Source organism: Urocampus carinirostris, chromosome 9 (assembly GCF_059441175.1).
Source record: "Urocampus carinirostris isolate Australia breed hairy pipefish chromosome 9, RoL_Ucar_1.0, whole genome shotgun sequence".
NCBI classification, from domain to species: Eukaryota; Metazoa; Chordata; class Actinopteri; order Syngnathiformes; family Syngnathidae; genus Urocampus; species Urocampus carinirostris.
The window spans coordinates 25,663,450-25,722,583 of record NC_142357.1 but is presented as its reverse complement, the minus strand read 5'-3'; the positions used below and the strand labels follow the sequence as shown (position 1 = coordinate 25,722,583).

At 40.0% G+C, this 59,134-nt stretch overlaps 3 protein-coding genes and 1 pseudogene across 4 annotated transcripts in view; all 4 read left to right on the top strand.

The window, feature by feature from the left end:
- Positions 1 to 6,548, top strand: part of tmsb1 (thymosin beta 1) — a 13,153-nt gene extending 6,605 nt beyond the window's left edge. Inside the window, exons 3-9 of the mRNA XM_088343353.1 lie at positions 165 to 200; positions 340 to 435; positions 918 to 953; positions 2,939 to 3,034; positions 5,108 to 5,143; positions 5,368 to 5,463; positions 5,998 to 6,548. Of these exons, the coding sequence (XP_088199479.1) occupies positions 165 to 200; positions 340 to 435; positions 918 to 953; positions 2,939 to 3,034; positions 5,108 to 5,143; positions 5,368 to 5,463; positions 5,998 to 6,041 (440 nt within the window). The 3' untranslated portion in view covers positions 6,042 to 6,548. The remainder of the gene's footprint in view (positions 1 to 164; positions 201 to 339; positions 436 to 917; positions 954 to 2,938; positions 3,035 to 5,107; positions 5,144 to 5,367; positions 5,464 to 5,997) is intronic.
- A 12,242-nt stretch (positions 6,549 to 18,790) lies between these two features.
- LOC148359915 (SLAIN motif-containing protein-like) lies at positions 18,791 to 40,303 on the top strand. 2 transcript variants are annotated; one of them, XM_088343352.1, is made up of 9 exons: positions 18,791 to 19,055; positions 20,071 to 20,657; positions 25,030 to 25,166; positions 29,586 to 29,708; positions 31,641 to 31,781; positions 33,904 to 34,227; positions 34,731 to 34,871; positions 36,400 to 36,685; positions 39,469 to 40,303. In XM_088343352.1, the coding sequence occupies exons 2-9, from the start codon at positions 20,077 to 20,079 to the stop codon at positions 39,521 to 39,523; spliced, it is 1,788 nt and encodes a 595-aa protein (XP_088199478.1). In that variant the 5' UTR covers positions 18,791 to 19,055; positions 20,071 to 20,076; the 3' UTR covers positions 39,524 to 40,303. The 2 variants fall into 2 exon arrangements, with proteins under 2 accessions (XP_088199478.1, XP_088199477.1); XM_088343351.1 differs by having other exon boundaries at positions 18,793 to 19,055; positions 34,728 to 34,871.
- Positions 22,478 to 22,606, top strand: LOC148359916 (U2 spliceosomal RNA; annotated as a pseudogene).
- Positions 40,304 to 42,187: 1,884 nt separating the features above from the next.
- znf711 (ZFX family zinc finger ZNF711) lies at positions 42,188 to 52,709 on the top strand. Its single transcript, XM_088343350.1, has 8 exons — positions 42,188 to 42,347; positions 44,972 to 45,048; positions 45,134 to 45,244; positions 45,945 to 46,772; positions 46,843 to 46,989; positions 47,064 to 47,222; positions 47,338 to 47,472; positions 50,105 to 52,709. Exons 3-8 carry the CDS (start codon positions 45,166 to 45,168, stop codon positions 51,283 to 51,285), a joined length of 2,529 nt encoding a protein of 842 aa, XP_088199476.1. The 5' UTR covers positions 42,188 to 42,347; positions 44,972 to 45,048; positions 45,134 to 45,165; the 3' UTR covers positions 51,286 to 52,709.
- The last annotated feature ends 6,425 nt before the right edge of the window (positions 52,710 to 59,134 follow it).

The following is a 59,134-nucleotide window of genomic DNA, read 5'->3' as shown; positions in this document are numbered from 1 at the left end:
GTATGTGCTTTTTTTTAGTAGTTTACCGTAACATTTATTCATTTATACGTTTGAAAAACGTTAAATGGAAAAGAAACACCTTAGAGTTGAAACGCCAAGCTTTTTAAAAAATTGTATCCGTACAATATCATCATTCTTGTTTTATCTGCTGTTTGTTTTTTCAGAGATTGAGGAAGAAAAGAAAATAAACCAGGAGGAACGTAAGTGAAGTAGAACACTCAAAGGAAAATGCACTCTCAAATGAAGCGTTGAGTGCAGATTCCCATAATGGTTCATTGACGCAACAATTTAACCTCATCAGACAACCGTTTTGTAACTTTTTCTATTGTTTCTCAACAGCTGCCCGAATGGTCAACGATGGAGTGACGAGATTCAATCCAAAGACGCTGCGGAAGACCACAACAGACGAAAAGAACAGTCTTCCGACTAAAGAGGGTATGTGGTGACTTCAGAATACAATTCCAGCCCACGTGTGAGTCATCAGTAGCTCAACAATTTTCAGTCAACGCCAAGTAAGGACATTTGAGAGAAAATATTTCCTGCAGCTCGCGGAGGAACTGTTGCATTTGAGCAGGATTCCTCGCGTGTTTGCTGCAAAATATTTTCGCGAGGTCAGCATCTCAACTAGGTTGAGGTCAGGACCTTGGTCGGGACTGCTCCGAAAGTGCATTTTTCTGTCTTTAGGAGCAGTCCTTTATTAAAAAAATCGTTTATGAAGGGGGCTTTTTTAACCTTACTATTTTGATCATGAAATGTTGAGACACCAGGTTTAAAATTCTTCCAAGTATGGAAGATCACCATGATTCAGCTAAACATACCCAAAATGAGATGCTCATTCTTGGTTGCTTAATACAGAAGATAAGGTTGTTTTCTTGTTTGAGTATGACATTGTTTTTTCCTCTTGTTTCTTTTTTTAGAGATCGAGCAGGAGAAGAAAATAAACGAAGAGGAACGTAAGTTAATCACTATTTCCTCATGCTTCATCCTCTTTTCTATTTTTCCCCCATCCTGTCTTTGCCATAGTGTCGCTTACAAAAATGTACTTTCTACCTCAAAGTCAGGCCTTCGGTGCTCTAAAGGAGCTTGGTACCGGTAGAACTAGTGCTGCCAACCTTTTCACTAGGTCACACCCTTTTTTGGGAGCCCATATTTGCCTATCGTATTTTAAATTATGCATATTTTTAAGTGACTATCGTGGAAGCTAGAGCTCTAGTTTGTGATGGGAATGAGTGGAGAGGTGTTGTGAAAGGATAGTGGGATGTTTGGACGCGTTCTAAGGGATGGATAGGGCACCCGTATGATGTGGCAGGGGTAAACTAGTGAAAGCTGTCGGGCCCTGCTGTTAAACAGAAGAGTATGTTGTGTCACCCTGACCCGAGTGACATGGCCGCTTTCTTGTGTCACAATTCATCTGGAGGGACGAAAGCAGGATCAACTTGGGTGCCGAGGTGCTTAACTTGTTTGGACAGTTGAGCATTTGGGTTGGCCATGGTCAAATTTTTTGTGGGTTTTGAGTTATCTTTCTTTGGTCTTGCTGTCGGTCACCCCTCTCGAGGAATATGACCAGGGTCGATAAATAGATAGGCTGAAGATGGTTGATTAAAGCAATAACTTTATCAAACATGCACACTGTCAATTTGGTCCCTCTGCGCGTAAATTTGTAGGTGTCGAGTCATGTAAGCTATATTTTGTTCCTTGTTTTTGGTAATTTAGAGGTGAACGGAGTTGGCAACCTATCATTTTGAAAATGGCCACACAGGACCAAAGAAAATAAAAACTCGTATGTCCAGAGTTGCAAGAAATCTACGGTAATTGTATTCATAAATTAATGCAAAATCGGATTCATACTTAAAAGCTAGTTGTATAATGTTCTAAATGTTTTTTTGTAAAGCATTGGAAAACGTTAATGTTTGTGGTATTTGTGCCCTTACCAAAAAAAAAACAGAAAATGAAAAAAATGTCAGCCCTTTGTCTTTTCCAGTTTTCAACATTCATAAAAAAGGTCCAGGGAGAAAGTAGGGCAGCCGTAAAGGGCCATGTGTGGCTTAAGAGCGGCTGTAACAAAGCAACATCTTTCATGTGAATTCATCAGATTAAAAATATATTCGTATAAAAAAAGCCCTCGACCATTTAATCTTATTTATTAACTTCATGAACTTTTTTGCTTACTATACAGCCATGCTTGGGAAATAAAAAAATATTTTAACGTCCCTTTTTCATGGAGCACATCCATATTTGTGTAAGAGGATTTTAAATTGTGAAAAGATTTACAGTGATTTTAAAGATGGATCATTTAAAAGATGCACTTGTGCATTGCTGACAGATTTCTTGTTCAGAACCAACATTCTGTAACTGTGGACCCATATTTGTCTGTAGAGCCTTGTGAGCCATATTTTATGTTTATATTGAATTTGGAAGTAAACTGTATAAAGCACAGTTTAAGACTTCAAATTTTATAATGGCATAAGAGAAAAAAATGATTTTACTGCAAAACCTTTCTTTTGCTCGGATTGGGAAATGATTAAATGTGGAAAAAAAATGTTAGTGTCCCCCTGTGGGATAATCAAAAGCAACAAAAGCAAAAACCCTAGTCCGGTCTACATCTTTGGCAGCGTATCAACTCTAAACAAAAACACCCTACTCGAGTTACCGCCACGACCCTGGAATGTTTAACCCTCAAGTGCGAACTTTTCTTTGAGGTGGAAAACTATAATGAAAATGACTTCAGTTTTTTCTTTTTTTTTCTTTTTTCAACAAAAGAAATTTTAAAGGAGTGAATAAGCAAGTTCTTGAAGAAAAAAAATATTTTTGTCACAATAAGCGGTGAAAATGTTGACCCTATGAGAGCTTGTATTTCTTGTATCCAGTTTTTCAAAATTAAATGATCGTTTTATGAGGGCTTCATTGACACATTAAAAATGGTTTGCTTTCGAAACAGCTACCCGAATGGTGAACGACGGAGTGACGAGATTTAACCCCAAGACTTTGCGGAAGACAACAACAGATGAGAAGAACAGTCTTCCGACTAAAGAGGGTATGTGCCAACCTTTTGAGTCGAGAGTTTTTAGTACCTCCTTGCCAACTTAAGTAAGGAAATTAGCACACACCCATCAAGAAGGAATAATTGAAATACACCTAGTGTTATGAAACTAAGTAACTAGGCGATTCCAGTTTTGCAAGATAGCTCAGTAGTAATAACTCTAATTGAGGTCACAATCTTAACCGGTGTAGGACTTCGGTTCTTAACTGGTCCCAGGCAATCATGGAGATTCCACCAAATTATAATGACAAGCTGTCCAGGCTCTGAGGTAGCATTGCATGCTGATCACATCGGGCTCCCTTCACAACCATCCTACACAATGTGCTCCGTTATTATAAATCAATTAACTAATTTTATTTTCTATTTGCATGTTTGAGAGTAGGGATGATGGAAATGATCAGGCCCTTTGCAGCCTGCATTGTCTTTTAAAAGTCAAGATGCTTGGTTCCAGCTTTTTCCCCACCGAGACTGATACCTAACTCCTGAGTAGTCATTGATACAGATATCACTACTTCGTCACGTTCCTGACAAAATAAATGAGTGATATTTTTAAACGATCAGTTTGTAATATTTGGTGACATCAATTAGAATATTCGGCAAAAATACTCAAATTTTCATACCAATGTTCATTTTTATAAATAAATAAAAGGTAGAGAAATGTATTTATTTTACATAGCGGAATCCCTACCTAGAAGTCACCATGTTTGTGGGCTATCTTTCTGCTACACTGTGCTCATTTGGCACCGTTTTTTGTTCACAGTATCATCTAGTCGTCAAAATATTACACACTGGGGCTTTAAAGAAATATGTTTGAATTTTGACATAAAATGCTTTTTTTATGACGAGAATATTGAAAGAAAAAGTTCTTAAAGGTGGGATGCAGGATTTGAAACTTTGTTACACTCTGCCGCCATCTCCTGTCCTTTGGGTTTGAGTAGGCATTTGGATTTTACTGGATACGGGCATTTTCCTACTCTCACCATTTTTAAATTTTCCACTGACTAATTGAAAAATAAAGACCTGTGTGGATAAGCATGGTGTCACCCACCAGCACTACCACCCCTCTTCCCTTGAACTTAATGTGTTCCTTCCTGACCAGCGCTGATAAAATTTAAAAACGGATAGGGGCAATGGAAAATAAAGTAGAAAGGCTCTTTAAAATCGGTTGGGCATTGTTAACACATACTTAATAGAAAAACTAATTCATCTTTTTAAGGACACCTCAAACAAGGCATCCCACTTGGAAGGGTCATTTTACAAGTGCCTGTGCTAGATTAGCTCAAATCTGATTAAGGGTTGGGATTACTAGTTTGTGCAGACCTGTGTTATGATGGGTGGTATAAAGAATCTAGTTTTAAGCACAACGTTTTATTCTTCTGAATGAGGTATAGACTAAACCAACAGTTGAACAGTTAAGGAGTGTAAGAATTTCCTGAGGGTTTGAATATAGTGCTTGCAATGATGGCCAAAAATCTCCATAGAAATTGCATAAAGAGAATATTGTATAATATACATCAGTGGTGTCAAACAGGCGGGCCGGATCAGGCTCGCTAAGGGATTGAATCCGGCCCGCGCGACAATGCTCAGAGGAGCACAAGAGAATAACGAGCTGCAGGTTGAAATATGTCCTCTTGATTTTTCCAAAGCCAGGTGCCTCCCACAAAGACGCTGTAATTGTATTTCTTTCCCTCTCGCTCTCTTTTTCTCCCCTTTTCTTTCACTCTTGTCTTTTTTTTCTTTGTTTCTCTTTGTCTTTCTCTGTCTTTTTACCTTTTGCTCTCTTCTTATTTTTCCTTTTCTCTTTCTCTCTTGCTTTCCGCTTATTTCTTTCCCTTCTCCTTTCCCTCCTTCTCTTTTCTCTACTTCTCTTTAGATTTCTTTCTTTCTTTCCCCCTCTATCGCTATTTCTTATCTCTTTTGTTTCTCACGTTCTCCCTTTTCTTTGTCCCACCCTCTTTTTCTCTCCCTCTCTTTCGTGTGGCCCACGAGTTAAAATGAGTTTGAAACCCCTCATATATATGCTCACTCAGCATTCTTGATTCTTGTTGTTTTTGTTTTCTTCTCTAGAAATTGAAAAGGAACGGCAGCTTAATGAAAAGGAACGTAAGTAGACAACCCTTCCGTGAGCTGAGTTTTTGTGACCACCTACATGTTTTTTCTGTCATTTGTATATTTATAACTTTTTCAATCCCATACAAAAAGGGTGACAGTCAATTTTCATTAATAGTTGCGGGCTCTCTGATGCGTAGTTGTGCAATAGCTCTTAATGGTTACAATGGAGCACCCGCTTGCACAATGTGACGACCATTTGTCTGCTTTTGTAACAGCCGTCAGAATGGTCAACGACGGAGTGACGAGGTTTAACCCGGCGACGCTGCGGAAAACCGCAACGGATGAGAAAAACCCTCTACCGACTAAAGAGGGTATGTGAACGCTTTTCTATCCAGTTCATCATTTTAACAGGGTTCCCACTGATCCTTAAAGTCTTAAAAGGCACTGAAATGATTATTCTTAAAATAAGTCCTTAATTGGCATTAAAATTCAATTTTCAAAAGTCTTGCAAATGTGAAATTTTCAAGAGTTATATTTGTTTAAACTGAAATGATAAATGTTATTAAATCTTGTCTTTTTTTGATAATTCACTGATTTACTTTCATGGCAACATGGCGTGACCACAATAACAGAACTATCAGAACGGTGATGTGGTTTCAGTCTGTCCTTTCAGAGCAGACGCATTTAGGTCTACCCACAATACACATAGCAACTTTGGACCATGGTAAAGTGGACATTTGATGACTTGGCCTTGAATTTGATTTTAAAAGGCATTTTAAAAAGGTCTTGAATTTTACTTGCCTTAAATTGTTGGATCCTTGTTTTAATGATACAACATTTTTTTGTTCAGTACTTTCCGAATGTTATGTTTCTAATAATTTTCTTCTTCGTTTTTAAATACGTAGACATTGCTGCGGAAAAGAAAATTGCTAAAGGCGGCGCATGTTAATGACTCACCCTGTACTCAAGCTTGGCTCCCCCACTTCATGCATATGATCCTGTCCATTGCCTCCACATGCCAACATGAGTCGATGAAAAAATGTATTACTGTATTCATGTCTTTGAATTCATGCTTCATAGTTTTTTTTTTTACGCAACGAATGCATCATTTAGAAATAAGCAAAACAAAGGAACAGGGAAGAGTGTAAGGAAGCTCTTAATATTACTATTATTCTAAGCCTGAAAATGTACACCCTAAATTTGGAAGGTATTTTGGTTACATATGTGCAAAATGACATTTTGAATTTTGATTTGGAAAAAGTAATAACATATTTTACATTATGTAAAACACATTTTGGAAAAATGTAAGAAAAAAACGTATACTATCAAGCTTTGTGGAATTATCATTTGGAGAGCATGCATGCATTTTTGCTATGAGATCAATGGTTCATTGTCTGCCTTTAATAGTAATCTTAATGTTTGCCAAGCACCAATAAAGACTTATAAATACATTATAGCACATGTCCTTTTTTCTTTTGTAATAACCTATAGGTCTAGCAAAGGGGCACTTATTAATATTTGATATCGCTTAATTGTGTTGTGAAACCGAAATGGAGTACTACAAAGCTTAAGAATTCTAACTAAGGCACCATTTTTTTATTTTTGTGCATCCTTTCATAAGGTTTTTTGTTTTTGGTGGTTCCTGTAGCAGCGAGATGGTAGACAATCATGTCAGCTTATGTTATGTAGATAAAGACAAATTTCTTGACCTACAAGTATTTTTGCTTCTTATTCAAATACTATTTTTTTTTTTTTACCAAGAGGCACTAAATGTAACGATGTGCTTTTAATTCTTCAAGTCATTTTTATTTGTATAGCCCTTAATCACAAGTCTCAAAGGGCTGCACAGACTATTACAGACCAGACTATTATTGCACCATCCCCTGATCTAAAACCTACATGAGAGCAAGGAAAAATTTAAAACGTCAGCATGAGGAAAATGGAGAAATTTTGATTGATGAGTAATTCCACAAATAATGATAAAATACTGGTGTGTGGTTCCATTTTTTTAAATTCTTACATAAGATGCAGTAGATTATTAGACAAACGTTCAAATGTCTGGCCAATTTGGGTTTTTTTGGGTGCGCCTTATCGTCTGGAAAATATGGTAATTACAATATTAGGAATAATGATACTGGAGGAGTTGATTTTTCCTCTTTAAAAGAGGTTAAGTTGAGCTTTTTGGTGATGAACCTCTTGAGGTGTAAGCTGAAAAGCGGATCCACTTGTGTTTCATACCTCTGAGTTTGCTGCTGCTGCACTCCAAGCAGAAGCTCACCTGCTCGTCACTGCGGTGATACTCGTTGTCCTCTGCTTTCTCCTCTCCGGCTTCTTTATTTTATATCTTTATTTTCATTGTTAATGGAAAATCTATTGCACTCTAGTCATCCTGGAATGGGAATTACCTTATGTGTGGTCCCTTTCTTAAGGTTTTTGAATTTTCCTCATGTTGAGATTTTTGAGTTTTTCCTTGCCCTCATGTAAGTTTTAGATCAGGGGACTGTGTATAGTCTGTGGTCTGTGCAGCCCTTTGAGACTCCTTGTGATTAGGGGCTATACAATTAAAAATGACTTAATATTTTCCTCAAGTTCCATATCTGGAAAATGGAAGGATGCAAATACCTTTATAAACCCACGCCCCCTAGATTGTACACAAACATAGCTTCCTACCAGTAAAAGTTGAAGTCAAGCAAACAATGTTATATGGGTCTTAATACGGATTTTTTTTTTTTTTTTTGTGGAATTAAACAATGTCAGCCTGCATTAATCCTATGGTAATGGACATTTTGAGAGTTGGTGTCAGGGATAAGGACATAGAAAACCAAGGTTGACCAGCTCCCTGGAGCAAAGCCCTGATTGGTAATTAGCCAAAGCGTAAGTAATATTGTAATTCATCACCAACTCTAAAAATGACTGCTCCTAGAGATCAGGATTCGTATGGGTTCTTGAAATCCTTGAAAATGCTTGAATTTCAATGTTATGTTTTCAAAGATTTAAAGTGCTTGACTTTTGGGTGAAGTGCTTGTAAATGCTTGAAATTGTTGTCATGTTTCCCAACAAGTCTGCTTAAAAATGATGTTGCCTGCTCTCTGGTGGCCTTATTTTGCCATTGCATCTCTTTCCTAGTGATTAACTGCAGCTGCCCATTAGTAAGTAAGGCAATGAGTTTTGAATCATCATCGCCACCTACGGGTGGCACCCAAGAGAACAGGTGCATGCTACACCTAAACAGGGTACTATGAATTATGTATTAGTGCAAGGATTACTAATCAATTATGGGCCATGCAAATAATTACTGTAGCGTTTCCCAGCGGTAAATTGTAATGGGAAAAAAGTTCCTGCATCTGAAAATGTAAGCAACACATTGTTTTCATTTTTATTCAAAACCTATAAGTGGAGATATTTACTAAGGATTTAAAAACCACATGTCTTGAAAAATCGCATGTGTAAATCGCAGAATTTTTTGTAGTTCTGCAAAATACATGATTCATGCTGGATTTTTTATTTTAATGGTACTGGGGTAATTGCAAAATTGGGTTTAAAAGTCCTTAAAAATACTTGAATTTGGCTATGAAAACGGTGTATGAACCATGTGGATACAAGCAGTTAGTTCTAAAAGGGGCAGAGTGTGTTATTTTACTACATGTTACTTTCATGGTGCAGTGCAACTGAAAACTCTTCTGTACTTGAAATTATTGTTTATTTGATTTAATTTTAAAACATAAGTCCCTTTAAAATAGTTATTTTTCATGCTGATATAAAAACATTAAAAGACCTTAGTTTGAAAAGGCAGCCTTACTCATTTTCATGTAATCTGATTCTCGCCGGAGTTTGTGATGATAAAATCTCAAAAAATGAGGAATACCAACGAAGGAGTCTCAAAGTGACAAATGCATTCTTCTCATTTTTTTGCCGAGGCTTTTGGGTACGTGTAGCAGCAACGTGAGACTCATGTTATGTAAGAAAAATACCTTGTGTTACTGCTTATTATTTGAATATTATTATTTTATGGTTAACCACGAGGAGACGCAAAATCATACTGGCTTTTTAACTCATATTCTACATTAAGTAGGTGGGGCTCATACAACACCGGCCCAAGCCTTCATGGGGCCCTAAGAAAAATTTGATATGGGGCCCTCAATTACTTGATCACTTGCATACCTACTAGAACTCATTCGATGTTATACTCCAGGGGTGGGCAACTATTTGGAGTCAGGGGCCGTGTGTGACATGTTATACTTCTTTTTAAATAGTTTCATCAAATTGGTTTTGAACTGACCACAATTACATCAAAATTGTGTTTTAGGTCCCTGTTTTAAGCACTTCATTTGTTATGTAGTTTTGGAGTATTACTGCAGGATTTTTTTTAGTTTTTTTTTTTTTTTTAGTATTTCTGAAGTCTGATTTTTATTGAAGCTCTTTTTTTGTGGTGTTACTATAGTTTTATTTTTGTACTATTTTTGTCGTATTTCTGAAGTAATTTGTATTATTGTAGTATTTCCATAGCAGTATTTTTTAGTAATTCTGTAGTACTTTTGTTGCATTTCAAAAGTAGATTTTATTTGTTGGATTTCTATTATTTTCATATTTTGTATTACCGGTACATTAGTTTTATGATTATAGTATTTTGTAGTATTACTGTAGTAATATTTTTTTTGTATTTTTCTACTATCTTTGTTGTATTTTGTAGTATTTCCATATAAGAATAATTGTTGTATATCTGTAGTATTTAGTATTTTGTAGTACAGTGTAACTGTAGTTGTTTTTTTTATAGTATTCTTGTGATATTTCTATAGGAGAATTATTGTAGTATCACTTTAGATGTAACTTGCAGTATTTCTGTTGTAAACCTCTTGTCGAGCGCTCTACCTCCTGAGCTAATGCCACCCACATAGATATACATCTTAAAAAGAACACAAAACAGGCATATCCTTTACATCTCAGAGTTAGGGCAGACAAGTGGGAGCTTGATGCCGGAGGCCTCTGACTCAAGCTCCCGTACCTTGTCTTTTAAATGCACGGATCTGGACACTCGAGTGGTGGTCCTGCTGCCTGGGGGTGGACCCCCTAAGGTAGTAGGTCCAAAGATACTTGTATGCCGCACAACACACACCACAAAGCAGTCAGTTTCCCTATGAGCACCCAAAAAACTTTGTTATCATAATAGATACTCTAATTAAGTCAAATCAAGTCATTTTTATTTGTATAGCCCTTAATCACAAAGAGTCTCGAAGGGCTTCAGGGGTTATTATACATGAGCATTTTAGGTTATTCATATGCTATAGAGTAGAAGTGAGTTTTAAGCTTAGATTTAAACATTTCCACTGAGGTTGCAGATCGGATCTCAGGGGGAAGAGCATTCCACAACACCGGTGCCCGGATGGAGAACGCTCTCGAACCAGCGGAACACTTCTTGGCTCTTGGGATCACCAGAAGACCGGCGTTCTCAGAACGAAGGCTTTGGGCCGGAACATAGGGGGAAATCAGATCTGAAAGATATGAGGGGGGAAAGTCCATGTATGATTTTGTATAATAATAAGAGAACCTTGAAATCACATCTTAGGCTAACAGGGAGCCAATGCAGGTTAGCCAAAATTGGGGTGATGTGATCGGACTTTTTTGTCCTAGTTAAAAGCCTCGCTGCGGCATTTTGTACCAGCTGAAGACTCTTGAGTCTGGTCATCGGAAGACCGGAGAGTAGCGCATTACAGTAATCGAGACGGGAGGTAACAAACGCGCGAATTATAATCTCCGCATCCGACTGAGACAGTATAGGACGAATTTTAGCAATGTTACAAAGATGGAAGAGAGCGGTTCTAGTAATTTTCTTCACATGTGTTTGAAAGGACTGATCGGAGTCAAATGTGACACCTAAATTTTTAAGTGAGTCACTCTGTGCTATGTGACATTTGTCAATGTTCACAGCAGTTTTAGAGAATAAGTCGCGGCATTTAGATGGACCAATAACTAACATTTCGGTCTTTTCAGAGTTAAGACGCAAGAAATTGAGTGACATCCACTCTTTTATCTCAGTGAGGCAGGCCACCAGCATCGCTCGCTACGGAAGATGAACTTCCGTGTTCGGATCACAATCCAACTACGAGAGGGACTTGCTTCCCGCGTCCAGCGAACACCGGATCGTGGGCGCAGCCCTTCCTCTTTCTTTCAATAAAACTTGTGGTAATCTCAAGGTTTCTTCATTTTCCTCATGTTGAGGTTTTTGAGTTTTTCCTTGTGGTTCCAGATCAGGGGATGATGTAATAATAGTATGAAAAATAGTCTGTGTGATAACCTGTGCAGCCCTTTGAGATAAAATAAAAATGACTTGACTTGACTTAAGCTACGCAATTGGGTCCTGTTTCTGTTCTGGTCCTGACAGTTTACAGTCAAGGTGTCACACCAACAGACCACTTATTGGCTTTATATCGCCAAAGAATCCATTATCTGCACTGTTTATCCTCAGTAGGGTCACGGGGGCGCTGGAGCCCATCCCAGCTATCTTTGGGCAGATGGCAGGGGACACCCTGAACTGGTTGCCAGCCAGTCGTAGGGAACACAGAGACGGACAACTCACTCGCTCATTCAAACCTAGGGACAATTTGGACCAGCCGATTAACCTAACATGCATGTTTTTGGGATGTGGGAGGAAACCGGAGTGCCTGGAGGAAACCCACGCAAGCCCGGGGAGAACATGCAAACTCCACACAGGAAGGTTCAATCCCATGACTTCAGAACTGTGCCGCACACGCGCTAACCACTGTGCTGCCGTGCTGCCCACCAATGTTAAATTTTATCCTTTTTTAAATTAACATCGGTCAAAAAAATGTGCATTTATTTTACACCGTTGATCTCCACTTAAGTCGGCGCCATGTTTGTCCGGCGTCCTGCCGCCACACTCTGCTGTGTACCAGTGGCCCTCGCTCTTACCAGAAAACACAGGGCCATCTAGTGGTCAAATATTACACATCGGGGCCTGGACAAAGCTAATGCTGACCAAACAAATGAATGTATACCCCATCTTCTGCTCATAGATGATCTATTGTAGGCTATATGGCATTTCATGTGAGCACTGTAGTATGGAGCAGGTGTTATATATATATATTTTCCTATATGTTTGTCCATTTGTTCTAAAATGCAAAATATGAATAAAATATATATTTTTGAAAAGTTTAAGATTTTTATCACGGATCAAACTCATAAATTTTAACCCACTAGTGGCGGGCACAAGTCCCCAAACACTATCCCGGTTTTATAGATAGATAGATAGATAGATAGATACTTTGTTCATCCCCGAAGGGAAATTCACATTTCCAGCAGCATCCCTGAGCTGAGAACAATCGAAAATAACACGGGAGCTGCTGGAGTGGCTGCCATTCGTGACGGCGCCGGAAGAAAAGATTCAATTTGAATCATGTACAAACAAACAATTGAATCATGTACAAACAAACAAAATCTTCATGTTTCAATAAGTGGAGTGTTAATAAAATGGGGGGAAAATAATTTCTGATACTGATATAACCAGGTAAAACTAATTTTAAGTTACCTGTCCAAATGAATGTTGTGCCATCTCACCTTTCCCACTCTCTCTCCTCTCACCTTAGCATCAGACTTTACCCAAGACCTACTGAATGATTGCATAAAGACTTTGAAAAAAGGCAAATCGACCAGGAAGGACGGGCTCAACCTCGGATTTTATCGGACTTTTTGGGATATTTTAGCACCAGATCTGATTACTGTCTTTAACGAATTTTCCAGTCGAGACAACATGCCAGACAGTTTCAGAATAGGGATAATTACTGTATTGCACAAAAAAGGAGACAAAACTGACTTAAAAAACTGGCGACCCATAACGCTTTTAAATGTGGACTGTAAAATCTTCAGCAAGCCTTTGGCCACACGAATGTCTGTAGTCTTGTGAGACTTGGTTGATCCGGACCAAACCTGTGCCATCGTGGGAAGGAAGATCAGCGACAGTCTCATGCTGATCCGTGACACCATTTGTTATGCGAGAGACAGAAACATGCGACTAGCGGTCCTAAACCTGCTATACCGAGACATCTACGGCAAATGAATGATTAACGAGAATTTATCGAAAGCAATCGAGATCAACTGCAGTGTACGTCAAGGTTGCCCTATGTCTCCCCTTCTCTATGTACGAACCGTGAATATTACTAATTTTTAAATTCTTTTTTTTGTAATATTATGACTTCCATCTCAGAAATAGACGTTTTAGAGGATAAAATACATGTTAACCCTGTGAACTTGTTTTTCAAGATGTGGGATCATTAATGTGATATGACATTTGCTGTACAATAAGGCAATAAAATTCACTCCTTTATCCCCACCAAAACACCTAATACACAGACACAAAATAGTTAAAATAGAATAAAAACTAAATGATTGGTAATGGAAATGAAATATTATGGCAAGGCACGGACTAACTATACGAGTAAAGGGACCTGAGGGAGGCATATCCACGCTGATGTGGATAGCAGCAGTTAGCCTCAGAATTCTCAGCCATTGATTCACACTACCAGTGTGGCCCCTTCCTAAGCAAATATTGTATTTCTGTACATCAGAGATGTCAAACTTGGTACGGCTCTGGGGCCGGATCTAAACTTTGTGTTTTGAGGCGGGCCTTGTCAGTAAAAGAATGTCAACTCCAAATATTCAGCTTTGTTTTCTGTATCATACTTTATCCTTCAGCTCGCATAAGTAACCAACTCTACATATTAAAATTATGGATGTAAAAAGCTTTTTTGTAAACACAATACATGTATTCAAAAACAATGGGGCAAAAAAAGAGTTTTCGTGTTTGGCATTTAATGTGTTAACTGTTTTATCATAACAGTTGAATGAATGCAGTTTACACCTGAACCAGCTTGCTACACTAAACTCAACACTGCCCTCTAGCACCAGAGAGAGCATTCGGTTGCATGTACTTTAAAAATACTAACTTTTGATAGAAATGACCCATGGACTCGCTTCTTTTTTGACATACTTGGAAATTTATGGCGGGCCAGATGAAATCAAATCATGCCTGCTCTACATCATTAAGCCCTATTGTTTGTCCTGACCCAGGTGGACCCCAAAGATTACATGCTGACCGGCCTGAAAGACATGACTGCAGGTCGTCTTCCCGGAAAACTGAACGGGCAACAGTTTGTCATCCAGGACTGTCACAACTGCGACATTTTCGTCTTCGACCACGCGGCGGCCGTCACCATCGACGACTGCATCAACTGTCGTATTGTGCTCGGGCCTGTCAAGGGAAGCGTCTTCTTCAGAGACTGCAAGGACATCCGATGCGTGGTGGCCTGCCAGCAGTTCCGCACTCGGGACTGCAAAAAGATGGAGGTGATGTTTGATTGTTTAATCGTTCTGAACGTCAACATTAGTCAATGTTTCAACCTTTGATTGGATGTTGGAACATGAAGGATTTCATGAAATGTATTGTCTTGACATTAGGTTTGCAACAGACAATTCTTTCAATACTTGATTCATCTGTTTTGATGATTAATCAAATAATCCATTAAACAATGAATGCTTTGATAAAACACTATTACTTCAAAAACAAACATGAATGAAAAATAATTTAGATGTGTACTAAAATGTACACATGTACTAAAATTTGCAAAAAATGTAAGCCGATTGCTTATGTCAGCCAAAGTATTTGAATCATTACTACAAGGATTCAACATAAAAATTCAAGTCATGTTTATTTGTGACGCCCTTAATCACAAAGAGTCTCAAAGGGCTGCACAGATCACAGAGTATTACAAACAACAGACTATTATTACACCATCCCCTGATCTAAAACCTACACGAGGGCAAGGAAAACTTCAACATGAGAAAAATGAAGAAACCTTGGGAAGGGACTGCACGTGAGGTAATCCCCCTTCCAGGATGACCAAGTCATGTTTATTTGTATAGCCATTAATCACTACTGACCGACCTACGTCATATCCCTCATGAGGGGTGACCGACAGCAAGACAAACACATGCAATAACAAAGAAAATGAAAAATGGAAAACAATAGCAAAAAAAACCACAAACATTTTTGGGCCATGGCCAACCCAAATGCCCAAATACGCAAACAAGTTAGGCACCTAAGTTGGTCATGCTTTCGTCCCTCCAGATGAAACGGGACACAAGAAAGCGGCCATATCACTCGGGTCAGGGTGACACAACACACTATTCTGTTCCACAGCATGGTCCAACAGCTTTCACTGGTTTACCCCTGCCGCATCATACAGGTGCCCTTTAGAATGTGTCCAAACATCCCACTATCCTTTTACACCACCTCTCCACTCATTCCTATCACCAACAAGAGCTCTAACTTCCACTAGATTTAGACCTCTTTCCTGCAGTGCACTCATACACCGTCCATCCACGTCAATCGCGGCCTTCCTCTCTGTCCCCTTCCATTTACTTCTGCTCCGTAGATACTCTTCAACATTCGCTCCTCATCTATCCTCTCCATGTGTCCAAACCAACTGGGTACAGTAATCCCTCGGTTATCGCGGTTAATGGGGACCAAAACCACCAGCGAAATTTTTTTTTTTTAAATATTTTATTATTATTATTTTTTAGACCCACGAAGCTCTGAACCCACGAACGTGGAACCGCAAAGTAGCGAGGTCCCACTGTACTCTCATTAATCACATAAAGCCTTAAAGGGCTGCACAGACCACAGACTGTTATTACACCATCCCCTGATCTAAAACCTACATGAGGGCAAGGAAAAACTAAAAAACCTCACCATGAGGAAAATGAAGAAACCTTGAGAAGGGACCGCACATTAGGTAGTCCCCCTTCCAGGATGACATAAGTATAAACTTTTAACTATAAATAGTATTTTTATTGAAAAGGTTTTTAAATATTATTACAAATTCATCTCATCTCATTAGCTGCACCGCTTATCCTCAGTAGGGTCGCGGGGGTGCTGGAGCCCTTCCCAGCAATCATTGAGCAGTGGGCAGAGGACACCCTGAACTGGTTGCCAGCCAATCGCAGGGCACACAGGGACAGACAACTCACTCGCTCATTCACACCTAGGGACAATTTGGACCCACCAATCTGATCTGATTAATCAACAAAATAATTGACGGAGTATTCAAACATCGAAAAACATTTTAGTTGTAGACAGTTGTAGTCGAAACCATGTAGATCCAAAATAATAACTTAAAAATCCACCTGAAGCAGTCAATAGTAGTTGATGACATCTACATGCGAGCTGATTCATTCTCAAGATTTTGAAATCCTGTTTAAATTACCAAATTGTGAATGTAGAGGTCACAAGCAAAACATTTGATTTGAAATAGACACAAAGACAATTTGTCAAGTCATGTTTATTTGTGACAACATTAATCACAAAGTGTCTCAAAGGGCTGCACAGACTACTGCAAACTACATACTGTTATGACACCATCCCTGATCTAAAACCTACATGAGGGAAAATAATACACATATTGTCAACATAAAATATAGGTTCTTCATATGCTCTAGAATATTAGTGTGTTTTAAGCTTGGATTTAAACATTTCCACTGAGGTTGCAGATCTAATCACAGGGGGAAGAGCATTCCACAGCACCGAGTACCATGAGCCTCATCCAAAAGTGGTTCGCCAACCCATTTTCAGTGGGTCACTGTGCTTTGCCTTGCCACAATAATGCTAAGAAGAAAACAGAGCATCAATTCCACACCCTAAAAGTAGATGGCGATCATGCCCTGCTCGATCTCTTCTACCTATTCAATTGGCGCGTTTGAGGGGGACCACATCTCATTTTATTGTGATTTTGTCGGTTTTATTTTCTTTTTCTGTCCAAAATAACGGGCCCCAAGGAAGTTAGGGATAAAGTCAAAAGTGTAAAAGGGAAACCTGGAAAACATCAAAACCAACAATCAGGTCAAAGAAGAAAACTAATGCGAAAATTGTGCATGCATGTCTGCTATTGAAGTGCTGCTATATGGTACAGTAACTGGTTTGAAGAGTCATATTTTAAGCTATTTAGCAGTATACCAATCTTTCATTAACTGAACTAGTTATCAATATTTAGTTATGTGATATATTATAGTTTTAATTTTAGCATGTGGATATTTTAAAGCAGTTTTGGGCAGTTGCCTATATGCGAGTACAGTATATTGGGTACTGCCCACATGTCCCCCAACACAAGCCTGGTTTTCAGCCACTAGTGGCGGGCACAAGTCCCCAAACACCGGCCGGGGACTGGCACAAATTTTAAGTGCTACAAGCCCCTGGTCACCCGACAATAAAACTTCAAAAATTCATAAAGGTCACACAAAACAAAAACAAACAGACTCAGAGACAGTTTCTTCCCCAAAGCCATCACCACCCTAAACACACACCGCACAAAAAACTGAAAAACTCTTGCAAAAACACTACCTCATACGAACGTAAATGGTACTCATGTCTATGTTTCTTGCACAATGTTGACTGCACTATGTTTACTGCTCACCCTGCACAATGTTGACTATTTTTTTTTTGCACTATGATGACTATTTTTGCACCAAATTAACATGTTGACTATTTTTTTTTTGCACTATGATGACTATTTTTGCACCAAATTAACATGTTGACAATTTTTTGCACTATGATGACTATTTCTGCACCAAATGCATATTGCACAAACCCTTACGATACCAAACTGTATGTAACATCCTACATGCCGACATTTCTTGTGTAAAGTGTGTGTAAATTATAACTATAACCTTATCCTCCTTGTTTTATAACCTTATCTTCTCTGTTCCTTTATCTTCTTGGGTTTTTTACCTCACTGTGAATGTGTGAAACTGGAGTGTCATGCCCAATTTTGTTGTCACAATATGTTAACCCATTTTGTAAGAATGACAATAAAGGTATATTCTATTCTATTCTACAGTGGAACCTCGGTTTTCGAACAAATCGGTTCTCGACCAAAAATTTCGAGAATTTCTTGCTTCACTTTTCTTTCAAATAATCGGAGTTCGAACGCCGGTACGCTAGGGGCGATGCTGAGCGGCGTACGGGTGTAGATTGCCCCCACCCCTCGTGAAGAACTGTTATGACGTGCGCGCGCACTTCTTTTTGCTTTCGCTTTAGATATCGGTGAACGGAGTGTTTTAGCCCCTAATTATGCCTCTCAAGAAGGTCATGCAAGCAGCAAAGTTGCTAAAGGTGAAAAAAGAAGGGTAGTGCGTACAACTATTGCATTTAAGAAAGAAATAATAGCAAAATATGAAGAAGGTGTGCGAGTTTCCGATCTTGCTATACATACAGCATGGCTTCTGCTGAGCACCACAAAGGTAAGAAATCATATTCATAATTATTTTCTTTATCCTTTAACCGCTCACCACTTTTTGTGGAGACCCGGGTGCTGAATGACGTGTAAACGACCGGATTTTTTTTAGTTGTACACGTTCATGTTAGCGTAATCTTTCGTACGCTAACGCGAATGCACGATTAGCCTGGGTTAGCTTCATGTTTACGTTCATTGTAAGCGTTCAGGGTGTTGGAACGGATTAAAATGATTTTACATTACTTTTAATGGCAAAAACGATTATCGGTGATCGACCAAGTCGGTTTTCGAACAGGGTTCTGGAACGGATTATGGTCGAGAAACCGAGGTTCCACTGTATTCTAAATACAGCCTCCTCAGCAATATTATGTTATACCGGTAGAGGGCGCCATATAAAAGAGAGGGAACCCTCTGTAGGAGGGATTCTGCCTTGCCGTCTTCATTATCCAATGAAGTCTATCAACAAGCGAGTTTGCGACATGACTGCAGCTACTGAACTCTTATTAGCGTTACGACAGCATAGACACCTAATGACCGAAAACGAGGCGACTTTCGGCGGTGTGCTATCGGCCAGCTCGTGCATGCGGTCGTCGGTGTTCCGGGGAATTGTTTGAGGGCCACATTCGGTCTTCACGGCTCGCGAGGGACCCTTCAACGGTCACCGGGTAAATTTGTTATGCTGTTAGCATGTGCTACCCCCGCTAATATGAGGAGTAGCGGCGGGTTTACCAGCTAGTTCTATTGTTAACTAATGATACTGGTTTATACACTAATGCCATTGTCGCGTGTAGTGATGTGCATTTTCTTCGTGGTTAAACTAGCGTGTAAACTAAGTGAGCAGTTGTGTTAACGCATTGGTAAACGCGAGGTCGTGAATTCATCAGCTCTCATTCAGCTCGTTTGGAGATTATCGATATTTTTCATGATTTCGATTAAATACATACTCGGCAAGTATCTTCCCTTATTAACGATTGCAAAATTCCCTTATTAAGCGGTAATACATCTTGCAAAAACAACGCGGTACCTATTTACTCGAAGCGAGAAAGACTTATGTTGAATTTAAAACAACAGAATATGCGTATACAAGTTTTTTCATTTAAAAAATGAACAACAGAAACATTTTTTCCAGCATCTTTCTTTGTTTTTTCCTATTAGCAATAAATTTAGTGCGGTTTGTTATTCATAGCAATGAATGACTTGCAGACTTACTCTTTAACTGTCAAATTTTAGTTTAATTTGCAACAAAGATGTCAAAGGTATTAGTTCTTATTGTCTTCCTATACTTTGTGTATACTTTCCTCAAATGGCTGAAAAATTTCACTGTCAACAGTATAGTGAGAAAGGCAGGGCAGAACTTTGTCAATCTCTTTTATCCAAATGCACTTTTAATTTAAAGCTGTGCTTATCATCTACTATAACGTTATTGTCCGCCACCAAGATGATCTGGATTTGAGACGAAATGGCCAAGACGAGATCTGTCTAACAAAAACGTTTTTTCCCGTTAAAAAAAAATGTTATACGGCTTTCACAATTTGAAACGATCATAAAAACAGAAAACGTAGACTTTGACCGATATGAAGCGATGCAAATTCATGTGACTTGACTTAATCCTATCTAGCAACTATTCACCCATGTTTTCATCATAAATTATCCTACTGATTTGAGTTCAACTCCCAACAGAGTAGGATGGTGTTTCCTGAAAGTGCCAGCCCGGTCCCCCATCCAGACGATAGCCCCCCAGGCCTCGTTGAGAACTACAAACTCGGGTGCGAGGGACAAATGGAGGGAACACAAGACCTGGCGGGAGTGGAACTGGAGGAGGTCCGCAAGTTGCAAGAGCTCGTCCACAGACTGGAGGTGCAGAACGAGTCGCTGCGAACCAGAGGAAGCAAAAACTTCCATCGAGGAGCCAGTGGCGAATGCAATCTAGATCTGGTGGATGATTTCAATCTGAGGAGCAGAGACTTGGAGCTGTCGCCCCCACTGGAAAACCTCAGTAGCAGCGATGATATGTCACCGACCCAGGGCGCTAACAATACGGAGGACAAAGAGAATGGAGAAGCGGCCGAGGGCCTCGGACCCTGTGGCAGATTCCTCCCGTGTACTGTGCAGGGCCAGAGCCAGACGCCGGACAGCCCATCGCTGGAGAGCTGCGAGTCTGAGACTTTAGCTGAAAGCGACTCGGGGATGGACCAATTAGCACTAGACGAGGTCGATGTTCTCGATCTAGAAGAAGAGGGTGCCCAAATCGAAGACGAGGACAGTTGGTAGGTTTTCTCAACCACACCACACTACAATGCTCATTGCTGTTTCAATTATCGCTGGCTGGTACTTACTTGCATTGTCACATCTCATCAGTTGGCCTAATCCAAAAGTCTCCTCATTCAAATGAGTCACATGTGATTTTTTTGTTGGACCTTTAACAAATGGCTTTTTCCCAAAGGCCAAGTGACTATTATGTGTAATCTGACTATGAATAACTTTATGTAATCCTGACACATTCGCTAACATTTTTATAAGGATGAGCAACACCACAAGCCATCTTTGTCATTTATCGCTAAAGGAAATGTACCCAGCCGGTGGGTTGAATTTCATCAACACTGAATTGAGTAGACATGGATGCCTGAGGCTCTAAATGCTCACTTCACATTAACTCTTCAAAAAACAAAAACAGGTAACTGATATTCCAGAACATATTACCTGTTGTACAGGTTTTTGTCGTCTTAAAAACAAATTGAATAGGTATTTTATGGAAAGTAACTTTAAACTCGTCATCACAGATTTTTGTTACAAACCTCTTTTACCGGCTCAAGTCTTTGTTTAGAAAAACAAAAGTACTGTAAGAACGTTTTCTCAAATTCTTTTTACGAATAACTACTGTACCGTCAAAAAAATAACCAGCGTGGAGAGTGTTTAACATATCAGAATGCAGAGTACAATGCTCAGTGCAAATCCTTGAAGTAGCCAAACTGTGAAAAGTAAACCATGTTATAGTGAGGGATTACTGTACATCATTTATCAAAGTAGCATATAAAAAATACTTAAACCGGTCAATTTAGCTGCTTAACATCCTGCTAGCCCATTCCTGCCTTTATCTGGATCATTAGCCATACCATATGTGCTTTCGAGGTGCATCGTAGCCAAAATACTCCGTAATCCAGCTAGGAACATAATCTGGGCCTGGCTGCTCCCGCCTGGATAAACTGCTTTGGGTGGGATTGCGCAGCATGTGACGCGGGGCCCCAACTGTGACCGGACTGCAACTGGGACAGAAACACCGTTGAGAATTCAGGCTTCCTGAACTCTGGGGAATGCAGGAGCCAATTGTTTCATGTAACTATGCAGAATAATACAATGTTTAAATCCTGTAATGGATTATATTGATACCCTTAAGATAATAAGGAATGATAATCATGCACAGTCAACTTCTTATCTGGTGCACGTTATATGCAGACATAATTGGAAACACATTACCATGTATGTGCACTTGTTGATATGCCGATAAATAGTATCACTGACCACAATAGTATGAGAACGGTGGGAACGGGGTTCGAACCAAACATCGTGATGGGGAGAGCGCTGGGTCATATCCACTAGACCACTAGGGATGAAGACTATACCTGAAAAGGCATTAAATATTATCTCATTTTTACACTATTTGAGAAATAAGAAAACAAAGGGATTAAAATGCTTTATAAAATTATGTTGCAATCTTTATCAGCTCAAACTAATCTTTGAAAGTGACAAACCTTTTGATTCAAGCAGCCATGCATTAATGTATTTTGAGATCACCAAATTACTTAATGGCTTTCTTTACATTCAGTTTAGAGTCTTGTGTGCTTGGCAAAGATGATGTGAGTCAGCAATACAATACTGTATTTTAATGGTCTCGAACCTTTTTTGGACCACGGACCATTTCAATGTCTAACAATATTGTTGCGGCCCAGTCCAATAATAACATCAACAGTTTCGTACCGTGACTAAAAATTGTGTGATGATGAGATAAAACCTAATGCCTTTTCATGTGATGTCTGCAAGTAAACTAGTGGGTAGAATCCTGTATTTTTTGTGCAAATTCCAGAACAATAAAGCTACTGCCTCTGGGTATGATGTAATAGCTTTGATTTTTGCATTCCGGAGATGGAATAAGAGCTTGCTCTGTCCACTCCACGCATTGGCCCGGTATTGCAGTACCTCCGGGAACGGTGCATTCGCAATGATCGCAACAAGGCTTTAGGGCTAGGACCTTAGCTTGGCCTTTTGGCTGAGAGTAAGTGTCCCGGCTCCTAGGCTTTGTAGCGTATTATGAACTGACCGATAACGGATAATGAATAATGAATAATGAAGATAGATAAATAACCCTTAAAAACCCCCGCAACGCTAACCTTAATATATGAAAAAAAATATCCCAAAAGACTATTTTTACAGGGGTGCACCTTATAATCGGGTGCGCCTTAAAGTGCTAAAAATATGGTAATTCCGACTCTGTCATTCTCAGTCAAATATAATAATAAATAACAAGTTAATAAAACTGTGTTCTGTATACAGAAACAGACCACTGAAAAGTAAAGCAACGGGATAGGCGGCCTGAACATTTTGTTCCTTGTGTTGTTGCTCTGTCTGCTGGGAATATTTTGTCTTTGTGTTTGTCCAGCGAAAGATGATTTGTGGTTGATTCTGGTTTTGAACTAGTTGGTCCGCGTCTATTGTGCACACACCTCAAAGGATTTGCTCATGTGACTCTCACTTAAATTTCCTGGTGTGTGTGTGAAAAACCTGCACTCGTGACTCAATTTCATAAACAAAACACACAGGGATGTCCATTTTTTTGATTTATGGGTCATATATTGGAAAAATATGAGACTATAGTTTATTAGACACTTAAATAAGGAATGAAGATGACAATAAATGCTGTACTTGTAAGGAGAACATGAAAGGACTTAGAAAAAAAACTTTTCAATTTAAAATTCCAAATCTGTTTCTTTTTATTAAATACCTTAAGATACAAAAAGCAAATCCTCTTTCAAGTGTGAAAAAAATCAAATCATTCATAAGAGTCAAAATAATGAACAACAGAGATTAATAATAGTCAATTTTTTTTTGGTTTGAACAAATATATTGACACTAATAACAGCAAACAAACAATGTGAGTTTTGAACAACCCCCTCTTGACAATCTTAACAGCAATCAAGCATATTCACAATTTCGTTATGTCTGACAATATCAAACAAAGCGGAGGAATAATGGTCAAAACAAACAACAACTGAGAGGACTAATGGTCAATATAACATACAGACGCTGCCCTACTTATGAACGGTTCTGGCCATTGTCCTTAAGTTGAATTTGTTCGTAAGTTGCTTCAGTGTTATATTTTGTATGTTTAAGGTTTATTTAAGCATGTTCTAGGCTTGTATAAGTAACCTGTATTGTTTTGTACTAAAAAAAAAAAATTTCATAAAATGAAATGAAATGATCTGCATTTATATAGCGCTTTTCAAGTCAATGAAGACTTCCCAAAGCGCTTTACAATGTGCTTCACAGTTTCCAATAGCGGCCGTGCAGCCACATAAGGCGCTAATCTGCTTATTGGGGGCATTAAGGGTTCAGTGTCTTACCCTAGGACACTTCAACATGTAACACGGAGGAGCCGGGATTCGAACTGCGATCTCTTGATCCCAAGACGAGTGCCCTACCTCACGAGCCACTGCCGCCCCATAGTATGCTATATAAAGATAATTGAAGTTGAGTTTAACTTACTTTTTTCAAGAGGTACTCTGTGATAAAAAGTGACCGAAAAAAAGCGTTCCGAACATTTGCTCAACCGCATCAAGCTTTCTTATCCATCCATTATCTGCACCGCTTATCCTCAGTAGAGCTGCTGGAGCCCATCCCAGCTATCCCCGGGCAGTGGGCAGAGGACACCCTGAACTGGTTGCCAGCCAGTCGCAGGGCACACAGAGACAGACAACTCATTCACTCCTACAACAGAGAGGAATATTGCTCAAAATAACATACAACAGAGAGGAATATTGGTCAAAATAACATACAACAGAGAGGAATATTGGTCAAAATAACATGCAAAAGAGAGGAATATTGGTCAAAATAACATACAACAGCTGATAATAATAGTCACAGCAACAGAGGGGAATAATGGTCAAAACAATAAAGGGGGAATAATAGTCAAAACAACAGTGAGGAATAATGGTCAAAACAATAAAGGGGAATAATGGTCAAAACATCAGACGGGCATAATAGTTAAAAACTACAGAGAGGCATAATAGTCAAAACTACAGAGAGGCATAATAGTCAAAACAACTAACAACCGAGAGGAATGATAGTCAAAGCAACAAAGAGGAATAAATGATTTAAAAAATAAAAAATAAAAAAAAATAACTTTGCAATCTTCTTTGCAGGTGTCCAATGTTAAAAAAAGTAACAAGCAGAATAAATCTTGTATAACATTTCTTTATGTTGTTAAACTGAAAAAAATATTATTATCCCTGCTTTTTTGCTTTAGATTGCGATAGATGTACTGAAAAATAGTCTGTGTAATATAGTGTAATAATCTGTGAAGCCCTTTGAGACTCTTCGTGATTTAGGGCTATACAAATAAAAATGACTTGACTTTCTTTTCAACAGGTTGTATGTGTCGCCTAAAAAGCAAGCATCAGAGGACGACCCAGAGTCCCCCATGAAGTGGTGTCGGCAGGTTCTGGACAACCCCAGTCCAGAAACGGAGAAGGCATGTCGGACCCTAATCAACCGACTAGACCAGAGTATGTGTTCCACTCAATTACACTTTAAATCAAGTAGAAAGATTATTGATTTTGTTGAAAAAACTTTGCTCCAATATACTCAATATTTTTATAGATGCCAGGCCTCTTTTCAAACTTTTCTACTGCTAGCACTACTACGACTTGACTTTTTAGTTCAAGGTGGGTTGCGTCATTTAAGATGTGCTGAAAAAGTTGAAAGTAGATCATTTTCTATTAAGTATGAATTAACAGTGACCCACTCAGTTCAAAGAGCCATTATTGCTTCTCTTCCACCGCGGCTATCTGCGCAGGGTTCCCGCGGTTCCTTGAAAAGTCTTAAAAGGCATTGAATTCATTATTCTAAAAACAAGGCCTTAATTGGCATTGAAAGTCTTAAAAATGTGAACACATTTATTAGATGTATATTTGTTTCAACTAAATAGATTTAGTAGCATTTTTCATTTTTAATAATTCATCGATGTACTATCGTAGCAACATGGCGTGACTACAATTACCATGAAAACGGTAATGTGGTTTCAGTCGGGCCTTTCAGAGCAGACGCATGTCTTAGGTGTACCCACAATACACATAGTCACTTCAGACTGAGACGTTTACTTTGGACCATGGGAAAGTGTGAATTTTTTGGGGAGTGGCTGTCCGACAAACATTTTTCGCCGATGCTAAAAGCTGTGCGAGGTAATATTATAGAAATATTTGTGTTTTTTGTTTTGTATGTTTCAATTGTGATTTTTTTTTTTAGTCGTTAGTAGTTTTGAAAGGCATTAACAAGTGTTAAATTTAACTAGCTTTAAGCTGTAGGAAGCTTTCTGCTTTTATCATACTTTAAGGAAAACTGCTCGGTGCGAAACACATTAGATAGGTGAAATTAGGGGTGGTGGGAAAGTGCCGTCAGGCTCGACCCGTTTTTTTTTGTTAGCATAATACTGCTGAAAGTGCTTCAACTTCACTCTAAACACCAATAAAAAACGCAATAAATAAAGATGAAAAAAGAAGAGTTCATTCAAGCGCGTCTGGGAAATACACGTAGCTGCACGCGCAACAGGAGCTTGACCAAGGCTGCAATAATAACACAAGCCTGTAGAGCCAGCAAGTTAAAAAAATCTCCAAATTTCGTACAGCGCAGGATTTGGTTGCCGCCCTAGTTTGTGGCTTTATGGCCCCTGTCATAAACTTGTGTCATGATGAAGTTATTGATGTCAATTCAAGATATGTTTGCATTTTATTTGAATACAATTTTTTTCTGCTATTCATTATATATTTTTTTACCATTAAACACTAACTTTGACCGCTTTTGCATGTGAAAGTAGTTGCAGTGTCAGGCCCTGCATGAGCATCAAAAGTCATTTTTTTTCATATAATTGATGTTCCAGAATTTGTTTTATTGTTTTGTTTCTTTGTTCAAATTATTGTTTTTGTTTCCTTCTGATCAGTCTCTGCTTGTTGAGCTAAATGACTTAAATTTGGTTAAGAGATGATTATCCTACCGATGAGAATAATTTTAGTACTGTCGATCTTTAAACCCTTTTGTGCGATGTAGGTAAGAAACTGCCCTTTCTTTTTTGCTCTTTTGCTTAATCCCTTACTTACATCTCTCATGAACTAAGACAAAAAACTATTTATTGGAGTTCATTATTAGTCCAAAGGTTTTTGGGCGCTCACTTAGGACTAACTTTCCCTCCATTGTATTGGTAAGAGCAGAAAAAAAAGACATGCTCTGGAAAACCTTCGCTGCTAATGACACACATTAGCTTAGTTACTATTAAAGGAACTGTGTGTCTTGTTTGACCACTAGTTAGTGCTGTATTGTGTAGTGCAACCAAAAAGGAGTGTTGAAAAGCACAAAGAAGAGTACAAACTACGGAAACAAAAAGGTGACTAAACTGCTCCAGTTTTTTTCGACCAGCCTTTTGCCAAAGTTTAATTTTTCGGTACCTCTAGCAGCAAGATGGTCTGTAATTATACCCGCTCCATCTATGTAAGGCTCAGGTTATGTAAAACAAATGTAAACTTGACCTACGAATAGTTTAACCTCTTAGCGCTCTGACGGCCCGCAGGCCAGCTGTCGTTGGTAAACAAAGTCACGATGTCACCAGTCACTGAATCATGTTATGCCATGAATCCTCGGCAAGCATAAACTCTTGGGATTTAGAATATGATGATTATTTCAAAATATACTCATCATAGGAACCTCACGGTCAGTCTGAAACAAGATACCAGAAAACTATAAAGCTGGTATGCTCACCTATAACATCTCTTGGGAGTCAGCTCAGGATACGATTCCCCGCAAATATCGTGTGGTTACAGTCACAAAAGTCCAGTGAATCCAACCGTGTAAAATATTTACTCCAAAAAACAAGATAATGTTGACAGATAAAAAAAATCCACCTACAAGCGTTCCGGCAATATTTGAGGAGTTTTGTATCCATCTCCTTGGCTTCATTGCTCCCCTTAAAGTCATGTTGGTGGAATTAGGCACAATTCCATTTAAAAGACCAAATATTTTGCTTTGCTGAATCTTTGAACTTAGCTGAAGTCTTTGTAGAAATCGTCACAAGATGTCGCCGTGCGGGCGTGTTGGGTCTCAAACGTCGGTTGACAGGCAAGATCGATGAAGAAATATTGGTGGGATTGGGCATAGTTGCATCATCATCATGTCCTACTCTGCCGTTTCGCCCGTGTAGCTCCCTTAGCTTAGCATCATGGCCCGAGCGACAGCCCCGCTTTTGTTTGCGATCGCTACGCCGTCTCGCCGCTTCGTAAGTGGGTTGGCCACCCACAGAAATCCCGCAGCGCTCTAAATTTCTTGCGGGATATCAAAGGTGGTATAAGAGGTGCCCAAAAAGTCAAAATTTAGACGCAGACCCAGATTTATAAGTTACTCCCGACTATAGGTATTATTGGCCACGCATGTGTCTAGAAAAGAAAACAAAATACACAAGAGAACGGTCAAAAATAGAAAATTAGCTGAAGAGCTGTGAGCCGCTGCGTCCATGTGCGCCACCATCATCGTCAGATTATTTTCAATACTTCCGATAGCTCCTGACCTCGTGATTGACACAGCTCTTGGCCAATTGGAGGCTTTTTTACAGTCCTTAGCCTGTGACAACTTATGGGGGCCTGTATAAAACAATGTCATGGCCAATTCAGCTTCAAAAATCTTTAGCCGATAGTAACCAATTCAGATGTGGATTGACACATTGGTTAGCCAATGATTTTCCAATGTAATATTGTACACATTTACGGTGTGTATTCAAATCACGTGCGCGATGCCAACCGTGATTGATTTTTACGAACCATCATTATGTGCAAGTGTGCACAATCATGGATTCACGTTTAGAAAGAGAAGACTAACATTTAAAACTCTTACAATGTCTAAAATTGGCCAAAGTAAAATACATGACTATAAGTTTTAAGGGCTGTGAACTGGTCGGCTCCAAATGGCTTTTTTGGAAACGCCGAGACCTACCATCATAAAAATGTGTAAAATACTATGTTTAGTTTTTCAGATAGTGATCAAATTTGACAAGGTGCTAGGTAAGGCTTCAGGCTATTGGCTCACCTGTTTTCCAGCTAAGATGCCCACGCTACACTCTTTTGCAGGCATTTGATTAGAATAAAGAATAAAAACCATCTTTTCTTGTCTTCCAACTCGGATTACTCAATGTTACAAGCACACGCAATGATTATTTTAGTTTGGGACAAAACTTTAACAATTTTACCTTTCAAAAGAGACCCAAACTGTCCATATTCCCCAATTGTACTACAACAGCATTGAATTTACTTTGGATTGGGAATTTAGGCGAATTAACAGTAAGGGGTTAAACAATGCACGTTTGTATAGGAGTTTATATATTTGTTGTTATTATTCGAATCAACATTTTTTATGAGGTTTTTCTTACCACTACGAGTCACTAAATAATACAAATTCTCCTTTTAATGTATTTCTTTGTAAAAAAAAAAAAAAAGTTAAAAAAATGCTTAATAATCATGTCTTCAAGCTTTCTGTAGTTGCTCTTTAGTGCACTTGTAAAAATCCAAGGCTTCTCTCATGATCTCTGATGTTTTCCATCTGGGAAAAACATGGGTGGAACCTGCGCAGATGAATTCAAGCGTGGAGGTTTACCAAATGTTGGCGAAGCATTTCCTGCTCCTTGTGCAAATACTGCCTTTTTTTCTGAAGTTTCATGAACTAATTTTAGTCTTTACTGCCCCACTTTTAAGATAAACATTTTTATAGTAGAAACTGTGTAATTGTGCTAATGTATCATACTGAATTGGAGAACTGCCACTGTTGTTATTCTGCATCTTTTGTGACTTTAACCACAATTTATCCAACACACTTGTCCCGCCTTTACTTTTCTTTGTCTTTCATAACAATATGTCAACCAGTATCTAATATCCATTCTTGTTGTTGCACAGCATCCCGCTGGAGGAACATGTACAGCAGTCCGTCGGCAGAGGCAGGATTGACAGGCTCAGGCCTGATTTCTCCTGGGTACCACAAATCGACTAACAAATCTCTACTAACCTGTGGCAACTCAGGTATGGCATGACATTAACACGCTGTGACCTCATGTTAAGTACAACTGAACCCGCGGCAATGATGTCAGTTTTTTTTCTTTTGCTGGGAAGTGGGTCACTTGTCATATGTGCACTAATGTGTCAACAATGGGTCCACCTAAGGGCTTTTTGCATGTTTTACTGGGTCAGCTCTAAATCACACACACTTGAAACGATTGCTTACTGTTTTTAATGTCAAATTATCTGGGGAATCAGTGGACACATATAAATATCTTGATGTCGAAGTTCACAAATAAGATATTAGGAGTCTGTTTCAGAAGTAAGATCTTGTCTAAAAAAATCCAGCCTGACTGCCCCCAGGCCCGCCATAGAACAAACGCTATCATTAGTTGAAAGTTTTACTTCAAAATATTTTCAGTGTTGGATAGGAACAAAAATGGACAGCACAGTATTTAAGCACACTTTGGGTTTGAATTCTCAAGTACAGATGCTCCCCTACTTACGACCATTTGACTTACAAAAAACGGTAGATACAAAAAAAAATTTCGGGATGTTGCTGTAAGTTAGATTTTCTATTGTGCACCTTTTTCTGAGTATGGGACAGTGCTTTAGTGCTTCTTTTCGCCCCGTGGCGCTGTGAGAGGTCACTCAGCATCCAACCCGAAGAAGAAATCCAGTTTCTACTTCCTACTTCGTGTGTAATCATTCTATAATGTATCTCCAGCGCGCTAAGAACTTTGACATTATTATTGTTTGATTTCTCATGCATCCATTCAATATGGTTGGTGTAAAGTGTAAATAAGAGACGGGACGTTTCTTTTTAAATGAAAGTGGAATAAGAAAGATTGATGCGGTTGAGAAAATGGTTGGATCGCTTTTCTCACCCACTTTCTACAACAGAGGAGGTAGCCTAACTCTTGAATCCCATCTTCCGCAATTAAGTCAAACTTCACTTTTTATCTTTATAGAGAATTTTCTTTTATTAAATGTTGATTTTTTTTCTTTAGTACAAAACAATACAGCTGGCTTATACAAGCCTTAAACATAGTTGTATAAACCTTAAGTATACAAATTATAGCACTGAGGCAACTTACAATCAAGTTCAACTAACAAACGATCGTCCGTAGAGCAGCGTTTGTATAGGGTATTCAACGAGAACAAAAACTGGAAGTAGAAGAGTTAAACAAAATGCAGTTACATCTGGCAAAGTGCTTTAGAATTTAATGTATTAATCTAAATACAGCATTGATTGTTCACATGTGTCTTAACTTAGGTCAAATATGTTGGCATTTAAATGGTGATTTTTTAAAGTGGGTGTGATTATTATAGGTGGCTAAATGCACTCACTGATATTTTAAGGGTGTGTTTACATTATTGAAAATTACATAACTTGTATTCCTTGACTTGATAGGTGTGGCTTTGGATTCTCTCTTCTTCCTTTTATTTTTTCACTTTGTTAATGTTGTCAAGTTTGTAAGTAACCGTTTTTGCATGGCTTTGGTGTGGTCATCGTATACAATACTCGACTTGTGATCAGCTGTTCCTTATTTTTCAAATCCCATGCCTAGCACTTCTTACTTTTTAACACCATTCTAGTTGAATGTTTGCTGTGGAAAAGCTGCAATTGCTAAGTTTTTATTGTAGTTGGTTTTACTGGCTTTAAAAGGCGTTGAGCTCATTTTTATTGTGATACCAATCATTTTACTTTGACTGACAAAGCTGATAATATGCTGACACATACCATTACTGTGTTACATACTTAGCCCCGTCAGTCAGTCTTTAAAGGCCGTAATTATACTTAAGCTAAAATCTTCACTGACAGAAAAACATCAATCAAATTTTCTTCTGTGTTTTTCTTTCTTAATTGGGTGACTCTCCGGGCAATGCATAATGACTTAAGCGTCATTCTAGGATCTAATCCAACGGATCTGATTTTATCATCCCACCTGGCAGGCGTCTCAAGTGTGCCCTCAGCCCTGAGCTCTCAATCTTCAATAGACAGTGAGCTCAGTACTTCGGATGACTCCATCTCCATGGGTTACAAGCTGCAGGACCTCACCGATGTCCAGATAATGGCCCGTCTACAAGAAGAGAGTGAGTAGATACACTGATGCAAACAGATGCCACATCATAACCATAACAAAAAAAAACAGTGTAGCGTATTGCATTTCTCTCTGTCTCTGTCTCTGTTCTTTGTCTCTGCTGTGTCTTTGTGTCTGTGTCTTTCTTTCTCTTTTTCTGTGTCTTTCTTTGTCTTTCTCTGTGTCTTTCTTTTTCTTTGTGTCTTTTTTGCTTTCCCATTCTCTCTTTCTATGCTCTTTTCTCTCTTTCTCTCAATTTCTCTTTGGATTTCTTTCTTTCTCACTCTTTCTCCGTTTTTCTCTTTCCTTGTCCCTCACTCTTTTTCTGTCTTTCTCTTATTTATTTCTCTTTTTTTCTTTCTCCTCAATCTACTCGTCCGGCCCCAGAGAGAACGTTTGTTCTGTCGTGTGGCCCCCCGAGTTAAAATAAGTTTGACACCCCTGATCTATTGTGTGGCTACACGCATTTTACCCGTGATTTTATTTTTTACGCGGAAAGTTTTTGTTTATTTCATTTAAGGAACACGCAAAAATATTTTCGAGAGTTCGTTTACTATAAATCTACAAAAAAGGAATTGAAAACAACTGTGGAAATAATATAATTAAGGGATAAAGAGGAAGATATGCGCGAATGAGATACCGACAAACTCATCAAACGTAAACACAAGTTTCCTTAAACTCACGTTAGGGAAATTTTTGAGTATCAATTTGGCAATTGGTCATTATTCAAACCAGATCAATATTCCCTGAATCACTTCAATTCATAATCAGATCAACTTACCACTCAAGATGTTTTAGGACGTTTTTTGATCAGGTAGTAGGGAGCCGATCCGGCGGAGGTCAAGGGGTATTAGCCAACGGGGAAAAAAATGCATCTGTGACTGTGTCAAGCCAGAAAAATCCCCTTTCTGGGTAGAAGATTGCAGGTAGCAATCAAGGAGTCCCATAGACTCACTGGGCCCCAAATCATACCTTTTATCAGCAAGACCAAACTAGAGGCAACAAAATTGGGGAACTTATTTCCTTTTTCCTCGCAAGTCGACTTCTGGCAGCATGTGTTAGACTTTTACACTAAAATCTCTCTCAAGGGATATACATAGAGAGAGAAAGGTTTAAAGATAAAGGTCTAAAAAGGTTCGGCCTGCTTGTTCCCCAACAGAACTGGGAGAAAGTTAGCAAATAAGAATGTGGACCGCCTCCTTCCATGCGTTGCTCTTAGCAATGCCCACAGAAACCACTCCCCCATCTTGCGTGTCGTGGGGGAAGGAAGCATTCTATTGTAAATTGAGGATTTTTTGATAAATAAGAGTGATCTGATTATAGATATTGATTTGGTTAGCACTTTTTTTCAATTTAATCAACCCAAATTGAAACAATTCTGAAGGCAAATGTGTCGACATAATTCATCATTTTGACAGATAAACAGACCACAGGTAAGATTTTTCGGCACAGGTCGGCCCTATTGGTCGGGTTTCTCTTTCGCTGAGTTTTTGAAAAGTAAATATATATTTTTATAAAAGTATATACTGAAGCAATGTGTGGTTACTAAAGTTTTTATTAACCACCCGTCATTGTTCTTTGTTTTGTTTATCCACGGTAGATTCTTAAGGACGTACTGGCGCTGTAGACTTACTGGTGCTGTAGTAATTTTCAACCCATCCAAATGTCCTTTTAAATTTTCCAGTGAACTCTTAAAAAAATAATTCAATAATGGAAAATTGGCGGTTAATGCAACCTTTTCGAACACAGAAATATGAAATATGTAAATGTTTGTTTAGTCTTGTTTAACTTAATTTTTTTTAAAAAGACGGGCTTTAATTTGTTCTCGCCTACTCTCGAGTCCTCACAAATACAATATGAAATTATAGCTTTGCTTCAGTCTCTCTCATGCAAATCTAGTTAACTAGTCTGGTCGGGCTGTTTTTGTAGGCCTGATCTTACCCCTGAAACAGACCAGATCTAAAACAGGCCTCTATTAAATTCTGTCCTTTTCGTTTCCTCTGGATTTTTGTAGGCGAGGAGATAAAAAAAGGCAATGTCAAAATTTGCAAAGTTCTTTACACAAGCAAATCCAGTTCTGCGGGTGGGGTTCATATCAGGACATTTCATTAATGCCTATGCATTCTCAAAAACAGGTCTAAGGCAGGATTATGCTTCCAGTTCAGCGTCTGCGTCCCGTCGTAGCTCAACAACATCTCTGCAGTCCCGCCGGGGCGGCACCTACAGTGACCAGGAGTTTGACAACTACAGCCTAGAAGATGAGGATGATTTCAGTCCCGTGCCGCAGCAACGCCACCGCTACACCCCGTCCCCCTTGGGCTCACCTCGTTGTATGTCGCCTTCGACCTCTAACCACGGTCAGGAGCACAGTGGCAAAATCGGGGCCCCTCGAACAAGAACCCCAAGACGCTCTCTTCAGGGCCCGAGTGCAGAGCTTCTTAAGTTTGCCAAGAGTGAGGGTATGTATTGTTAGTAAGTCTAGGTCAGGGGTTGGCAACCTAAATTGTTGAAAGAGCCATTTTAGACACAAACACCTAACCAAAACATATGTTTGGATCTCGGAACATCAAGCTTTGTTCAAGCCTTACAAGAAAGACAACACATACTGTCTCTATACTCTTTATATACTGTACTACACATATATATATATATATATATATATATATATATATATATATATATATATAATGTTTACTGGGAAACATTAAGATAAATAATAAATTTGAATCAATACTTGTGTGTATTTTTGTGACATTTTATTGTTAAAAAGTAGAAAAGGATGTTGATTGTTTTTTTTTTTTCCAAAACAAAATATTTTTTGGGGGAAGCCACAATAGTAATTAAGTTCACAAGTTTATATCTGGAAAGTATGTCGGACTGAAACCTTGTGACGTCCTTCCGGTCAAGGCTACAACATCCATCTGTTATTGACTCATGCCTTGTCCATGTGTTGTTCCAGAAGAGTTGAGGCACAGCATGCCCAATCTGGCCCCCCGCACCAGCCTACGTTCCTTGGAGGCAGTCAGAAACAGCCGCAGCATGGAGGCAAACCTCCAGAGCTCTGGCAATCGCATGTCCCACTTGACTCCCTCCCCCTCCTCAGGTAACCTTCTCATCCCTGAAGCCTTCCCTACTACAGAATGACTCCCACCTGTTTTGTAACCTCTCTCAGCTTTCCCCACTTCTGTTTCACTATGTCGCTTGTTTCAGTTGCTGGAACTGGGACACAATCCATGCACTAGATGTGTGCTGTTATCAGGTGGAAAAGAGATGTGTAGCAGGTTTTTATCTGAGAGCAGTAAAAATAAAAGTAACATGTTGGACTGAAGTTAGCTTAGATAACACACTTGCTTGGTGTTTTTTCTTCATGGGCAGCAGTTTACTTGATGTCCAAAAGTGATAATCGTTTTCATAAAGATACAATGCCCTATCATTGGACTTGTATTTTCCTTTTAGGTCATTACTTATAAATAACAGAAGTATTGTAAGAATTAATTGGCAGACATCAGTGCTTTTGCATAGATGTACATAATTTATTAGGGATTATTATTGGACCATTAGAGATAATTTAAATCAGAGAACAGGTGAACTGTGATTGGTAAATCCCTTAGTCCTGACCAACTTTGGTGCCATTTTTTTCTCCCACAAATAGCATTATGGCATATCAAGTTTGATGAGAATGTGTGAGTTTTGCTTTTTAATATTAATGCATGAAGGGAAAATAATTACGTATGTCATAATTTAGACTAATTTTTGGGACTGCTAGTAATTCAACATTTTTTCATTGTTTTTGTTGTCTGTCTTTATTTAAAATATATTGATTTAGTGGATGATATATAATACAAACTGCATTTTACATGTGTTTTTTTTCAAAAGTAAAAAAAAACAGTTATTGTACTTACATTGTTAGCAGATTACCACTTTTCTCCTCTTAAAATGCCATCAGATTTTTTTAATCCATTTTTTTTTGGTGCTAAATTTTAAAAAAACAACATCTTTTTTGACTCAAGGCTAGTATCTTATTCCACGGCTGCTTTATTTTGAAGCAAGACTAAATCTCTGTGTGAATAAAAAGCTCCAACGACTGCATGAAATTTTTGTTTAGGTAAAAAAATTGTCACTTTTAAACGAGCACATGTTTGTTTTTTAATTTTTTTTTAATATTTTGGAGACTGATTATTTTTTGTGTGTAAAACTAGATCGCACGATAACATCCACCGCTTTTTATTGTCAAAAGGTTAGCATGTATGCTAAATGAAAAATATATTTTATCAATTGGGCCCCATATGGAGCAAATTTAGAAAAATGAAATACTAAAAACATCGAGTAGTCTCTATTACTGTATATTGCCAAGATCATAGTAAAAAACACAGTTGATGGTATTGGGGAAAAAAAGTAAATGGTAAATTTTGAATACACCTCTCTAGTCCTGAAATGAACATCCTTAATAATGTTGCCTGTTTTGTCCAATGCCTCTCGGAAAAATCCTTATCTGAAAATCCCACTTTTCCTGTCCGTCATGCCTGCTTGCCCTCATAAACCGCTTTAATGTGCCTTTCTCTCTCTCATTTTCACATCCACAAAGTGTCATAAACACCGTTGACAAACATTGTCTCTCATTTACCAAAAAGGTATGGCGGGCAACCGGCTGCGTGGCAACGGCCAGTCTCCTCTTTCTCTGCGTGCTCCGATAAAGGCAGTCACCCCTGTGGGCTCCATGGCGTCCCGTCAGACTTCCAGAGGTCTGCCTGTTATCCAAACGTCAGCATCTGTGGGGGCCCGAAGGGTACCGACCACGGATTCTGCCAATGGTGGCCCCTACATACCAGGCAGAGCCTGCACTGGCGCCGGGCGGACGGCAGTGGGCCGAGGACAATCTGTAACCGCCAGAAGTAAACTGTCACAGCCGGCAAGGAGGTAAGCGCTAGAATATAGAGCTGAACCATTAAACATGAACATAAATTGGTCCATGTTTTCACTTGGCATTAGGTACAAAGGAAAGCTAACTATTACATGATGAAATAAAAGTCCGAGTAAATCCAAGCAAACTTAAAAGACTGCTTCTGGACAAGTAACAAAACAAAATTTTTATTTAAATGTTGATACTGGAAATTAAGTAAATTTGTGCAGATTGAATTTCATTTGTTTATTGCAATTCAGTGTTTCCCATACATAGGAAGATCCTGAATTGGTCCCACCAGAGTCTCAAACATTTGTGTGTATATATATATATATATATATATATATATATATATATACATATAATGTGTGTGTGTGTGTGTGTGTGTGTAAAGTTAATGAAAGTAATGTTGATATTTGTCATTATAGAAATGCGTACATGCCAACCTTTTGACATTGAAAAGAAGATGTTATCGTGTACTCTATTTTTTACGCAGAAACACAATCGGTCTCCAGGACATTTAAAAAACAAACAAACCATGTGCTTGTTTAAAACCGGAAGTGACGAACTTACCAAAACGGAAATTGAATGCGGTCATTAGTGTGGCGTATTCACACACAAAGTCCTAGTGTCACTTCAAAATAAAGCAGACTATAATACTAGTCTTGAGTCAAGATTCTTTATTGTTGTTTAAACTTGAAAAAGTATTAGATTTGTTTTTTAAAGCAGTAGGCGTTTTTAAGGGGGCAAAAAGCAGTAGTTTAACACGTAGAGTGGCAGTGTTGGCATGTATACAAATAATCGCAAACACCATGGTGCGTATTTGTGCTACGCATCTCTATCAGTCAGAAAGTATTTTGGTCAGTCAGCCCTTTCTCTCATGTTAACATTTGGTCCTTGCGGTGTTGGCCCGCTCAGCCTGCACTGTGATTAGACAGCTGGATAAAATGTGACATTGAAGAGTGTCATACTTTCCCCATGTTGAACATTTTCCAAATATCGGCAAACACAAAATAAGGTTTAGCGTTCTTGGCAAAAAAAACCTGCCCAGCCCCTCATTGCACTTCCGTCTTCTTCCGCTGCCTTTACAAGAACACGGTTGGTTGGTTTGTTGGTTAGTTAGTTAGTTAGTCAGTTAGTTAGTTGGATCCCTTAACCACTAGGGTCGTAGAGGCACCATTTTCTGTGGTGTGTCTTGGGCAAGTACAAGCCTGATGGCGTCCATGAAACGGAAAATGTATACTATTGAACGAAACTAAAAATATATACCTTAAGACTTATTTTTGTTTTGTTGCTGCTAAATGTTATTGCTCTTCTTTTCAGAGCACTATTATTATTATGCGCTATTCTTTCTCATTCACGTATATTGCACTATTATTACAACTTAGGCCACTCCCTAAGGGCTATGTCGTAAATATATCTTTCTGCCTTTTGTCCTTATTATCCATCCATCCCATCCATTATCTGTACCGCTTATCCTCAGTAGGGTCGCGGGGGTGCTGGAGCCGATCCCAGCTATCTTCAGGCAGAGGGCAGTGGACACCCTGAATTGGTTGCCAGCCAGTCGCAGAGCACAATTCGCTCGCTCATTCACACCTAGGGACAATTTGGACCGGCCAATTAACCTAACATGCATGTTTTTGGAATGTGTGAGGAAACCGGAGTGCCCGGAGAAAACCCATGCAAGCACAGGGAGAACATGCAAACTCCACACATGAGGTTTTATCTCATGACCTCAGAGCTGTGCCGCACACACGCTAACACATTCAGATTCAGATTCACATTTACTTTATTGTCATTCGTGTACACGTGTATACAGAACGAAATGTCAATACATCTGACCCGCACAGGTTCTTTGAACGTCAGCCGGGATAGATAAGATTAACCATGTCTTCGTCAGAATTTTAGCGCAGCAGTTCGTCATCTCGCGGTTCGATGCCACTTCCAGTTGTTAAATGGTCCAGTTTATTGTCCCGAGAGCGAACGTTGGAGAGCAAAATGGATGTTAGAGGGGTTAGCCTTTAGCCTAGCTGTTAGCCCGGCCCGCTTCCTCGTCACGCCGCTGTCTTGCCACTCTGCTTTGCTGCTTTGTAGGCCGCTGGGTCTTGTTGACATAGCAGTCCGTGGCTAATAAACACTCCCGAGTGGTCGTAGCACCGAGCGCTTGATGTCGAGTGGTCGTAGCACCGAGCGCTTGATGTCCTCGTTCGGCGGTCACGCCGCTGTCTTGCCACTCTGCTTCGCTGCTTTGTAGGCCGCTGGGTCTTGTTGACATAGCAGTCCGTGGCTAATAAACACCGAGCGCTTGATGTCTGGATGATCGCATATCCAGCAAAAAAAACTGCGATCGCATCTTAATCTGCAGTTCGAGCCGACTTTGTGCGCCATCAAAACTGAGTCGAAGACTGGATCTTATGGCCGACGTGTAAAAAAAACGTTGCAAGCCGATGCAGCCGCAGCCGAACAGGGCGCCGCCATGATGATGCTGCCCTGTCCTGATTATATTTTTATATTTTTCTGTTTACCATGGAGTGCCATGTCCAACCTTGTTGTATAGTATGTTTCACAAAACTGACATCCATGACAATAAAAACAATTCAATTAAATTTCCTCACAGCAAGACAGACTTTGTAGAAGAAAACCAAGATAATTTGAGTGAACAAAACATGCATAAATAATGGTGAAAGCATTTAAATTAACATGGCTTTGACAGTTGCCTTAATAAATCACTTGATGACCCCCCCCCCCTTAAATGTCACTTACGAACAAAAGCAATCAAGTCTTTGTATTTTTTCTACAGGTCGTTGGGCATGGCTAAAATCTCTGATGAATCCTGGAAAGACGGCTGCTACTGAAGCCCGGCGCCAGACAAAGGCGTCCGCTGCTGCAATCTTGGATTAACCTCTGCACGGACTGGATTTAGTCGAGACTCACCTTATTTCGCATGAAGCATCGTCGACAATACCCAGCATGGATTGTGGTGGCAAAAAAGAAGGCACACACTCCCAACCTATGTTTTACAGACAATCTTGAGCTTCCAGAAGATGCGTGTGGGTTAATATTACTTATTTTTCTATGGTGATTGTGAGAAACTGCTGTAATTGTTGTTAAATGGAATTGATTTTCAACGTTATGAAGATTTTAAAGAAGTTAATTGTCTGTGTGAACTCCTACTAGATGTAGGCACGAAGTAACGCATGCTTGATATTTTGTTTCCATTTGTAATGGATATGAAGTTTTTGTTAATTGTGTCTGCTCTGTGTCGCACAATCGGAGATGTTCTGAATGCTGGCATTGTTCACGTTGAAATTATCATCAGATTTTTGTTTACATTGTAACTGAAGCGTTGTAAAACTTCATTGATATTTGAAATATATAAATATATTGGGTTTGTGCCAAGGTAATTTGAGCTGCAACCACTTTACTAAAAATCTCAATCTCCTGTCATCAAAGTTACCATTATTTCGATGTTTTGTTCTTGCATATCCATTGGCAGACTGGGATGCTGTAGTGTTTTGAATTTTACTGATTTAGATTTATGCAATTCGGTTCTCCTGCCTTTGGACAACTTTTGCTCTCTTGTAGAGAATTTATGGGAAAAAATGGATAATAAATTTCAGGTTTCAAACAAACAACTATGTCCTAGTTTGTTTGTATCACATGCTACCCAAATGCTGACGTTGATTCCGACAACCAGGAAAAAATCAGCAGGTATGAGAGCGTTCGCGATTCGGTCCCCGGTGCTGTGGAATGCTCTTCACTCTGAGATCAGATCTGCAACCTCAGTGGAATGTTTTAATCTGTACTTAACACTCACTTATATGCCTTATGAGTGATATTGACCTCTTACTCTTGTCTTCTTGTCTTTGAGGGAGAAGAACGAGCCTGGGTGTTGCACAGTGCGTGAATTACAAGCCATTGTGCCGGGAGTTGGACTTGATGTATGCCATTATGTAGAACCTGCTGCATCGGTCAAGATTTTGGAGCAGAAAGCTGAAATTCAGTTGTCAACAGTACACAAATTCCTTAGCCGCCTGAGTCGTTGGGGCACCGTTGAAGACGCAACTGAGGACAACTTTATCCACTGCTGACGGTTCCTGGCCTACGTTTTGGTCATGGCAAAGTTGGCACCAGGGCATTGATGTCGTTGGCCCAGTTCTTTTTCTGTCTTCCTCTCCTCATGCCCTTGTGTACAGCGCCCTGTAGAATTATTTTGGCCAGTCTTAATGATCTTCTGGTGTATCCATATCACTGCAGATTTTGTCTGCACACAGTTGACAACAGTTCTTTGCAAGGTCCAATGTGCTCTCTGATGATTTTGTGCGCTGTTTTGTTTGGCTTATGGGCTCTGTAGCTGATATCTAGAAGTTTCCTGTAGCATCGCATCTCCTTGGCCTGGATTTTCTTTTACAGCTTAGTTGTGGGAGTTCATGTCTCACAAGAATAGAGGAAGATGGAAGTAGCCGGCGCTTGCATGAGTCCGATTTTGATCTCACTGCCATGTTCTTGTCCCCCCGAGATGGTTTTAAGTCTGCCCAGTGGGGCTGTGGTTTGAGCTTTCCTGGCCACAATTTCTGTCGTGACGCTTCAGATATGACGGCTCCATGGTGGCAGGTTAATTTTTGTGATTATGTATTGTGTGTTGATGTCCTTGCAAGAGCCCTTGCAGCATGGTCATTCTGGAAGGGGGATTGTTACATGTGTGGCCCTTTCTCAAGGTTTCTTCATTTACCTCATGTAGAAGTTCTGAGTTCTTTCTTGCCTTTCTGTGTAGGTTTCAGTTTAGGGGCTGCTGTAATAATGGTCTGTGCAACTTTTTGTAATTAAGGTCTATACAAATAAACATGACCGAACAGGGTGTCCTAGTTTCTCCAGATGGCTTTAAGTCTGGCAAGTGTGGCTGTGGTTTGTGCTATCTTGACCATGATTTCTGATTCTGACCCCCTTTTCTGCAATGACAGCTCTAAGATACTTACATTTGGATACATGTTAATGCTGAAAATGATTTTTTTTGTCTGTTGATGCCCTTGCAACATCAATTGCACCCTTGCTCATCCTGGAAGGGGGATTACCAAATGTGCGACCCCGTTCCAAAGTTTCTTCATTTTCTTATACAGTACTGTATGAGGTTTTTGAGTTTTTCCTTGCCCTCGTGTAGGTTTCAGATCAGGGGAGGTTGCAATGGTGTTCTGTGCTGCCCTGTGGGGGTTTTTTGTGATTCAAGTGCGAAACAGATAAACACGACTTAACAGGATGTCGTTTCCTGCCTGGGTGAACCAAATCGCTACCACACCCACGTCGCAAAATGGCCTGCAGGCCACATCAGTGTAAACTAAAAGCTTCGGTTATGTTCTCATGGCAATGCATACGTTTACTTGAAAAACACATCGCGCAAAAAATGTGATCCCATTAATAGAATGTCTGTAAGTGTAACTGCTCTCTTCAACATGACGCAAATAGTAAGGGATCAGCGGTAAACGAGGCCACGCATTGTCTGTCCCCCGCCCTCCCTCTGCTTGTCAGGAAGCAAGCTGATTGGCCGAGGCCTAGCAAAGAGTGCCCGGGGATCCAAAACTGCAGGCCGCACTTAGCTTACCGTCAAAAATAAACCCAAAACAATAATAGACAAAACGGAGGAGGGGGACAAACACCGAAAGAGTCGGAAGACTACGTTATCAGGTAAATTTGCTTTGGACCAATCCAAATGAAATGCAGTTTCATTCGCAAGGGCCCAGTCGGCCGTAGCGGGCCTCTTGGAGCCTTCGTGGGAAAGCAACGCGGACATAATGCGGCACAGGCGGCGCCGCCTAGCTTAGCAGGCTAGCTAGCCAGACGGTCAGCCGTGAGCGCGTTAGTTCGAACAAATGTCCAACTTTTACATCATAACTGCAACATTTATCGCCTTTAACTGCGACACTGTGATCGAAATGCCTCATATGAACGCACTGGGCATTCTAAACGCCCCAACGAGCAAAGACGGTTAGCTTCAATGCTAAAACAAAATGGCGCTGGGCGGATGCCTTGTAGCTCTTTTGCTAGTTAGCAACGCAGGATGGGCAACGAGCAGTAGCCATCAGGAAAACATTGCACATCTGCACCAATTTGACCATAACCAAGTTTCCTGGCACATTTACACACCACACATCCACTATATATACTTTTGCATGATCATCATCTGCAATAAAGGGCATTATACGCACTTGGGTTAAAGCGTTTGTTTTGTTTTGTGCATTCATTGGACGACAGTGAATCCCCCCACACCCCCCTAATAACACACAAGAGGACTCCCATAGCGACAACAGTGAGCCTGTCTTGCGCACCAAAGGGGCAGCTCGCATCTCGATTTAGAATGTGCCACTAGTTTCAACCAGCTCCAGGTGCGCACAGGTTATATGCACTTGGCACTTGCAGTACTTTACCTTGGCAGAGGACGGAGCCAGTGACCAACATGCCGTCCCACTTCCCTAGCGTACTACTGTGTTACTCCTGCACAGTACTACAATTATTACCTGTGCAGTGTGCATCATTCAGCAATATAGTTACCGTGTTTTCTCATATGAGGCACTATGGATTATAAACCATACCCCACACATACTCAAAAAATAAAATATTCTTTGTCTCATACATAACGTGCACCTGAATAAAAGGAATATTCTTTGTCTCATACATAAGGTGCACCAGAATAAAAGGCGCATAAAATTGAGTAAGTGAACAGTAAGAGCTACCCTGTTCATTCGTGTATGCACTTGCGGTATATATTATTATAAAATATATATATATATAATGTATGTGAATTAGTTGACTCACCTAAACTGCAAAACATTGTATGAAATGGGAATCAGACCTTCATAGCGGTGAAAGCGCCAACACTCAACCATTAAGCCACCATATATAATTTGTAAACAAAAATTATTTTGATTGTATCTCATTATTACGCTATTTTTACTCTAATTGCCAGAAACACGGATTTGCATCGTCCATTTTGTTCTGCATCCTAATAGATTGAATGGACTGTCCACATCTTCACCTGTGCTCTTAGTATGTATACATACGTACAATAGCTTGTTTAGTATTTTGGTTGGTAAAAAAGTTGACAAACTGTTTAACCTATCAGAATCCAGTACAAAATGGACTATGCAATTCCGTATTTCTATCACTATGGGTCAAAGTAGTGTGATTATGAGATAAGCTCTAATGCCTTGTTGTATGTCACCAGGGATAGTGTTGGCACGCTTACGCCACTATTAGAGTTCAAATCCTGTTGCATAGGATGTTTAGCAATCATTGCATAAAAATACTGTAGTATACCGTTAAACCCCATGTAGTAATTCAGACCTATAATTATTAAATGTATTTTCAATCTTATTCACCGTATTCTGCTGTATATGAGGCGCACCAGATTATTAGGCACACTCTCAGATTTCTGGCCGGTTTGGGGTTTTTAGGTGGGCCTTGTCCGAAAAATACGGTACATAAAGTTAGATGTTTTGATCAGATATCAAACTGCTCAGATCATGAATAGCGCTTCAAACAGACACATACCAGCATATTAACCATGCTACTTTCAAAGAAAACAATTTGGATATGATATGAGAGGAAATGAGAAACTATCCAAAAGAAGACAAATAACGCATAAATCTTATTTGGTTGCAATAGACCAAAGTTGTGGAATAGTTTAAACAATGACTTGAAAAACTTGTCAAGCCTTCACAAATTCAAGAGTTAATAGAAAACCAAACTGATTCAAGGTTACATTTATGAATCATACTAGAAATGCCAAGTCCCTTTTGACCTTTCATATAAGAGTTATTATTGTTTAAATATAACTACTTATGAATAAAATAACTAACAGAAAAAACATTCACATATCCATCTATCAAAATTGTTTTAGTTTATCTTACGCGTTGTGTTCATTATTATTTTATTTGCATGATAATGAGATGTGATTCGTTTTACATACAATACCTTGTAATAATAACTTGATTTAATTTACCCCGCGACCCTACTGAGGATAAGCGGTGCAGATAATGGATGGATGGATGATTTAATTTATGTGAAAAGTGTTTGGACTGTCAGGGGCATGGGACCAAGATCCGCTATCGCTTTTTCCCGTCAGCCCTTTTTTTTCGCCCCTTCTTTTTTTCTAATTTGTTTATCAAAGCTGTGTATTTTGAAATCATTGTAACTTTGTATTTGATGAAACGAGAAAAGATATAAATAACAACTGATATAAAATTGAAAATGCAACATGATTTGCATTGTTGTTGTGGCTACTAATAGCTGGGCCTTTTTTCCTACCATAGGAATTAATAGCGCTGGTGTGAAGAAGCACATCTGAAATGATGTTTTGGTTTTAAAGGTCTGCACGTCAAATGTGAAGGTATTTCCTCTAGTGAATTTGCACAACACTTTTGCATACTAGCTAAATATACAGTATAACACGGCTCATAATTAATATTATAAAGTTTTCAGGGTGGTTTTACCCTCGGGATTAAATATGGACCAAGGAGGTGGTGTGTTGGAGTTACACACCCAGGAGCTGAAGATGCCCCACGCTATGATCATGCAAGATTTCGGTGGGTGGTGAAATTATGAGTTTGATTTTTGTAGTCACAAGACTTATACAACAGAGGAACAAAACCCAGAGGCTTTAAAAGTGTAAATAAGGTCTATGTGTTAGTGTTTCAAAAATTGGCACTTGTAATTTGATATTACTTTCATTAAATAAGAATCACAAAAACTTTCATTAGAATACAGAGGCTTTTATGGTTTGGAAATAAATCCAAAACTGATAATATTACTTATAGAATTCAACAACTATTTTAGTAAATTGATTAGTTTATTACCAGGCAATTGTAACTTTCAACAGTCGGAATTCTCTGCCAGCCTCTGAACTTTATTTATTTATTTTTTTAATTCTGTAGGCTTTCATGAAAGCGGACTCTTAACAATGGTCACCGCACATTTTGTTGCTCAAAAAGTTTAAAAGGTTTGAGTTAATCTGATGTCATGAAGCTCGTGTTGTTTTTCAATTGGCATATTTGATATACACGGATTTTGGCAGGAAAAGTACTAATATTATGCAAGGTTACACTTGAAATATTTCATCTTACAGCTTTGATGGAACTTGAGATCAATGCTTATCTTTTAAAGGTCCAATATAATTTTCTGCAAATCTCTATATCTTGTGAGTTTTAAGTTGCTTAAGAGTTTGTGCCTGTGATCTATGTAAAAAAAGTTGACCTTTTTTGCAATTAATATATTTCTTTTTATCAGTTGCAGGGATGGGGGGCTTGGCTCATATTGACGGGGATCACATTGTGGTGTCTGTGCCTGAGGGTATGCTTCTCTCTGACGTAATGACGGATGAGGGCATTCTCTTGGAACATGAGCTGGAGGTGGAGGGACTGGAGACCCAGGTTGTCGAAGGCCTGGAGACTGAAGTAGTGGAAAGTTTACATGCAGACGTGGAGGGCCTGGAGGCGGAGGTGGTAGAAGGGCTACAGACGCAAGTGGTGGAGCTGGAGGCTCAGGTTGTGGAGGGACTGGAAGGAGAAGTTGAGGTGGAGGGTCTCGAGGCACATGTTGTCGAGGGACTGGAAACCGATGTGGATGTGGAGGACCTGGAAGCTCATGTTGTCGAGGGCCTAGAGGAGGAAGTAGAAGTGGAAGGCCTGGAAGCAGAAGTTGTGGAGGGTCTTGAGGTGGACGTAGACAGCCTGCAGTCCCAGGACGTGGACGGCCACGAAATTAGCAGTGAAGACATGGTTCACTCAGAACATAGCGTGATCATGCCAGATAACATCTTAGGAACAGAGGTGGCAATTGAGGAGGCTTTAGAACACCACCACGTCCTAACCTCGGACCTCATCCAAGATGCCAACCATCATGATGACATGTCAGATCAGGTGTTTGTAGCAGAGCTTCTGTCAGACCACCAGGATAACACTCTGGACCACCAGCTTGTTGCAGAGGGCTTAATGGTGACTGAGGGCAGTGCAGAAACCATCATCCACGGGCAACTTCCGTCTGAGGGCGTTCCTCTGCAGATGGACGAGGATGATGATGGAAGGAGCAGTTCTGAAGATTACCTGATGATCTCCTGTAAGATCATATTTCATTTCTGAAAGCATTTCTCTTCTCAGTGTTTTCATTTTGACATTTTGCTGTTTAGTGGACGAGGTGGGAGAGAAATTAGACATAGGAGACACTCCTCTCGAGATTAGCACTGAGGTGATGGAAGACAAGGAGTGCAAGGAGGATAGCGCTGCGGAGGTCATCAAAGTCTACATTTTCAAAGCTGAGGCGGATGATGATTTGGGCAAGTCGTAATCGGTATATTATATAACCCCTATTGTTTTTATTCGAGTAACATGAAATTACCTTCCACATCAGGTGGAACAGAGGTGATAGCTGAGGATGATTATCAAAATGGCCACCCTGACCTTGAAGCCGCCTCATCTGGAAGACTTGGAGTTGGTCGTGACAAGATGGTCTACATGGCAGTCAAGAAGCAGCCCAAAATTGAAGAGGACAGTGAGGATGATGACATCGGTATGTTCTTGTGAAACTGACAAAACATTTTTTTTTCTTAAAACGAAAAGTGGTAAATGCTAATTGGAAATAGCCATCCAATGCCTTTTTTAATGACTGCATGGGTTTTATTCAGGTAAGACCATAGATCAGGTGAAGAACGGCACAGCCACACCTTTTCTACAAATCCGAGACGGTGTACCGGTGAACCGTGTCCTCAAACCCAAAGCTAAGAAAAAGAAGAAAGGTGACACTCGACAGTGTCAGACAGGTAGGACCTGTATTAGCATTTCCTCTGTGTTGTTACATAAAAACCACTAACTTTTGCATTTATTTTTGTAAATCGCACCATTTTTTTAACCTAAAAAAAGAACTAAAGTTTGGGTGCACATCATACACGAGCTCTCTTAGGATAGTATATTACCACATTTGTGCAACGATTGAACAGTTGAAAATATTGCTGGCCACAATCACAAAACATTAAATGCTACAACATCTCCCATCCCACAAGACACTTACAGTCTATTTTTGGTAACCACACCTAAATCTCTTGCATGGAGGTTTTATGATTAATACGGTAAATCTTGATGGTTTGTGCAAAGGGAACGCCCCATCATTTCTCTCTTTGCCTCGCCCACACCAAAATGTGAGTTAATCACTGGTATTTTGCACAGTTACCATCATCTACAGTCCTGAAATTTCAGTTTTATTCTTCTTATTGTTTTCAAAGATATACTGTTACGTGCTAGAATGCAACTCGGGCTGCGAAGGGGAAAATCTCTGCACATGATCCTTCTTTCAAGCTCAAAATTGCTCATCACGCTGAAATGAATGAAGGGCTTTTATTGTCCATTTACAATGAATTCCCAGAAATTGAGCTGCTAGCCATAAATTCACTGCGCCAGAAACTGATATTGGAGAAAGGAGAAAACAGAAACTCGCCCTGAAAGATGAAATTAAAAGCACAATGAGAAAAGCAACTCTTTGGTGTATCTGATGATGAATAAAACCCTGAAGGACATTGAATAGACATTGTAAATTTTACAATGGCATTGTGTTCATAGTTTACACTGTCAATAAATAATAATAATAATAAATTCCGTATGTATTCAACGTTTGTCACCCACAATGCGTACCGTAATTTCAGGGCTATAAAGCCCCCCCCATACATAAGGCACACCAGACTATAAGGCGGTACAGTGGGAACGTCAACGAAACAGAAATTTCAAACTCATTAACCCCTTAAAATTCCAACGGCTCGCAAAGTAGCAAATACGTGTGACACGTACGGACACAATGTCACCAATCACTCAAATGCATCATTCCACATATCATTAGGAAGGTTAAACTCTTGGGATTCAAGAAATCCCAACCATTTTTTGTTTGTATTTTCTTTTTCGCTGGCAACTGTGTGGACAGCAAAGTAAGAATTTCATTGTGCAGGGAAACGTGATTCTTTACTGTGCATATGACAATTAATTCTTTCAATTGAAATGAATTTAAAAATACTTCAAAATCCGTCTGAATCAAGAAACTGGGAAAATATAAAGCCGCAGTAGCCCACCAAAGCTGTCTTGCAGCCATCACGTTCAATAATAAAATGCAACCATGGTCCTCTTACATCCAGGAGTGTAGTAAATCCAATTTCGTGAAATATATTCACACTCAAAAACATGCAAAAATGGCGACAAATAAAATAAAATAAAAAATGTTTTCTCCAGGCAGTAGAATGACCTAATGCGTGATTCACATCTTTTTCAGCCAATTGCAGGCTTTGTTTTGCCCTGCTTAGCCTATGATAAAAAGGACCCGCCTCATTTACCTCCGAATAACTTTAGCCAATAGCAACCGATTCAAATAATGATTGACACATTGGTCAGGAAATGAAATGCGGGTGTATATATCCCAGCATATTCTGCGGACTACTCCTATGGGGAATATCTAGTCGGTGGCTGCTTGCATTACTTGCGAGGCCTTGCGACTCGATATTGATCCAGTAGGTTTAACCAAGTTGCATGTGATTTGACTAAACAGTTATACAGGTACATGTTTGTACTGTTAACACAACACTAAATCTCAAATTCATGTAATAATTTTTGATAGCCCTTTAAACCCATTTACTTATTTATTCATAAATTGCTGTGGTCATAGAGGGCTTCAATCTATATTTTCACTTGGGGCCCCAAATAACATCCTACATACCAACCCGCATTTAGCCTTTATTACGGTTAACTTAAAATTTGAGCTTTGGTGTTGTCTAACTATGACTAAAAGAGTAATGAAAATTTGCTTTGCTAAATGGTTTGGATGTTATCCTGGTGTCTTTTACATCGACCCAACATACACCTATCTGATTTACCGTTTGGTATGGTCACACCGGTAGGGCTGCAACTAATGAAATGAAATGAAATGAAATTATCTGCATTTATATAGCGCTTTTCAAGTCAATGACTTCCCAAAGCGCTTTACAATGTGCTCCACATTTCCCAATAGCGGCCTTGCAGCCATGTAAGGCACTAACCTGCTTATTGGGGGTATTGGGTTCAGTGTCTTCTTGAGTATGGCTAGGATTAAAGAGCATAGTTGGAGCAGGAATGAGAAACTATTGAGACTTTAATTGTCTTGACTCAACTTTAGTTCTGAAACACTTGTAATTGTACAAGACACAATTAGAGACTAATTGTGATTAAGGGCTATACAAATAAAAATGACTTGACTTGACTTGTAATTGTAATATCACACTCCTAGTTACCTTTAGAGACAGATGCGCTATCGCGCATGTTCTAATCTTCGTGTAGCCTCAGTCTGTTGTAAAAAAGTGTCGTCAATGGAATTGATTGTCGACTAATTCTATTATTGATTTTTGGTGACACGTAATGACCTTATTGAACTGCCTCTTTCAGCTGTCATCATTGGGCCCGACGGCATGCCACTTACAGTCTACCCATGCCACATCTGCGGGAAGAAGTTCCGCTCACGAGGCTTCCTCAAATGCCACATGAAAAACCACCCGGACCACCTCCTGAAGAAGAAGTACCAGTGCACGGACTGCGATTTTACCACCAACAAGAAAATCAGTTTCCACAACCATTTAGAGAGCCACAAGCTGCTAAACCACAACAGCGAGCGCTCCCCAGAATACACAGAGTACGCCCGGCGCTACCACGAGACCAGCCCCCTCGGCTCTGACAAACTCATCGTCAAGGACCGGGAGCCCAAAATGCACCACTGCAAATACTGCGACTATGAAACGGCTGAGCAGGGTCTTCTCAACCGCCACCTGCTGGCCGTGCACAGCAAGAACTTTGCGCACGTTTGCGTGGAATGCGCTAAAGGTTTCCGCCACCCGTCCGAGCTGAAGAAACACATGCGGACGCACACGGGCGAGAAACCCTACCACTGCCCGCACTGTGAGTTCCGATGTGCGGACCAGTCCAATCTAAAGACTCACATCAAGAGCAAGCACGGCGCCGACCTACCCTTCAAGTGCAGCCACTGCCCGCAAGCTTACGCCGATGCGCGTGAGCTCCAACGCCACATCGAGATGGTGCAAGGCCACAAAACGCACCAGTGCCCGCATTGTGAGCACAAAAGCACCAACTCCAGCGACCTGAAGCGGCACATCATCTCGGTGCACACCAAGGACTTCCCCCACCAGTGCGACGTGTGCGAGAAAGGCTTCCACCGGCCCTCTGAGCTCAAAAAGCATGCCGAGACACACAAAGGCAACAAAGTTCACCAGTGCCGGCACTGTAACTTCAACGCCCCTGACACCTTCACGCTCAGCCGCCACATCCTTTCCCTGCACACTAAAGAACTGCCCTTCAAGTGTAAGCGATGCCGGCGAGGTTTCAGACAGCCGGCGGAGCTGAAGAAACACATGAAGACGCACAGCGGTAGGAAGGTTTATCAGTGCCAGTATTGCGAGTACAATAGCACGGACGCTTCTGGCTTCAAGCGCCACGTCATCTCCATTCACACCAAGGACTACCCGCATCGCTGCGACTACTGCACCAAAGGCTTCAGGAGGCCTTCGGAGAAGAGCCAGCACATAGCCAGACACCACAAGGACATGTTAATGTAACCTCACCCCACTTCTCTGCCCTCGTAAATCTGTTTCACGCGCTCGGCGGTAATTTTAGTGTATTCAAAATTTAAAGGTGTAGACTGTTGATGGCAACCACATTATGTTTGCCGTTCTGTGTCGTCATGGGTGTAAAACTTCTCCCCCTAATGTCAGAACACATTTTAGATGGGATCCGAATCCCCCAAAAAAGACAAAAAAAAACATACGCACTGAGTGGGACAGGTGTAAGTCGTGTAGTTCCTTTTGTTTTTGCTATGTTGATGTAAATGATGTAAGAACATATATTCAGGGTTTCAAATGTCTATATTTTTATACCCACTCAGCGGAAATGCTGCAGGAGAAAACCTTCAAGGATGATGGACACCGCCGAATCATGAGCATTTTTTTTCAGTTTTTCCATCCATATTGCCGACGAGTATCTTCACGAATCAGATTTTAGCCAGACATTATTTTCCCACTGCCATGCACCTTTCTCCCGCTCTGAGAAAGCGTTTTAGTGATATTGAAATACCTGCACCTTAGCCTACAGTTTTTATTCCTAACTTTTTGCCGTTTCTTTAAATGATCATGTGTGATTTATCCACAATTCGTCAGAAACTTTTAAGTAGAATCAGGGTTTCTAGTCTGAAAATCTCAGTCAGGTCTAGTTTAAAAAACATCAGTTAAGACGATTGTACATGGTGCTACGTAATGGCTGTTTTTAATCGGATGAATCAAGATAACTAGCCACGTGGTGGTGGTGACGTGCTACGAAGATGTTCAATGAGAATAAACAACAGTGCCCAGCTAATAATACACTTGCAATCATGCCTTACATCTGCTGGTCTTTCTCCCTTAAGCACTGATGGACTCAGCCAATCTGAAAATGTTTTTTGTTTGTTTTAATCTCAAACATACTGTGTCAATACCAATCTCTCGGAGATTGTGATTGAGTCAGTAGAAGGCACTTTATTAACTTGTACTCTTTTTGTATTTTAATTACATGTATGGGGTTTATTTATGTATATAATATACATATAAACCCTTGATAAATGATTATACAGCCTTGTGAGTGGGGTAAGTGTTATCTATAGCAAGTGGGCACAATACAGTTGTTAAAAGTGGTGGGTGAAACCATTTCTTGTTCTGTTCCTTGGCAAAGTGTTTGGGTTTTGTGTTTGCTTTGTGCTCACTAAACATGTTTCCCTCATCCTGCAGGTCCCGTACGTAATTCTTGCCCCAATACACATTCTGGATCATACTCTCGTCAGTGGTCATCATTACTGCATTAGTCTATAAAGTATGCTGTTTCCAAGAAATTGTGTTATATACTAAAAGAAAATCCCTGCATTTCATGTACCTTAGTCGGTATTTCCTTTCAGTCAGATTGTGGAGGAACTACTGGTGGGGAAGAAACCAAAATAAAAACAACTATCTTTTTATGCCTCGTGTTCTTCCCGATGAATTCATGAAATCGCAACTCCACCAGGGGTCTTCAATGGGACCCTACTTCTAATAATTTTAACCTGGTAACATAATACGTTTTTATTGTAAAACTATCTCAAACTGGAAGCCCTTTGCGCTAATCAGTATAAAAAAAAGTATGTCTCGGGTTAAAAAATGTTATTTGTATACATTTTAATCATAAAATGTCCATAATTACACCATCCCCTGATCTAAAACCAACATGCTGACAAAACCTCAACATTAGGAAAATAGATCTTGAGAACGGGCCTCACAAGTGGTAATCCCTTCCAGGATGACCAGGCTCCGAATTAATTTTACGTTGGGTAACACTACACGCAGCATTGTGGACATCAATTTTGAAAAAGCATAGGTAGTATGTTAAAGTATCCAAAAAGCGTCCGAAAACATGTCTGTTTAGTTCCCTTATGAATTGGTAGGCTGACGAGGCTGCGTTTTCTGTAGTTTAAGTGTTTTCCAGCACCTAAAACCTTTAGTCTCCTTTCTCGTCGTATCTTTTTATTTTTCGTTTATTTATTCTGTTCCCATGTTTATGTGTGTGTTCGTGTATTTGACGTTCCGGGATGTGAGGTAGAATGGGAGGACGGAGCAGGGGGAAGGGGATTTTGTATGTACATTGAAAGCTGAGTTACATTTCGGTGCCATATAAATACATTTCGGGCAGCACGGCGGCGCAGTTCTAAGGTCTTGGGAACCTCCTGTGTGGGTTCAAATCCAGCTACCGGACTTACTGTGCGGAGTTTGTATGTTCTCCCCGTGCTTGCGTGGGTTTCCTCCGGGCACTCCGGTTTCCTCCCACTTTCCAAAGACATGCATTTCAGGTGGATTGGCCGGTCCGAATTCTCCCTAAGTGTGAATGAGCGAGCGAGTTGTCTGTCCCTGTGTGCCCTGCGATTGGCTGGCAACCAGTTCAGGGTGTCCCCTGCCCGATGATTGCTGGGATGGGCTCCAGCACCCCCGCGACCCTACTGAGGATAAGCGGTGCAGCTAATGAAATGAGATAAATACATTTCGAATTGAACATCTTTCACCTCCAATGACAACTCGCCGTGATTTGTTGAGGATGATCACGTGTGATTTTTGTCCCTCGTTGACGTCATTATAGATGGTTAAAAATCGCAGAGAGAAAGTGTGTCGTAAACGACTGAACCCGGAAGTTGCAACGCGTATCTTTTCAAAGCTAGTTTCTGTAAATGTATAAAACGTTAATATACCATGTTTTTGTTGTGTTTGAAAGCTATGGCGTGTCGTGTACAAAATTAACAACATTAGTCATTTCTCTAAATCGCCAGGAGATGACAGTATCGCTTTACTGAACTGTTTGTTCAACTGCTCCAAGAAGGTCTTTAAACGGTAAGGTCTGAACATTACTTTTCTCATTTGGTTTACCTTCCCCAAGTAAAAACTTTGAATTGTTGCAATTATTTGTGTTTTTCCTCATATAAAGTTTTAGACTCGAACAGGGGTTTCCAATGTCGTGCCTGTGGGCACAAGGGGTGCGTCCTTAGAAAAGATGAGGTACCTGCGGACCTTTTCTGAAACGATCTCATCAGGGCTTGGTCATAGTGATTTTCTAGGAAAACATGTTTTTTTAGAGTCTATCTAAACTTTCTTCCTATAATTAACCTGATAATATCACCATAGTAATAACATGACACATTGTTTTAGAAATTCATATCAAAGTGGGTGCCCTTTACGCTAAAAAGAATCAAAAAGTATCATCTCTAAGGAAGTTGGAATGTATCACTTATCTGTCAAAAATGAGACAGGCACGCCAAATGGGGTCAGAACCTGAACAGACGGAAAACCCAGACGCGTAACGTTTTTACACAAGCCTTATTTTACGGGAATGGGGCAGTCATGCGCATGAACACAAACGCCAGTGATTCGGCGATCGCTGGGCGGAAGAAGTGAGACAGAAAAGTCAGGCGCGGGAAAACAGGAAACCAGAGGAAGATGAGATAGACACCGGACAGGACAGATGGGATCAATACCAGATACAGGATACAAGAGCAGATACTGGACAGGACGGAACAGACAAGATCGATACCGGATAGTGGAGCAAGATACTGGACAGGACGGAACAGACAAGATCGATACCGGACAGTGGAGCAAGATACAGGACGGGACAGACGGGATCGATACCAGATACTGGAGCATGATACCGGACAAAGCAGGGCGGATGGAATCGATACCGGATACTGGAGTAAGATACCAGACAGGACGAGACAGGTGGGATCGATACCGGATACTGGATACACGAGCAGGTTAGGAGTCAAAATACAAGTCTTGCAAGTGCAGAGAGTTGTTGACGGACTGACCAAGAGTGAATGAGAGCACTGAGTTTAAATAAGAGGGAAGCCAATCAGGCAACGAGCAACAGCTGGTGCCAAATGGGCGGGCCCAAGTGAGGGCAATGGGCAACCGTGACAAATGGGTTGTATGCCACAGCCTTCTGTTTAAATTGATGCATGTTTATACTCAAGTTCCTGTTTGTGTTTATTCTGATAAAATGCCCGAGTTTTTGTCTCCATTGCTTCTTGATTTAGCTTTGTTTATCTGCATCTTGTAAAAACAAGGACTCATTGAACATTGCACTGAGACATTACAACCAAAAGCCAAACTATTGTTGAAGGTACCTCTTGTACAGATAATTTTTTTTTTTTTTTAATCACCATTGAATCCCAGTAAGGGCAGCACGGCGGCTGAGTGGTTAGCCCATCCGCGGCACAGTTCAGAGGTCATGAGAACAAACCTTCCTGTGAGGAGTTTGCATGTTCTCCCCGTGCTTGCGTGGGTTTCCTCCAGGCACTCCAGTTTCCTATCACATTCCAAAAACAAGCATGTCAGGTTTATTCGCCGTTCTAAATTGTCCCTGGATGTGAATGAGCGAGACAATAGTCTGTCTCTGTGTGCCCTGCGACTGACTGGCAACCAGTTAAAGGTCTTCCCACTGCCCGAAGATACTTGGGATGGCCTCCAGTCACCCCTGCGACCATAGTGAAGATAAGCGGTGCAGATAATGGATGGATGGATGAATTCCAGACAAAAAACAACATTATGCCGAAACGAAGTTATAAACACTGTTCTGCTTCTGTACCAACAGTGTTGTTTCCGTATATTTTTCTTTAAATCAAATCGAGTCTGAAGAGTTCCTTTCGCAATCATAGGGCTCAATTAATTGTGCATTTTGGAAAATGTATTCATGAAATCGCTCGCTTTTGATCAAAAGTCTTCTAGTATAGACTCGGAAAAAAACATGGAAATAAATTGTCTACAACAATGGAAATTATAACTAATGCGTTACAAATTCACACCTGCGCCTAGGACAAATGTAACATCCTGTTCACTTTCCAAGAACATGTCTCGCATACCCACATGGTTGCCAACGGCAACCGCCACCACAGCGCTGATCAAAATGCCAGTCATAAATCCCCCTCCTTATTTCACAGCTTCGTTTTAGAGCTGAGGTCAGAACCCTATGGCTCGCGAGCCATATACGGCTCTTTTTATGAGTACATATGACTCGAAAACAAAAAAGAAGTTGCACATTTACTTATTGTATTGTTTCATGCAGAAAAGAACGTGTGAAACCGAGACTATAATATAGACTGGTGAAAGGGTTCAGTTCAGTATATATTGAACACAATTTTAAGTACAATTTACAGTCAATGTGTCACACCAACAGACCCCATTTTTACTGTAAATCAATAAATAATCCTATATATGGATGCTCATCTAACAATCTATGTTCAATTTTTTGACACTCATGATGAAAATCCACATAACAAACTTCAAATGCCCAGAAGCTCTAGCAAAGCACTTTGAAGAAATTGGTTTGTGTAAGCAGTAGAAATGGGCGCAGCTATACACAGGGCGAGCACACTCCTCCTCGCCCAGCGCTGTTTGCACTGAAGGTAAATACATTGATATCCTTGTTTTCAGTATTTTGTGACATTTTTACAAAAGAACTTTGCTCGCACCTTGTTTTTAAACCATTATTTAGGACAAAAAGGAGACGAATATTAAGCGGTATATTTACATTAGATAGATAGATAGCCATCAGCCATGCGCACAATAGGCTTGACTCCGCGCTCATCAAAGTTTGGAACGCTACAGATGAGATAGGCAAGAATAATTACAATATACTCTCCAGGCCATATGTACTCATTATAAGCCAAAGGTTCCCGACCCCTCACATAGTCAAGTCAAGTCAAGTCAAGTCATTTTTATTTGTATAGCCCTTAATCACAATAAGTCTCTAAGGGCTTCACAGATTAGTACACTATGTTACACAGACTATTTTTCAGTCGACAAGAAGAGTAGGTTATTATTCATATGCAATGGAGTAGAAGTGAGTTTTAAGTTTAGATTTAAACATTTCCACTGAGGTTGCAGATCGGATCTCAGGGGGAAGAGCGTTCCACAGCACCGGTGCCCGGATGGAGAACGCTCTCGAACCAGCAGAACACTTCTTTGCTCTCGGGATCACCAGAAGACCGGCACTCTCAGATCGTAGGCTTCGGACCGGGACATAGGGGCAGATCAGATCTGAAAGATAAGAGGGAGCAAGTCCATGTATGATTTTGTACAATACTAAGAGAACCTTGAAGTCACATCTTTGGCTAACTGGGAGCCAGTGCAAGTTAGCCAAAATCGGTGTTATGTGATCGTACTTTTTTGTCCTAGTTAAAAGCCTCGCTGCGGCATTTTGTACTAGCTGAAGAGACTTGATTCTGGACTTCGGGAGACCGGAGAGTAGTGCATTACAGTAATCGAGACGGGAGGTAACAAATGCATGAATTATAGTTTCCGCATCAGACAGACAGTATTGAACGGATTTTGGCAATGTTACGAAGATGGAAGAAAGCGGTTCTAGTAATTTTCTTTACATGCATCTCAAAGGTTAGATCAGGGTCAAATATGACACCTAAATTTTTAACTGAGTCACTCTGTGTGATGTGACATTTGTCAATGTTCACAGCAGTTTTTGAGAATAAGTCACGGCATTTAGATGGACTAATGACTAACATTTCGGTCTTTTCAGAGTTAAGACGCAAGAAATTGAGTGACATCCACTCTTTTATCTCAGTGAGGCAGGCCTCCAAATTTCCACAGTTTAGTGTGGAAGATTCCTCCAACGGAAGATAGAGTTGAGTGTCGTCTGCGTAGCAGTGGAAGCTGATATTGTACTTGCGAATAATGTCACCTAATGGAAGCATGTAAATGTTGAAAAGAAGGGGGCCAAGCACTGAACCCTGCGGAACACCGCAGGTAACATTAAAGGGCTCAGATGTCATTTCACCATATTTAACACAGTGCGTCCTATCTGAGAGGTAGGATCTGAACCACGAGAGGACGGTTCCTGAGAGACCAATCCATTTTTCCAACCGTTCTAGTAGGATATTGTGGTGCACTGTGTCAAAAGCAGCACTAAGATCCAGCAGCAGCAAAAGTGATGAAGCGCCAGAATCCATTGACATTAGGAGATCATTTGTTACCTTGATCAGAACTGTCTCAGTAGAGTGGTTAGCCCTGAATCCTGATTGCATGGATTCAAAAAGGTTATTCTCGGATATGAAAGCATTCAGCTGCTGTGCCACTACTTTTTCGAGTACTTTAGAGAGGAAAGGTAGGTTTGACACAGGTCTGTAATTACTTAAGATTTCTGGATCAAGGTTGGGTTTTTTCAGTGTGGGTTTAATAACGGCGGACTTAAAAGCTGCTGGAACTACACCTGAGGAGAGTGATATGTTTATAATATTTAGAACTGAAGGTCCAAGGACGCCAAAAAGACTTTTAATAAGTGAACCTGGGAGCGGGTCGAACTGGCAAGTTGTCGGTTTGGCCGCATTTACCACCTGTTTGAGATCATCAAGTGACAGTTCACTAAAACCGGCCATTTTCCCAAGGCAGCCACCCTGTCGTGCATCTGTAAATTTCAGTCTTTTAATATGTGTGGTATTAATAATTTCTTTAGCAATTTCTTCCTGTATGCATTGAATCTTCTTAGTAAAGAAGACCATTAAGTCCTGAGCAGAGTGTGTCGAACTATCTGCAATAGTCTGTTGCCTTGTAAGCGATGCTACAGTGTCAAAAAGGGCTTTGGGGTTGTTCTTTTGAGACGCAATCACCTTCGAAAGGTAGGCCGATTTTGCAGAGGCAAGGGCCGCTTTATACTTTAACAAGCTGTCACACCAGGTTTGATGGAAAACCTCAAGCTTGGTAGCGCGCCATTTTCTTTCCAATTTCCTGCATTCTTGTTTAAGGGTTCTAGTTTCATCAGTAAACCAAGGCGTGCGTCTTTTAGGACGTGATTTTAGTTTTATGGGCGCTATTGAATCCAGCACACTAGTCAGGGTGGTATTGAACTCATTCATGA

Coding starts and splice junctions, on each gene's coding strand:
- LOC148359915 (XM_088343351.1), top strand. CDS start 20,077: ATGGTGTTTCCTGAAAGTGCCAGCCCGGTCCCCCATCCAGACGATAGC. Junction 20,658..25,029: donor ATCGAAGACGAGGACAGTTG/GTAGGTTTTCTC, acceptor TCTTTTCAACAG/GTTGTATGTGTCGCCTAAAA. Junction 34,228..34,727: donor TAAGTTTGCCAAGAGTGAGG/GTATGTATTGTT, acceptor GTGTTGTTCCAG/AAGAGTTGAGGCACAGCATG.
- znf711 (XM_088343350.1), top strand. CDS start 45,166: ATGGACCAAGGAGGTGGTGTGTTGGAGTTACACACCCAGGAGCTGAAG. Junction 46,990..47,063: donor TGAGGCGGATGATGATTTGG/GCAAGTCGTAAT, acceptor CTTCCACATCAG/GTGGAACAGAGGTGATAGCT. Junction 47,473..50,104: donor CACTCGACAGTGTCAGACAG/GTAGGACCTGTA, acceptor TGCCTCTTTCAG/CTGTCATCATTGGGCCCGAC.